Source organism: Amblyomma americanum, chromosome 1 (genome assembly GCF_052857255.1).
Source record: "Amblyomma americanum isolate KBUSLIRL-KWMA chromosome 1, ASM5285725v1, whole genome shotgun sequence".
Lineage (NCBI taxonomy): Eukaryota > Metazoa > Arthropoda > Arachnida > Ixodida > Ixodidae > Amblyomma > Amblyomma americanum.
In genome coordinates this window covers 60195526-60258969 of record NC_135497.1, presented here as the reverse complement: position 1 = coordinate 60258969, position 63444 = coordinate 60195526, and the positions used below count along the sequence as shown (strand labels likewise).

The following is a 63444-nucleotide window of genomic DNA, read 5'->3' as shown; positions in this document are numbered from 1 at the left end:
CTACAGACGAACACCTTTTCTAACCTACACAAGTACCACATCATCTTCCCAGACATATGACAGCATCTGCCCCTTGTGTGGCGGAATTCCAACAACATATGTAACATGGGGCTGCTCCGGTCCCAAGCCCCCCGAACTAGACAAACATCACTCCGAGGAACAGTGGGAGTCTCCCCTACTCATCTCTGACTTGGCGACGCAGCGAAAGCTGATATCCCAAGCAAAAGCAACTGCGGTGGACATTGGGGTCATGAAATAAGGCCTCCACCCAAAATCTGTATTTTCGCCTCTCTATCCTACCTTTTTGGAATAAATGTTTTCTACTACTACTCTCCGAGGACGCGAAAAGATCGGCGCATCTGGTGCAGTGCACGAAAGCACTGTGATATCGGCGCAGCCGATCACGCCTAAAGGATAAGTTGAGGCGCGATCGCACACGCATGTGATCAACACACACGCACATACACACGCAGACATACAGACAGGGAGACTTGCAGAACACTCTCGCGCTGAGCACTGCACATCATATTCTGCGTCAACACTATTGTCAAATTAATATTGCGGTCGTGACAGATGTTCGCGGCATGCGTTGGCATGGACAGTGTTGTAGCAGTAACACGGCACATAGAGCATGCGCGTTAGTGTCGACATTGCTGCATGAACGCGGCATTTTATAAATGGCAAATTGGCACGATGGTGAAAAATCTCATGACGAGCATAACTGGCTCCATAGGTTTGTGGACACCTGTGGGCTGTGGACACCTCGATCGTGCTTTCAGGTATGTGACGATGGGGCCCACCTGCAAAGAACCATGCTTTCCCACAATGTTTCGTACTTAACAATACTAAACCACCAAACTACCAGTAATTTGTTGCCTAAATTTGCAGGATTATGTAAATTCAACTATCACGCACTTTTATTTCAGACAAATCCGGCTTCCACTCCTTCTTTTCCTGGCAGGTGGCACACCGTCGGAACCAAGCTGGCAGTAGGGTGCCTAAAGGCACCCAAACTGACGACTGGGGTATTCAGAAAGATCGCACTGACTGTGCGACAATGCGCCAAACTTCTTGGAAGCCAGTCGCAGTTCGTCTGCGATGACAGCCACGCGAATTGCTATCGCGAAACGGCTCATATACACTGCGCTGCGTTGACAATCGGTCTATGTGAAGCGGGCTTTCGGTATCGAAAATGAAAATTTGTTTTTGAGGAAAGGAAATGAAGCAGTAACTGTCTCGCCTATCACGGCGGGCACCCGGATCGCGCTGTAAGGGAAGGGATAAATGAGGAAAGGACAGAAGAAATGTAGAGGTGCCGTAGTGAAGGCCTCCTGAAAAATTTCGACCACCTGGGGTCCTTTAACGCATAGGAGCCTTGCGTTTCGCCTCCATAGAGAATGGGAGTTTTGAAGTAGAATGCCGACCCGGCATGAAAAGCGCGCAGGGCAGCTAACACAAGCGGCCATGCATCTTTCTTGGTGTTCCAAATTTTGGCACGAACAAATGAAAACTTCAGCGTGGTTAAGTTTTAGGCGGCTTTTGAACACTTCACTTTCCTATCTCATTAAGCACCAGAGCTACAGGTATCATGCAATACAGTAAGACTACACAACACGAAGCGAAGAGCCCAGCCACGCAATGTTTGCATAGACAGCAGCCAGGAAGCTAGAGTAATTGTCAAATGCCAATGCTACATCAATGAATCGCAAGTGTTCAAGCTTGAAACTTAGTATGAATTTTATTGAACACACTGTAAGTTACATCCCAAAGAAACTGTTTGTCCAAATCATCAGAAGTGCACAAAAGTAAATTCAAGCTGGGTAACTGCTACATATGTATGATATCCCAAATAAGAAAATAACATCATGCAAGAAGCAGTTCACTGACATAAGCCCAACTTCTTTTGATACCAGTTAAACAACCTTCAATGCTTTTACACAGGAAAAAGTGAAAGCTACACACATGACCTCACACTGCACCCGATATAACACAAACTCGGTAACTGCCAAGCTTGTTAAAACTTCGGAAAGCACATGAAAAATTACGCCACACATCCTTCAATGAAATAATGCACACCTTCTATAAATCACGTAACTGCAATTTTGGCATATTCCAATTCTAGTCAACACCCTTCTTTCCAAAGCAATTAGCATTTTTAAGTTCTTATAATCTGAGACTCTATTTCGCATACAATGCATGCGACTGAGGTTGGTTGCTTAGCTTCTAATTTTAATACTTATGCTCAGAAAATCCCCTAAGCCAAAACTTTTTAGATCCCTATGTTACATAGCTGAGCTTCCATTGCCATCTGCCTGCTCCTCCAGACATACTTAGCCCTTTTGAGGCAAGAGCGTTGAAACCGATGTCGTAAACTAAGTCGTTAAGCTGAGACATCGGGGAAATGTCATTACATTCGAGATGTAGAAACCTGGAAGGATTCGGGGAGCTTTCTTGAGCATACCATAATGAAATTACGCAACTATCCAAGCCAGACCAGCAGCACTGTTTTTCATAAAGATGTTTGCAGTCGCAATTCAAATCAAAATATCTAAAGACAATGTACATCTATGCAGGATAATTCATTGCCCACATGCTGCATGAAAAAAACTCCAAGCCAAGCAATTTCAGTTCCTTAGACTGCCTAATGTAGCACCATTCTTCTGTTTTGAAGGCCGAGCTTCCGCTGCCGTCTGCCTATTTACTCTCACACATGAAGTTAACCCTCTTGAGTGCATGAGTGTTCCAAATGGTCCCTTCAACTATGAGACTAAGCAAAGCAGCAAGCAGAGAAATGGGATTTGTTGTCACGTTCTCATGCAGGAACTCGCAGGCTTCAGGGGGCTTTATTTACAAAATGGTAATGGCACAATTTCTTCAACCAAATCAGTTTCAGTGAAGTTTTTGTGACATTTACAAAAACAAACTTCCAATACAAATTTAAAGCAAACTAACATTCAAAGACAACAGAACAAAAAATTGCGTTAACAACTTCTGAAAGCGAACCATATGACAACATTGACATACAAAAAGTTTCAGTACAACTTCAAAGCAAACCTATGTCTAAAGACAATGCAAAAACAAAAAAACCTGCTTGCACAACTTTTGAAAGCAAATAAACTGACAGCATTTTTTTAAGCCTGACCATATTTATTGGTCTTTCATTACATATAATGGAGGAGATAAGGCAAAAAGCTGCGTACGCAGCTTGACTAAGCCCTTATACCCTCAAAGGCAAACCAGTAGTGAACACAGACCGAACACCGATCAGAAACTAGTAACAAGGAATAATGAAGACAATAGTTACAAATGTACAATAGATTCAAGTATCTGCGCAAAAGAAAAACAAATTTCGGTTAGGAGCAAACACAAAATGCAGTGATAGGCCAAGTCTACAATGTACACAATCAAGAAATTATGGGTACGGAAGGAGCATGAGTAGCACAGCATATTATGACGTGAAGCAATGAAGGTACATAAAAATGTCTAGCACATCATTTGACATAGGAAAACAAAGGAAAAAACGGTTAGGTTCTTACTCGCTGAGCATTAAAAATAGCGATAAGGACAAAAGTATGGTACAGCTGCACATTGCTTAAGATATAAAACTAATAAGGACATTACAAAAATAGTGTCGTGAATTATCATGAAGTTTTAACACGAATTCAAAGCAAAGCAACATGTAAAGACAACACAACAAACAAAAAAGTTGCTACGGCAAATTTGGAAAGCAAACCAAGTACTGACAAGAAAAGGCACACAATGAAGGGAAAAAGAAAAGCAAGAAATTAGAAAGTAAACCATTGGTGGAAAGAAAAGTGTTCCCCAATTTGTTGTGACATAAAGCATGTTGAACTAAACGAAAAAATAAAGCAGATTTAATTGAAGCACAATGCATTACTCACCATTTCCGGAGAAAAGAAAACAGGCTTTCAGTCACCTTAAGAGCTCACAGAGGTTTTGAAAATGAATCTTGAAAAAAGTAAAATAGGGACTCAAATTGCACAAAACATATCGGATTCATTGCTCTCCTACGGTAAAGCGCAAAAAAATGTGCCATCTAGTACAGATGAACATTGAATCAGTGAGCTTTGCTGCCACGCAGCACCTCCTACAGCGAAAGCCTCAGGAATGAACCTTTCCACAATCATCTGACACGCCCTTCACATCGCCAGTGAGTTTTCACCTGAAAAATCAACCCCTACTAGAGAGCCATATTAAGGCTGAATCCCTCCCTGCTTCTATTAGACGCCGGCGATTCGTTCATGAACTGTCATAGGAACATGCGGTGGTCGATCACACACACCTGCTTAGCTTCTTTCCGTGCTCCTTAGATGCTGTGCGCAGGTGTCCAGATGGAGGCAGAGGGCGTAAACCTCCCTTCCCACCTTCCTCACACCGGTGAACGTCGGCAAACCACGAACGGTGCAGTTTAGAGGTAAAAGAGGGTAGAGGAGAGGCGCGGGTTGTGCTCCGCGTGCAGCGACTGGCCGGCCAGGAAGGCCAGCTTGTGGGCGTACTGGCACGGGGCCGGCACGCGGATGGTGCCCGGCCAGTTGAAGTAGAGGTGCGTCAGCTTGTAGGCCAGGCGCTGCATGTGGTCCGGCTTGAGGCCCGTCGTGTCGTAGACGACGTTGTAGTGGGTCGGGGCCACGGTGCCCTGGCGCACGCTCTGCGACACCAGGAAGAAGTCGTAGCGCTCGAGGCGCGTCACCTCGCTGTCGACCACGGTGCCCGGCGGCGGGTTAGTCACGTGCTCACGGCTCGGCAGGAAGAAGCGCGTCGAGATGCGCTTGGTCACCACCACGAAGGCCAGCTTGTGGTTCACGCCAGGGAAGAGCCCTTGCAGCGAGGCCACGATCGGATTGATCTCCCACTCCATCACCTGCGCCGCGCACACCCGAGACACGCTTCAGTCGCGCCCACTGCCGCCACCAGCACCACCTGCCAGTGCATTTCTGCTGACAGCAGAGGGCATTGGAACTTACCAAAAAGTGATTGGACGACTGGTGGCTCAAAACTAGAGAGGTGACATAAGGTTAAAAGTGCAGGACTGAAAACGGAGGATTGTGAGGCCAATTTATAACACAGTTAAAAAAGATTATAAGATCACTGCAGCACCCGCATTGGGGGAATTCGTGAGCAGACACCTCCTCGCCCCTCTTTGCCACTCTTTGCCTAAATTAAGCTTCATCATTGCCCATTTTGATTTTAAAAACTTTGTGCCACGCTTCGTTTCCAAATCTGGTGTCATGCGTCGCTCCGTCTCAAATTCCGGTTTTTCAAATTTGGCGGTACACATTAGCTCCGCCCATTTGCGGTGTTTTTGAATTTCGCGCCACTTTTGCCCCGGCCCCGCTCACTTTCTGAATATTTTGGCTCTAATAAATTACCCCACATGCACCTCATTATTTGCCCCAAGAGATTTTTTGATGCTGAATATTTTTGGCTCTAATAATTTACCCCACATGCACCTCATTATTTCCACTGCGAGATTTTTTGATGCTGAACGTTGTCGTGATGACAAGATCGTAATGACACGAAACCGCGAAAAATGTCATGCTATTTTTACCCATTACCGAAAAAAACCGAGCCGGAGCCAATTGCGCATGCGCTACCCAGGGCTCCAGCTAGCGGCATATAGTAACCAGGAGCTTCACCAGGAGCTTTCACTCAAGCTGCAGTGGCAGCCATGTATGTGTAGATTGATGAAACGTGGTGGAATCGCGCGCGTAAGTCGAATCTGCTTATCGCGACTTGCTCGGGATTCCAACATCGAATTTACATGTTGCACATCATACAGCCTCTGGCATCTCATGTGGAAACCACCAAAAACATTATGCTAAAACTTTCGAGTACCGCACTGTATTGCCGCGAGCCTGGTCTCCAGCAAGACGCGCATGCCTGTCACATACTTTCTAGCCATGATGACATCCTCATGGAAAATGGGCCGCCCACGCAGGTGCCATCTGCCAAATTTCAAATATCTGCACATTTTCTCATGCTATTCGGAACTTCCGGGAATCAAATCATTGCGTACGTACATGGCAGATGCTCAGAGCTCCAGCCTCTTGATTCCTAATCCTATTCTATTAGTGCGAAATTCAGCAAGCCTTGCGATAAAAAGTTACCGTCTTGAAGAAAATCGAAGTTTACTGTGGAATAATAGCTTTCTGTAATCACTACAACGCCTCGCCAAAAAGTTAAGCGTGGTCCACTACTGCACTTTCCTGCTTCATCACACTTGCAACAGGCAGGCCGCATCATCTCCAGCGGACACGAAATGTAAAAATACCCGCGTAGTTTGCAATGTAAATGCAAGTTAAAGAACAGCTTGTAAATATGAGCCACCGGTGGTCTAAATTATCCTCGTGCCCTCCACTACACCATATCTCGCAGCTTTCATGCAGCTTTGGTACGCTCAGTGCCAAACGTTTTTAGGCGATTGAGTATACATCTCGTTCGGTCGAAAAGGCGTCGTCGTATTCGGCCCCTCATGTCGAAAATAATTGGGGCTGCGTAAAACAAATCTTACCGTGCCAAGCGTTTTCCGCACAATGTTCCGGATTGTATCTTATGATTCAGCGTTTCGCGCAGCATAAATGTACTAAGTTCGAGCTTAGCTCGCGGCAGGAATTATACCCGGCGTTTTATAATCGGGCTGTGTAAAAACTCCTATCAAGCCAATTTGCGGTTCTACCGATCGACGATTCACTGGTGTGGGATAGACGATGAGGAGTTAATGAAATAATTGAGTTTATTTGAAAAATTGGTATATTAAAGAAAAGAATAAAATGTAAGAAGCGGTGTTCAAAGACGTCAAATTTCTCTGAATGATCACTAATGCTTGACAATGCTAATTAAGACAATATAGGATGTGTAATTGATCAATTATTTATCTGAAACAATTGAAAAATAAAAATGCGTTCAAAGGTGTCAAACTGCTGAGAATGGAGAGCCTAACAAACTCCGCTGTCGCGTTACACCGTTAAAGCGAAGCTTACGTGTCCTCTCCAATTTTTTTAATGTGATAGAATTAAATGGGCCATGAACGGGAAAACTCGCCAGCAGTTGTCTACGTGAAGCACCCACCTTAAAGGGGCTTCCCTCTCTCCACCCTCCACCTGTCAACTGTCCCCTTGCAGGGGAGAGGAGCAAGACGTGGGTCGATGAATGAGGATAAGCAGCAGACCCATGCTCAGAATACATAGCCTAACAAAGAACGGTGTGTGCGAAATTGAAGCTTCCTGGATCCACTCCTTCTGGCATAGGTCGGGAAGAACAACGTGGCTCTCCACCGGTGGCTCTGTTCGAAACGGCCACCTTCCTGTGTAGAGGTATTCCTTACAAAAATTTCCTTTAGACAATCAATAGACTGACCGTAGACTTTTGTCTATAAAGTCTATAGACTGGTTATGGACAAATGCTATGGCCTGTTCATAGACTTCTGTCTATAATGTCTATAGACTCTGTGGACAAATGCTAGAGAAAAGTCTGTAGGCAATATTAATCATATAGGCAGTCTATACACATTCTATATGTTTATGACCATACACATTTAGTTGACTTTTTTTCTGTAGACTGCCTATAGAGTATGAATAGACAAAACATATATATCTTTAGGAAACAACAGTCTCTACAACATGTTTATAGACTATCTATAGAAACTTTTTGTAAGGGATATCGCATAACCACTCCCGCACTGCGCCGGTAGTGGTACGAGGACTCGCCGCAATCTCAGATTTTGCATAGAAAACAACTGGAGTAGACTTGGTAGTGGAAGACAATGGACTCAGAATTGGAATAGAAATATAATTATAATAAAATGAAAACAGAAATATACTGGTGAGGCAAAGAAGAATGCTGTCATATTTCCTCACTCCAACTGATCGCTCCAAAATGTTTTTTTTTCTTCCCAGCTACGAAACACGCTATAGCAAAAATTTATCAATAACTTGAAGTTTTACAGAGCCAATATGACGAAGTCTGTCTCGCCAGGTCATTTTAGCAACCCGCGAAATGCTTGCCGAGATGCAATGGATCGTCGCGCCCATGTATTTATTACCAGTGATGACAAACGCCACAAAACAGGTCAATCATGTTATTATCTAGATAGATGGTTAGACAAATTCTTTCTGCGACGTTAAATGGCCTGCTCAGGCGGGAGAGATAAGATGATGGGACGCCAGCACCATACAAGCAAATTAGTTTTTGAGGCCATACGGTGCCATGTACCAGGCCATAGTCACGCCTTCGAAATTCGATTTTCTGAAAGTGCAAACAGAAGGTGGGTGTGCTTCTCGACCAGTAAATGTTGAAAACTCTTAAGAACTGACACCCCCTGCCAAGAACTCCTGCTGACAGTAGTAGACTTTTGATGTATTTCTGCTGAAAGTCGAGAGAAACTCTACTGAAATGTTTTGAGGGGATGACCTTAGCATCGGCCAGCTACGTATCTCTCATTGAGCCTATCCGAATAACCACAAAAGTTATGTAGCAAGCGATTACAATTTAGCTAGGCAGCTTATCTGTACACCTGATTCGCTTGTATTTGGATGTTTATGGTTCATGGATTGCATGGGTTTAAGGTAACAAAGAGAGTTACGCTAAGAGGGACGCCATACTGAAGGGCTCCGGAAATCTCGCATGTTCGCCACCACTGCAGTTACAGCGCAAAATGCCTGCACTACGAACCTTAATTACACTACTCATGCACCTACATTATTTGACTATATTTACATGATACTGCAGATGTCGAATGGTCCAGGAAGGATGGGCAAAAACTAGAAAGATTCGGCATTCGTAAAGCCAAGAAATAACATTACAGTTCAATGGTCACGGTACAAATATTGGAGAGAACATTTAAGCTCCGCCTTAACGATATGTCGCGAAAGCATAAAAGGTTGATTCCCATATATGCAGAAGGTCATTTTATACTTTCATAGAAACATGGCACTCCTCATACCCATCCTGACGCGGTGGTGCAGCGGTTAAGCAGTGAGAAACGTGGCTGCGCCCTTCTGCGCCCCATGTTTCTCTTTTCGAGCAACCAATCATTAACTGCCATCTGCGATGATGGGTAGCTTGCTCTTTATCCGGTAGGCAGGTTGCGACGACGCCTCAAGGCCACGTGAACTAGATGGCCCACCTGCCTCCTGGGTTGCTCTGTGGGCACCACCTGCCAGAGTCATGCTCGTGACTTTACTTACGTTTGTCAAGGACGCGTCCGTATGCAATGAAAGTCACATTCACCAAAACAGTTACCACGTGACCACGGTACATTACAGCGAAAGTGTGTGCGTAGCGCCCGAATAGATACCTATACTTTCGACTCATTATATAAGTGCTAGTATTGCGCCATCATTTGAATACATTCTAGGGGCCACCAGCTTGATGGAGAATGTTAATAGTGGTGCCAAATGACTTGACACGTTCCGGAGGACAAAACTGAAAATTGAGGTGAAGCCCAAAACACGTGCGAGATTCGCAGCGACGACCTTCTCGTCCCAAACCGTACAATCCAAGGATGTTCAGGCGACAATTGCGGCCGAACCGCCTGTCGGAAGGGGTCCCGGTTGGTGTCAAACGATTCATCCTGTTGTACTGCACACGTTTAAATATTCATTATCTCACATAACGAGGAAATATACCTGATATAGCGAAGCTGGCTATAAACTGCAACAGTAGTGCAAAATCCATGAGGTAGACGGCGCTGCTTGCGTCTCAGAAGGGATGTTTCCGGAAACGAAACATTCGCGAACGTTCGTATTTACTCTTAACGTTTGCTGAGCACGCCGATGCAAATACAGAGCTCCCGTTGCTAACACCTAAAGTCGAACACTGGGGCAGCGTTGGCGGAGAATGTTTTCGCTCACAACTATAACGCCGGGTGTCCTGGGTAACGAGGCCCCTGACGCTGTCGCGTTAAAACTGCAGGTAAACAGAGTACTACGATAAACGCTCACCTGGGGGATCTGTCCGTCGGACACCCCGTCGCGATAGAAAATGATGCGGTCGGGAGAGGCACCATCGTTGCACTGCGAGTACTTGCGCAGTGCATCGCGCAGCAGCGAAGGGAGTGATTTGGCCAGCCCCTCGTGGGTGTCGTGGAAGCAGACGCGCTGGTACCAGCGCGTCAGACTCTTGTTAATGCTGGCCACGAAGGCACCCGCAGAGCGATTGGGCGTGCTCGAGTCTGGGTAGGTGTCGTAGCCGATCACCATGGTGCTGACCAGCGGGATCTCCAGGCACCAGGCCTCGCCGCCCAGCTTGCAGTTAAGCTGCACCGCCACCTTGGTGGCCACCGAGTGGATGTTCCTGCGGTTGCCGATGGTGCGGGCGAGGATAACCTGGAAAGTGTACAGAAAACAACGAGGGCCATCGTCACCATTATGCACTGTACTGCATTTGCCATGACTTTGCTTTCCTCAGTCTACTTGCCTTATCTGACCCTACAACTCCTTGCTACGTTAACACTTACATACACGTCGACCAACTTTCACACCTAGACAACCCTCGCATCGTTCCTGGCGTAAGTGTTTACAGCGCAGGGAAAAGAGGCAACAGCTAATCTTGTATCGATGTCCGGACCCCGTAGAGTATCTGTTACGGGTCCAATTGGACTTATTTTTGGAAATGTGGCGGAGAGTTTGAAGGATCCTTCACTCCCAACACCGGTTGGCCCGGTATGGCACTACCTCCGGGATCGCCCTTGTCTTTACCGCGTCTTTACTATCCTGTCTTCCTATCCCATCTTTCAACTCTCCTACTATCTGCATGTGGTAGCGATTGTGGCTCGGCTTGAGCCAGTGAGCAGGCCTGTGCAATTTCCTTTTCTTTCTTCCTGGCAACAACAGAAAGACAGATAATCTTGACAGTAATACAGATTACAGCACGACCAACTGGACAGTAAAGCTCTTGGCCAGAGAATTGCTCGGTGCTCACCACGTGAAACGAAGTGATTGTTCTCTTTGCGCACAGCGTTCTCGCCAGTTATGGCCCATTGGAGCCTCCATTTATACAAACGAAACAAACCGAAGAACAACTGAAATGAGCTAATTCTAAATTATTTGAGTCCTGAAAAAGCACACCACACCATTTCCCTATTTTCCTTACAAAGGGCAAAGGGAACACATATTCCAACTGATTGCAATTGTGTTTCAAGAAAGCTGGGCTCGGTGCTCTGTAATGATCATATTAATACAATCAAATACAATATACAGGATGCCAGAGTTCTGCAGAAAAAGCTGTCATGAAGACCACTTGACGAAGCCACAGGCCTCCTGTACACTGGTCATCTTATAGTATACAAAAACAGACTTGTGATAAGTCTTGAAAGTGAATCCAGAGTTTTTACTGTATCTCGCTCCCCACTTCGGGCGACAAAGAACAATAGCCTCGGCTGACCTGTGTGTGGAGGCCGAGGTCGACGCAGGCCTCCTTCTTGATTATGTCGTAGCGGTCCTTTCGGCTGTTGGGAAGCACAATCAAAGCCAGCTCAATATTGCCCCCACTGGCAAGCTGGCGCAGGGCATACACGAAGCCTGAGGGCCGGTCGTCGTCCAGCAACACCAGGCGCGGTTGCCTGATCTTGACGCCCATGGGCGGGCACACGGACATCAGGGTGCGCACGAACTGTGTCACGTTGGCCTCCTCGCACCGGTGGCAGAGGACAATCCACGACTCGACGGCGACGGCCACGTGCAGCGGCCGGTCGCGTGTCTCGCGCGAGAAGTCAGCCGTGGCCGCGCTGTAGCGGTACGTGTTGCTGCCCTGCATCACCTTCTCGGGCTGCAGCACGCGGGCGTCGATTTTGACGAGTGAGTCGTCGAATCGGATACCCCAGCGGTCCATATTGTTGCGGATAGCCTCGTTGTTCTTGATGCGCTCCATGAACACGAGCAGGTTCCGCCAGCGTTTGGAAGGCTCCACGCGTGTGTGCTGAGCCATGTCCCGCATCACGGTCACGTTGGCCCGCATCTGCGAGGGAATTATGGGCCCATTAGACAGCAATTGCGGTTTGCGGTCTATGGCCGCCCCTAAGCAATTAACTCAGGCTATGAGGGACGCCGTAGTGGAGGGTCTTCGGATAATTTCAGCCACCTTGAGTTCGTTAACGTGCGCTGACAATGCGCGGTACGCGAGCCTCCACAAATTCGCCTCCATCGAAATGCGACCGCTGCGGCAGGGATCGAGCCCGTGTCTTTCAGGTCAGCAGGCGAGGACCATAACCAGTCAGCCACGCGGCTTGCGGACAGCGGCACTTCTCTGGGTAGCTCCAATGGTTCAGAGTTCGCCAATGATTTTCGGTCGGGTCCCGGAAGGCCCGTATACCCATTATATTCTAAACCAGTTTTAAAAATAGTGCAAACTAGATTTTGTAGGAGCACATATGTACTCTTAGCGACCACGACACAGCGCTGGGGTCCGTATTCTGCAAGTTGCCACCAAGTGCATACAACCATGTGGGCATGGCTTAAACTGGGCGCACTTTATGGTTCTACAAGGGACGTAAAAGATGCTGACACCTTCCCGTCCCCAAGACCGTTGCTCCAAAAACGTTTGTAGCGCCTTCAAATCAATTGGGACCAAAACCTTATGAAGAAGATGCACAAACCCCCAATTCAACTTTCCATCCTTTCAATAATAATTTCAGGTTTTCAGTAGATACCAAGTCCTATGCATTTTGCAGTACCATTTCGTAATGCAGTAAAACCTTGTCAAGTCAGCTCAGGGTGTACTCGCATGAGCAATACGTGTGCTTAGGAAGTTGCAGCACGATATTTCCCGCCTCCGCTTCCATTGAGCCTCATATCTTGATGCCCGATCACGGCGCAGCGGCTTATCGTGAACGTTTCGGTTAACGCGTACCAATCACGGAAAACGCTGAAGGAATATCTCGTAGCACACCCACGAGTACGCCACGCATTGTAAGGAAGCAAGCTTCACGGGTAATACGTCGATACGGATACAGCGTAGCACGCTTGAAGCTCCTGACACACTCGGAGAGCGAGCACTTATGTGACCTAACAAAGCACCTCTCCTTCGCCCGCGGGGTGGGAGGAAAGAGAGCGAAGCTCCGGATGCTTACCACCGCGGAACATAACGCCTGCGAAGTGCTCGTAAAAGTTTATATTGGAGGGGTACTCTAGAAACTGTCGCCTTTTGCTTGCTTAGAGACAGACAGTACATTTGAGGCGTCAATACAGCGTTGTCCGATAGGGACACTGCTGCCTCTGTCGAAACGCCATCGAGGAAACTTAAGACGGGCTTCGCCTGTTCAACCAAAACGGCGGCCGAGGCCGAGCAGAGAAATCAGCCGGCGTCTAGTGGGGAAATTTAGAGCCGATTGAAACGCCCTGGAAGATGCGCTAGAATAGCCTCGATGCATATAACAGAATTACGAATTTATGTGGTCATGCGCGAATAAAAATGACAGAGAATTTTCGCCTAAATTCTATAAATGTGGAAAAGCAGAACTGCGTAAACCCTAGCCACTCAGATGCAACTGCATGAAAAGACACGGCACGGCATGAGCGGTTGCTCATGTGACTCCGACCCTGATGGCTGTCGCGCGCTGTGAGCAGGGACGGCGGAGCGCGCTGGTGACGCTTTATGCCTGAGAGCATTGGCCAAGCGGTGGCGCTAGGTCTGTAAATGATAGCGGCACCGTCGGCAGTGATGGCACAAAGCCACAAACAGCGCAAGATCTTGCTCCAGGATAACCCATCATAATAGTGTTTCCAGACTAAAACGGAAGAGTACGGTATTTGGGGTTTAACATCCCATAGCAACACAAACCATGAGGGATGCCGTAATAGCGGGATTAAAATAATTTAAATCACCTGGGTGTCTAACAGCGTCCGCGTGTTCCATCCTTGATGCCATTACCCTAATATTGACGCAGTACAAGGGCAATATGATAGTAATATGACGTAACCTGAAAAACACGTCAGGTGTCGCCACGCAGCTGTCACGGCCGCGTTTCGGGCTGGAATCAATCGGCGCGTACCGAAGTGAACCTGCCCGTTCCGTGGACACTTTCGGAATACACCCTCAAGTGTCCACGCCACGAAGCAAAATATCAATCGCAAATTGAGGGAGTTTAAGCTCCGCATTTAATGTCGACCACCCGGGATTCTTTAACGCCCTCTCACATCGCGCAGTACATGGACACGTTCCACGTTTCGCCGACATTGAAGCGCGCAGCCTTGAGGCCAGGTCTTAGGGCTCAGTAGCCGAGCGCTCTAACCACAGGCCAACCGCGGAGGGTGGGGTAGCATAACATTCACAGCAGACGCACTCTACCCTAAACAGGACGACTGGTACTTCAGCAGAGCAGACCGGCGCATTCGATAGACGACATCGCGAATGACGGTGGCAGATGGTAAAAATGAACTGCGACAGCTATGTTCCCGTTCTCCCGAGCGCTCTCCTGGCTCTTATCCTGTAAGCAACTGGTGGCACTTATTCTATAAAAGCTCACTAAGCAGAGCTACCCTGAAAAGCTTAACCACTTAATCAGCGAAAGCTGTCATTCCTTTCGTTTAGCTCTGCATTTGACCCTGGAATCTACTTTGTCAATCATAAGCGGTAGAAAAATGCGGTTTTCCTCCGTTCCAGGGCCCCCTTGCGACCACTGGCGTTGGCCGGTGGTTCTCACAACCTTCTTTGCGTGACAATTCAAGGAGTCGCAGATAAAAAAGGGATATTCTCCTCACTGCACTGTGGAGCCGCTCACTCCATTGTCATGAGAATCGGCCGACGCTGTTGGCTGGAAGGAAAACCTTTGACGGGCAGAAGCCGCTTCGTTCTTGAGGTGTATCCGACTGCAGCCGTGGTCATATGAATAAGTGAAATCTGATCTAGCGACCTATCACCTCCCACATTCTCTGCCGTTCCTCTCCTACTTGCCCTCCTCCTCTCCGCTTATGCGAAAAGCTGGATTTCCCTCCTTGCAATCCGCAACCTGTCAACTGTGTTCAGCAGGTAACAATTGAATTGAATTGCATTAAGCTCCTAAGGCTGACGCTGTTGTAGATCACGCGGTAGAATGCAGGGCTTTATGGCCAAACTACATCTATATATCACCTGCCACTTTAACAGCTGACGCTGGCAAAAAAGAGACAAACAGCCGTATACGTTTCGAACAGCCATATAGGCATTGTTGGTCTATAGTTCCTAGCTCTATGGCTGGAAGATTAGAATTGCCATGAGGTTTGTCATTTGACAAATTGACAAACGTTTAGGTATGCCGCGCATTAAAAGAGAACGAAGGTTGACTGTTACGCTGTTCAACATAGCACACTTTCCGCTTTCCGCACCACGCCGTCACTGTAGAGCCCCTTTTCGTCGTGCCGCTGCACCTCATCCTCTACACCACACTGCGTAGTATTTGCAAGTATTCAAGCTCGCCGTGTGGCGCATCAATGCCCTGATCCCTCCCCGCCTCCTCCTTAACCCCCCCCCCCCTCTAGGCTGTGCGGACATCTACGGCCAAGTCACGAAAACAGGTGTTAGACCCATTATAAACAGCGGCCGCTGTAGAAAAGGTCAAACAGCACTACATTCGAACCAACTGCCCACCTCGTCAGTGAGTCCCGTCAGGACACACAGCTCCGGCACCAGGTAGATGTTTTGCGTGCGGCCGGCGCGCAAATCCTTTTCCTTGGGACGGCACACCAGCAGGGGCTGGCGCATGTCGCGAATGCGCTTCTCGTAATGGTCCTGCACAAGGCATCGCCCAAAGACAGACGGTGTCGGTCGTACCTGCAGCTATACTGCTAAGCGCACGAACTCTCACATACACTGGGCTTTGCAACACATGGATAAATGTTTGTGAGGCAACGAAATGATCTCAATAACAGATAGCTAGTTGTTTGGCACAGAAAAACGACATCAAAGGAAGGAAAACGTGATACAGTCAGAGGCGGCTGAGCCAGGTAAAGAGACAAAGTTGGAAAAATTCGGGGACCACTTCGGAGTGGACCCTCCTGGCATAATACATTGGAAGAACTATCTGATGTGATGATGACCACGCCATCAGTTAATTCACCACTTTGCACAGAACCTATAACATGGCACTAGTAGCAACACGTACCCGGTAGTAGTCGGCATACGTCTTGGGCCCCTCCTTGGTTTCAAAGGTGCAGGCCGGGTTCTTGTCCCAGTCAATGTCGTCCACCCTGTAGGTCTTGTTGTTGTAGGGTGTCATCACAATGCAGCCGGCCACCCGTTTCACGCACTCGTCCTTGTAGTTCGGGACGTGCTGGATCTGAGACATGAGGTCGAAGACGCTGTCGCGACGCAGCACCTTGTACAGCGTGTCCGTCACCAACATGACGCCCGACTCGTACTGACCGATGGCCGCGACGAGCCCCTGCCACAGCTCGAGCCCGTACTGAGGTATGCTCGCCACAGCGCGCCTGTCGAAGAAGTGCCGGTTGATCTGCACGAAGTCCAGGCGCTCCAGGTTGCGGCGCATCTGCGTGTTGAACAGGCGCAGCAGCTCCGGGTCTAACGGGGCCAGTTCCTGGACCCACTTGAAGCGGACGCAGGTGATCACGCCGTCGGTGCGCCGCTGCGATATTACCTCGGTGATGTCCTGGTCCAGCCGCTTGGGCGACTTCAAGTCAGACATGCCGTCGAACACGAGGCACTTATCGAACATGTGCATGAAGTCCACGAGCAGGGCGCGCCGCATGCGACTAGACTCCACCGTCGGCGTGAACTCCACGTGGTACTTGTGTATGCAGCATTGGGGCATGGAAAGCAGCCGGAAGTAGTTGGCCAGAACCTTAATCGGGCTGCCCGAAGTGCCCCTCTTGTTATCTATCTGCACAGGCCGCGTTTCGATGACGGCGAACTCGTCGCGGCGACGCCGGGTCTCTGGGCGGCCGCAGTCGCCATTCTCGGCCGGTGTGACGGCCGCTGCAAACTGGAACTGCTGCAAGCAGACATAAAGAGAAAAGGAGGGAGACAGCTTTGCACACAAAGCTGGCGCACACAATACGAATATACTTAAATTTACAAGAATGCACTAAATCTGCTTAAGAGCGCAATTACGAAACCCTTCCCCTGTCCTCTGTTTCTTCCCTCCATTTTTCATCCGCAGCGGTGGCTGAGCGATTAGAGCGCTCGATTATCTTGCCGGAGTACCCTGGTTCGATTAGTCATGGACAGTCGCGTTTCGGTGAAGGCGAAATGCAAAAGGCGCCTCTGTGCTGTGCGAAGTCGGTGCAAGTTAAAGATCCCAGGCTGGTAAATATTATTCCGGAGATCTCCTAATGGAACCTCTTACTTCCTTTCTTCTTCTACTCCCTCTATCACTTCCCTTACAGCGTGTTAGTGTGTGCGCCGATGTATGTGAGACAGTTGCTTCGTCATTTCATTATGTCAAAAATCAACTATCCCTCTATTTTTCAATATTTTTATTATTCGTCGTCATTTCTGTTAACTTTTACTATTTCATTTTTGTAATTTGTAATTTTTGTTTTTATTTCTCTGTATATATTTTAACCATTTCTATCTTATTTCATTGCGTATACTTTAACTGCTTGTGAACTGTTGCGTAGCTTTTTACATTTATTTACCACACAACTTAAGATTGACAGTTCGTGCTAAAAATTTCCGTCCACGACATCCGTCCACGGCACTCATGAGCGAAGATAGGCTTACGCCTTAACTCATACTACTGTTGAGGTGATCAACGAGGTGATGTTTAATACTGCAACAACCCGTACAACCCTCACATCAGACACGCACAGATGTTAAAACACTCCTAATCTTTTTGACTGCCGGAAACAGGTCCGAGCAGTATGACTGCCAACCACATCAAACTGAGGCTCTAAAACGCGAAAAGTGCCTACAGTGTGGGCATCGCATATTAAAAGGCTAAGAACAACTTTCTGTCGCAGCTGCACTTGTGCAGCCACCCTTACTGAACAAGCGCCGCATCCCTGCACCCCGTGGTGCTACCACATCGGAGGGGACCACCCCCTTTCAATACAAGGTGCTCTGTCCGACAGCGAAGGACCGAGTTTGTATACAGGTGGCCTATAGTCACTGATGTCATCTTCGCTGAACGCTGGACCGTATCCTTGCAACCGACACCCATTTTGACGCGCAAAAGCCACAACCTCATCCTACCTCACTCCATAGCACTCCGGCCCCATCCTCCCCTGGACACAGATCGGAAGGGGCACCGACACTCGACCTGCCTCATACGGCAACTTGGGTCTTCCGTCATACAGAAACTTGGGCCAGACTAGAACGATTTCCACTGCAAATAACCTCACCGCAATCCCCTTCCCGATCACATCCAACACCCGCGCCGCGGAACAAGCGGACAGCAGCTGAGGTCTTACCATCCAATCCCACGTTCATTGATTGGAAAGCTCACCTTGTTCTAGTGCGGGAGGCCCAAGTCAACAACTGCTCAGCCAGGTGTCATCCTCAGCCAGGAACCATCCTGGCCCTCTCTCTGTCCTTGTACCACCCAAGCTAACTTCATCCAACCACCCTTCATCAAGTACTTGCCTCGAACAGCAATGAGCCGCATTTAAGGTGTGTTTGGCATCATGCAAACAACAAATTTCGTGCATAACGCAAGGCATAACCAGCCTGAAATCAATGGTCGCGAACATTCTCAAAGTCATCAATCCTCTCGTCTCCCGCATTTTCAGGAGGCGATCTATAATTTTTGAGGACACAGGAAAGACTGGGATAGGAGGGCAATTTGTTTATGTAGTCACGCCGGCCTCCTTTATGTATAACTATGACTTTAGCTATCTTCATGGTATGAGTGAATTAAATCTTCCTTACACAGCAACAACTCACATGGCTCGCTTCTACCTAAACAATTTACACGAAGCTTCTCTCCACCTCCCCAGTCAAAATCAGACTACATGACAACGGTCTCTTCCTACCTCTTACCTGCCTTCCTGGCGTTCTCCGGAAGCGACAAATTGCATAATTATCCGGCGCCTTCCAAGGGACGCTTGGCTACTTCATCAATTCAGCCTTTCCCCATTCGATCTCTCTCATCACGTTACCAACCCCCGTCTCATCTAACCTGGAGTTTGTCCCCTCCCCCATCGCATGACATCAAGGCTAGACGAAGACAGGCGGCTTGTACGCGCGACACATCACACAACTCCGTGCCGCAACCAGACGGTGGCGTACAATGAGGCGGTGGTCTCACGGCTCACGTCTCACATATACACCTCCAGCCCATACGGTCAATCTCCTAATGCTTAAAACCTGGAAACAATCCCAGCTGTGCACACCATACAGTCATTCACTCAGTTACCCCAGCATCAGTATACACAATATACACGGGCAATGTGGATATGCTATTCTTTGTCTTCCAAAGCGAACAATCCCGGCGGACCTATACGACGACCTCAGTGAGGCCGTGCATACCCCCGGCACGGTGACAGTTAGGCCGATTTCTGGCCATGCTGGGACCGCAGGAAAGGAGGTCTCTTCATTTTGCCCGCGAAAACATGGCAAAGGTGACATCTGCGCACCACGGCACCATCTTAGCGTAGAAAGCTCCATTTCCAGTTGAAGCATCTTCTCGTCATTAGATTAATGCGCTAAGACGTTTAATGTATACGGGCGAACTTTGGCAAGTTGTCTTCTTTGTCACCACTGTGAAATGGCGGATTGAGGGCCAACTGAGGGTTTATCTTTATTTCATTATCTAGAGTTAAAGAATTTGAGAGCGACCTGCATATGCGATTAGTTCAGAGCAACGCTTTTAAGTTCTTGAGTAGCACTACGACGCGAATCCCAGTTAACGGGCCTTTAACAGGTGTTGTTATAAATTGACTCCGATTGCATATTCTTCCGCTCTCTCAATACTTTGCACATTCCGCGTTCACCCTCCCCTGTCTACGGTAACAGCTCTTCGGACGGTTTTCCGGGACAGCCATATTTCAGTTGCGAATTACTACTACTACGACGCAAAACCCAGGAGTGCTGCCGCGGTGCCCAGTGGTTATGGAGCTCGGCTGCTGACCCGAAAGACGCGGGTTGGATCCCGTCCGCCATGGTCGAATTTCCATGAACGCGAAATTCTAGAGGCCCGTGTACTGTGCGATGTTAGTGCACATTAAAGAACACGAGGTCGCCAAACTTTCCGGAGCCCTTCACTGCGCTCATAGCCTCAGGCGCTTTGAGACGTTAAACCACATTGACCTTGGCCTAAAACATAGGCAACGGCCCTTTAAGATCTGTCGCTGTAAACAAGAGATAACTTACCTGCGGTACCACAGCTGAAGGGGCCATCGCCGCCATCTGCTGGAGGTGCGCCCCGTGTCCGATGGCCATGCTGTCGATGGAGAACGACAGGCCCTCCACGCTGTCGAGGGCGGGCATCGACGGCGCCACCGAAGGCACCGGCAAGGGCACCGTCGCAGGCCCCAAAACACCAGGCGTCCTTGGCAAAGCCGCTGGCGGCGCCATGGCAGCAGGAAATTGAGGCACCGTAGGTGCCGCCTGTGCTCCGGGCAGTACGACCACAGCCCGTGCCCTGCCGCGCGAACGGCCGCGAGCGCGACCGGCGGGCGGAGGTGCTTGATCGCCGGTCTTTCTGTCCATCTGGTGTAAAGAAATACGGAAACGAAGACATTGAGGGTGAAAAAGCGTGTGGACGGGGCCAGTGCAAAAAGAAAAGTCGTCGTAAGAAGACGCGTGTATTGCCTCTTGAATATAGCCAATGTTTTTGTTATCGTTAAACAGTTTGTCCCTGTGTGATTTTTCCGCTGTTATTCGAACCCCAAAAGTTTTAAAGTTCAGAGTTGTAGCATTATCGCTAGATTTAAAAGAAGCTACTAGATATACATTACATCTGGCTCCACAATAATCCGCTGAGCTACAGCGATGCATACTCAGTGCAGTGGTGTTTTAGACAAGTCAAGGGCGAGGCCGCTTAGGTATATATCCTCGCCTCATCGACTCGAAGCCTTCCGGCAAAGAACAAAGACACTATCGTCACTTTTAAAATGCAAGCAGGACAAAAGGACCATATATCGGGAGGCAACTGCATGGCACCAGTACACGAGCGCTGACGTTCAGAACACGCGTTTTTTTTCCTTCAAGGGATAACACAACTTGCACCTCCTCCGCCGAGGTGGCTATGTGGTTATGGAGCTCGGCTAATGACGCAAATGACGCGGTTTCGATCCCGACCACGGTGGTAGAATTTTCATGGAGGCGAAATTCTAGAGGATCGTGCTCTGTGCGATGTCATTGCACTTAAAGAACCCCATATGGTCGTAATTTACGGAGCCCTTCACTACGGCGTCCCTAATAGCCTGAGTCGTTTTGGGACATTAAACGCCATAAATCAAACCAAACCAAACCAACTTGCACCACAAAAAGGAATGATATTCCGTTCGATGAAGTGAGACAGGGCACAGCAGCAGAGAGACAACAGCAACGAAGCTTACTCACGTGGCATCGCTATAAGGCCCGACCGAAATATGGCTTTTCGTTTGTGCCTTAGCTGATTTTGAATTGAGAAGAATATTATTTATGCACTACATGCGACGTTGCGTTCCGGATAATTTGGATGGAGGCACAACGCGACAAAGGCGTTAGCTGGGCGTTTAATTCCTTCCCTAACATGTATACCTCAACTGCTAAGTCACACACTAAGGTGCACAACAGCTTGGTGCTCCTGGAACGCTGCGCATCAAGGATCTGACAGTCGGGCATCGCTCTATACTAAAGATTTTTGTTCCACCAGCCGAAACATATAGGCATCCAGGCAATCACTGAAATGCACATCGAGGCTAATCGTTTCGGCGGATATCCTTCCTGTCAATTAATTACAACTGAATGGAGCAGACTGCGCATTTATACGTGTCTAGTTCGACGGCTCCTTCTCATTTCCACCAAGCGATGAGGCTCTGAGCTGCGCTTCGATAGCTCAAGTACGACAGGGCGTTGCTGCGCAAATACTCTTTTTCGCCTCACATGAAACACGCCCGGGATCCATGAGTGCTGCACGTAGCTCACAGCTACGTATAGCGTCCAAGAGGCGTTTGAAGCACGTGGCAGCGTCTGACGACAAAGCTGCACGAACAGCAAGGCTCGGGGTGCTTGCAGTAGGTGACCAGGAGAGCAGTCTTCGATTGAAAGAACGCCAGCGACAGAGGACCGACCACCTCTGTTCTAACGACGTAGCCGAATTAAGTTAAGGTAGCTTACAAAATAAAATCATTGGCCAACCAGCCAAGGCCCAAAGAATGTTTTAAGCAATATTGCGCATCGCGCACACACAACAAAAAACACTAAACGGGAAACCTCGGTAACTAGCGCATGTCCAGGAGCATCTACGCTAGCAAAGTAGAACGCGCAAACACACCACACATTCCGGGCTTACATAGGTATAATATACAACTGCATTATATATTACAGGCTCGCTGAATAGTGAGAAACAAATTTAACAATGCGGAACAAATAAATTGGAGGACGCTAAAGCTTCGCCTTTAAGAGCGGAACCCAACTGTGTGTTGCAGAGCTGCCAGGGAGTCCACGGAACGCCTTCGCCCGTTCGGTGCAACGCCATGCCCATGAAAGAAATGGCCCGGAGTCTCTAGCAGGCATCTGAAGAAAGCCCATCTGCCACCGAAAGATGCGAATGGGCTGCGGAAACGCGATTCCTAAATTGGCCATTGTGCGTCTTCGTTGTGATTTTAGAGGAAAAGAAAGGCGTAGTAACTGCCTCACATACCAGTGGACACCTCAACCACGCCGTCAGGGAAGGGAGGAAGTTTGTAGTGACAGACAAAGGATATAATGGAGGTCTGCGTCCTTGTTGGCGTCGCATTCAACACAAGAGCACACGGACGCGATTTACATCAAAGGCGCTCGGGCGGTGCGAGCACCACGACATCGCAATGGTTGGCACCCGCACAAAACAGGACGCACGCAGGTCCGGCCACCCCTGCCTGCCCGTGTGCAAATCCCGAAGAGGTCGCGATGTGTTGCACCCACGCTGCCGCGCGCAGGGGCGGAACCGTCGTGTTATCACCGGGCGCAGCGTACGGACCAGTTGACGTCTTCAACGATTTCGTTTGCTGGTTCCCTAAATTGAAATCCACAACCCCTTTACGATGTCCGTCTACGTTATTAACTCCAGATTGGGGCAATTACCGAAGCCATCTACTACGGCGTCTCTCATAGCCTGAAACGCTTTTGAACGCCGAAATCCATCAACCCAAACTCAAACCGAACACGGTCATTATACCACATATCATGCCTCACTGCAAGCTATTCGCATTTACTTCATCGCTATAACATAGATGGTGTCGCGTTAAAACAGCTCACGTGAGTAAATTAATATGCATTATAAAGAACAACGCGGTTTTTTTGGGGTCCCGCTTCAACATTTGCACACTCATAATTATTCACGAGCGCATCAGTACAAGAAGACACTTCACGAAGTCAGAGACCACAACACATTCACTAAGTCCACTTTCTATTCAGTTCGAACCAACGAGCCTTCGTAGCGCGTTTACGCGTACTTACCTCGCAATCTGAGAAACCTTGGTTCCATTCCCAGTGTCTACGCGATTTTTTAAGGCGAAAGCCTTTATAAGCTCGTGAATCGCCAGCGGGGATGTTCGCGGAAACATGTCACACTATAGCTGTCAATCAAACTAATCACGTCAGCATACTAAAACTGAATAAAAAGCGAAAACCTTAAAAATTAATGAAAATAAAAACAATAAGAAAAAGGAAATTGACAAACATAGGTAATAGAAATAAACAAAAAATAAAAAATTGAAATGCCAAATAGAAAATAAAAATTACAGAAAAAATTTAAAATACAACTACTACTGCTGTGGTGGAAAAAACCCGCGTTTTAGAAAGTTCCATGCGTTAGCATTGTCTGCGCGTAAGCAGACTTAAGTGCCCTCAGGAATTTTTTATATGGAGAATCTCGCGTTTCATGTAACAAAGCCAACGGCCCACAACGCCCACTTTTCTTCGAAACGAGCTTTTTAAAGCCATCGCGTTCTTAACTCCGAACGCAACGGCACAACCAGCTAGGGGCATGCAGCGTTCGAGGCAGATATAGCGCGCGCAGTACTCGAACGCAACAACGCCAAAAGACAGCTCGATCCAGGGGTTTAGTCAACGCACAACAAAGCTTTCGGACATAAAACAACCAAGGTCACATAGCAAAAAAGTGGCGGAAAGCTTTCAAATTTCAGGAAACACTAAACTGACTCGCAGTTCTCTTCGCTCGTGGCAGTCGGAGGAGCTCGGCGTCCGAAATTGGAAATGGGCACGAAATTAGGCAAATTATTCTAAAAAGACATTCGAAATTTTTGTCACACGCCAGGTACCAGCGCGTTCTATTCACAGCTGTCCACGGTTTTTTTTTGTCAAGGCCAGCAAACATCAGCGCATCGCCCGAACGTTAGTCTGAAGACCGTGCAACTCTAAGCACAACCCTCACCTTATTCAGCTTAAGCTTGCACAGCTTCGGTTCCCGCACAACTGCTATTTTTTATGAACTGCCAGCACTTACCTTTTTTTATGTCAAGCGTTCGTTCTAGTAACTTCTCCAAGCTGATACGCCCAGAAAGCTATTATACGTCAGAGGCAAGATGAACGTCTCGGTTACTGCATCGTTATAATAAGCAGACAGCGAGGTTTAAAAGTAACTCGATAACGCAGAGTTGAAATGCGAAGTTTAAGCAAGCATACCGAAAGCAACATTTAGGCTCCGTGCACTCTTCGAACGCTCAGTCTTAACAGGTCTGAGAGTATTCTCCATCAAGATCAACAAAAGTTCCGACACCTGGGAAAGATTATGTAACTGAAAAATGCATTTTCACAATAATTAGAGGCTATCCCCCTCTTCTAAAACGTGCACAATTGACCCATTTGCTCGTTAAATTGCTTTTGCGAAGTCGCGCCTAAACGCATTCTACAACGCGGCCGGAAATTGCCAAACCCGTTGCGCCCGTATATATCATTCGAAAAAAAAACTTCCGATGTGCGGAATCGATCTGGATTTACAAATACCGAGGCAATACATCGCTACTGAGCTAAAATAGAGATCCAAATTGCGAAAGAGCGTGATTATTACTTGATACACCCCGCTTGAAACGCGTTGTCAGGCCTAACGACAGATCTCGAACTCAATTCATTAGAGAAAAAAAAATGGTTGCCAAATTCCTCAACACACCACTAACATAAAAATATCGTTGAGACAGATGTGAAATAAAAGCACGGGAAGATATTGCGAAGCAGCAAATAACAATACTCACGGATCTTTGTGTGTCCAGTATCTGAGCTGACGAAGAGTCGGCTGTCGCTCCAGGGAACTCTGTGCAGTGGCGTCTTCTCGCTCTCTGCTCTCTGCACGGAATGGCTACACACGTGGGCGAATGTCACGTGATCATGCTCGCGTGCAATTGGCGCGCCTAAACAAAAAAAAAAGACGCGTCTGACATTCGTCCTATCGTCGCACAGATGCGCGCCGGGACGCCGTTGTTTGGATTCCAGAAAAATTGAGATTTTAGAGGGAAATTACTGAATATTTCACGGCCGGTGGGTCCCTTGAGTGGCGGCATCATTTTTTTAAGCGAAAGCTTTCCCACGCCCCTCCGTAGCCCCTTCCCCGTGTGCGATTCGACCTTGAATCGATGAGAAACCACCTGACAGCTATGATGACAATCAGCCGCCGCCGAAACCGAGCGCTGGTCTGTTTCAAAAGCCCGTCGGGGTTCATTGTGCTCATTGACGTCGGCGTGGACAGCGTTCTAGGTTCCGATGAATTTGGGAGAAGTAATGGTGCATAACTGGCTTCCTTGCTCAGTGGACGCCACAATCGTGCTTTGAGGTACATGGCAGTGGTGAGGGTGATGTGGGCTGCATGCATTAGCGCCGAACACGCTATGGCAGACCTGCGTACTGCAGCAATAGGCCGCAGCGTTCATTGGGGGACGAACCTGTCGGAATCAGCCATTAATGCAACTGCCACCTGCCAGTCTGGCAGGGTGGGCGCGCTGCTTATTCATTGCGCGGAACGCACTCATCGTTACAGACACTCGAGACACGTCAACTTACCCGATGCACCAGAGGAAATTGGAAATTAAACATTGTTTTTTGAGGAATGAAAATGGTGCAGTAATGATCTCACATAAGTAGGTGCACACCCGAACCGCGCCATAAGGAACGAATCAAGGAGGGAGAGAAAGAAGAAAGCGAGAAAGTGGTGCCGTATTGAAGGTCTCCGGGAGAATGAAAATGAAAATTGGTTTTTGGGAAAGGAAATGGTACAGTATGTTTCACATATCGGCGGATACCTGAACCGCTTCGTAAAAGAAGAGATAAAGAAAATGAACGGAGAAAGGAGGAAAGTCGTCGCCACGGCCGTGCGCCTGCTCCACCGTCGTAGCCACGCGTGACGTCACGCAGAATAGCGGTTGTTCACGAAAGAACAAGGCGCCGACCAAAAGAAAAGATGGGATGACGTTTCGGCTCCCCACGGGAGCCTTGTTCACAATGAGCAATAACGTAGCTTCGTCCTTTATTTATACACGGCGCATGAGCGACCCCCGACACCTGACGTAGATTGGGTCAATTTCCCGTCATTTCGATTGAGCGTGTGCGCTGTCGTCTGAATAATCAGTGATTCCAGATAGAGCCGTGACTTGCTGTCCCTTTCTTCGCTGTTCTTTGGGCCCCTTGGGCCCCCGCACGGCTCCACTGCACTCAAATGTTCATGTCCCGGAGGCTCATAACGCTGGCAGCCGGCCTGTGGCGATGGCTTGCTTGGCCGGGTCCTCGGAGCGCAGTAGGGTCTCCCAAGCCTCCCAAGTGGTAAGGTGCTCCAGACCTCGCGGGGGAGGATCCGCCGGGCAGAGGAAAAGGACATAATCGAGAGTGGCTTTGGAGTGGTGGCAGAGGGTACAGGAGGGGTTTGTGTGGACTTGGTGATAGCGCGTGCGTATATAAGGGGAGGGTAAGGTGCGTGTGTGGAGCAGCCTCTAAAATGTCTGTTGATAATTGTCGAGGGAGGGGTGGGGTGAAGTGTACAGCCGACGCTCGGCTTTGCAGGCCTGTGTCAGTTCACTGAAGGAACGCATGCGCTCCCGTGAGAACCTCAGATCGGAGGCCGCCGATGCCCGGTTGAGAGAACCTCGGGCTAAAGCGTTGGCAGCCTCGTTTCCGCGATTCCCGGATTGGGCAGGCACCCATATGAGCTCCATGTGGCCGGGCGGGTGTGCGGCGAGGGAGTTCAATATGCGAAATGCAGGGACGTGAACTCTCCCGCGGGCGAAATTTATTATGGTAGTTTTAGAGTCCGATATTATATACCGGGCCTCCGTGCGCCTGATGGCTAGGACAATAGCGGCCTCTTCAGCCTCCTCCGAAGTGGCAGTGGGAGATATGTGAAGGGTAGCAATCGGTTGTAGGGAGGGGTTTGTGATGGCTACAACCGCGCCCTCGCCCGTGCATGCGGCATCCACCCAAACGGCATCCGGTTCCATGCCATAGTGTTTGTGGAGCGCCCGTGCGCGAGCTCTGCGGCGGGGTTCGTGGTAGGTGGGGTGCATGTTTTTAGGGAGTGGTTTATTAAGTAGTTCGCGGTAAATGTGGTGGGGGACCGGGAGCTGTGTGGGATCCGTGGCTGGTATCCTGATGCCGAGGCTGTGCAGGATGTGTCTGCCGGTGGTGGTTCTCGCGAGACGTATGTATTGTGTCTGTCGGTGGGCCTCGATAAGCTCACTTATCGTGTTGTGTAGAGCTAGCTGGAGGAGTTTTTCGGTTGAGGTATTTAGGGATAGGTGTAGTGCTGTTTTAATTGCTGTTCGGATCATGGCATCGAGGGTGGAGATTTCTGTGGCCTGGAGTTTCAGGTAGGCAAGTGTGAAGAGAAAGCGGCTGAATACGAAGGCATGAATTAGACGACATAGGTCCTGCTCCTTCATGCCCCGGTGGTGTCCAGAAACTCTTCGGATTAGGTGGGATATCGACACCGCCGTCTGCTTGAGTTTCTGGATGGTGAGAATATTTTTCCCGTTGTTCTGGAAGTGGAGGCCCAGTACCCGGAGAGTGTGTACCTCCGGGATGTACCTGTTTTCCAGTTTCACGGTTATGGGGGCTGTGGGGCAGTTTCGGGTTGTGGGGCAGAGAATGAGGAGCTCCGACTTCTCCGGAGAGCATGAGAGTCCGATACTCCGCGCATGTGTATGGGTGAGTGTAGCTGCCGACTGCAGGGTATTCTCTATGTCTCCATCACTGCCATGAGTGGTCCATAGAGTGATATCATTAGCATAGAGTGTATGCCGAAGGTGAGGGATAGTTTGTAGTTTGCGGGCAAGGGGGATGAGTGTGAAATTGAAGATGAAAGGGGAGAGGACAGATCCCTGGGGGGGTGTCAACCCCTTTAAGGGTGTATGGATGGGATGTGTGGAGACCGAAGTGAATTTCGGCCGTGCCGTTAGTAAGGAATGCTTGACTATAGGTGTACATACGTTCACCTATGTTCAAGGGGGAGAGCGCCACCATGATCTATTTATGATCTAGGCGATCAAAGGCCTTAGAGAGATCCAAGGCGAGGACAGCTTTTGTTTGGCCCGGTATGAGGAGTCAAAAATATACTGTGTGAGCTGGAGCATGGCGTCCTGGGCCGAGAGGTGGGGACGGAAGCCCACCATGCTCTGCAGATAGAGGTCTTGCTCCGTCATGTGTTGGGTGAGTCGGGCGAGGGCGACATGCTCCAAAAGCTTGCCCAGACATGATGTTAGTGAGATGGGACGAAGATTTGCAGGTGTAAGGGGCTTGTGGGGCTTGGGTATGAATAAGATTTAGGCGTGACGCCAGGATTGCGGAAGGGTGCCCTCCTGCCAGCATCTGTTGAAGTACCCCGTGAGCTGGGCAATCGACCGATCGTGCAAATTGCGGAGCATGCTTTATGAGATACGGTCACCTCCTGGAGTGGAGTTAGAGCGGAGAGTCAGGAGGGCCGCTCTGACTTCTGCTTCCGTAATCTCCGCGTCGAGATTGGCATTCGGGTTGCCGGCATAGGGGGCAGTTGGTTTGAGGTACCGGGAGTTGTATGTGTGTTCCTAAGTATGTCGATGAGTGCGTCGGGAGAAAGGTCGGTCCTGTGTATAAGGCGTGTGACGTGGTGTTATGTGGCTGTTTTGGATTGCGTGGGGACATTTAAGTGACGGAGGAGTTGCCAACTGCGGTTGGAGGACAGATTGCCAGCCATACTGCCGCAAATTTGCCCCCAGTTGTATCGGCAGAGCTCCTCAGAGTTCTCAGCAATTTGTGTTTTCAGTGCGGCTAGCTGCTTTTTAAGGGTCTGATTGAGCTTTTTCCCTTTCCAGCGCTCTAGGATGCTATGGTGGGCCTCCCATAGGTGGGTCAGGCGAGTGTCGAGGGTGGGCGTATCTCGTGTGGTGTCAACCGTTCGAGTATGTGCGGCGACATCGTTCATGAGTGATGCCACCCACTGGTGGATGTCTGTAATGGGGGCGTCAGGAAGGGCCGCCCGTGCGGCGCGGACCGAATCCCAGTTGGTGAGTTTGTGTGTTAGGTGAAGGGTCGTTCTTTGTACGGTACTGCAACGGAGAGGATGTAAAGATCGCTCCCTAATGTGTGATGTGTTGTGTTCCACGTAATACCCGCAAGGTTGTGGCTCAGTGTCAAGTCCGGGCTGGTGTGCGCGCTGACACTGTTGCCAATTCTCGTGGGAGTGTTAAACTTGTGTATTGTGAGGCGGAGTTGTACAAACGACCAGAGTCGCCTTCCGCGTCCCGTGATGGTGCGGTAGCCCAGTCAGTATTCTGACTGTTGAAGTCCTTTCCGATAATCAAAGGATCCTTGCCTGCAAGACGATGGGGATCGCGCAGTAGCGTTTCCAATGAAGCCATCGGATGAGACGGTGTGTGATATATATTTGCAATTAAAATAGATGGCGTGGAGTGTGCATCTGGTATGCCTTCTGTGATCACGCATTTACTGTGATCATGCACTGACATCGCACAGCACACAGGCGCCTATGTGTTTTGCCTCTATCGAAACGCTGCCGCCGCGGTCGGATTCGAACCCGTAGACCTTTTCACTTTTACCTTTTTGAGCGCTGTTATATTTCTTTTAGGCTGTGCCAGCAGCGTTCTGATTAAAGGATTTCATCTAGGCATTAACCACGCATACCCATCACATGCAGTCCAAGGTGCAGGCGCTCTATCAACCGGTAAAAAGTGGAAACGTCTGTACGCTCGCCCCGCCGCGGTGGTTCAGTGGTTAAGGCGCTCGTCTACACCGGAGGCTTAGAGTTGGAGCCCCACCGCGGCGGCCGCGTTTCGATGGAGGCGAAACGCTAAGACGCCCGTGTGCTGTACGATGTCAGTGCATTAAAAATCCCCAGGTGGTCGAAATTATTCCAGAGACCTCCACTACGGCACCTCTTTCTTCTTTCACTTCCTGCTTAATCGCTTCCCAAACGGCGCAGATCAGGTGTCTGTCGATATGTGACACATATTGCGCCATTTCCTTCCCTCAAAAACCGCCAATATACGCAGAACGCTCGCGATTAACGGTTGCGGTCGTCGATTCGAGTGGCGGGAGGTATATTTTCAAACCAGAACTCAGTGGTTCCCGGCACACATGGGAGAAGTATCGAAGATATATCGCAACCGAAACGAGACGACACAAGCCAAGGCGAGCAAGCTCGCGAACCGCGCCGGCGACCGTCGTCCATGCGACAGCACCAACTACAACGAAATTACCAACGCTCTCTGCCAGGCCCGCCGAACCTTCCCTCCGTCCAGCGACAATCTGGACTGGGCGCGCGCGGTAGCGCTCAGACAACTGCAGACGATCACATACCCCAACTCGGAACGATACCACAGGCTCTACTCCTGCACATACCCAACAACTATATGTAAGGTCTGCCACACGGATATCACAACTTTAACCAACATGCTCTGGGACCGTAGCAATAACCCGCATGGTGCAAACTCCGGAACCTTGCCGCCACGGTGGGCCGCTGCCTTGCGCTCCCCCGGCCTCGGCGACCAACTCTGGGCCGTCCAGCAGGCCTGTGAGGCGACTCCGAGGCAACTTTTCGACGTCCCCACGCGGGAAACCTCAGGCGCCGTTTTGGAAAGCTCTGCAGGACCTCAAATAAAGTTGTTACCAACCAACAAATCTACACTACTCACCTTCTTCATCCTTTCTTCTTTCACTCCCTCCTTTACCCTTCCTTTACGGCGCGGTTCAGGTGTCCAACGATATAAGAGACAGATACTGCGCCATTTTCTTTCCCCCAACAAACCAATTATTATTAAAGCTCTAGACTTGCAGTGCTGTTAGCTCTTCGTGCGTTCCTCTCTTGTTTGATGGCTTGTGCTAAAATTTATGCGACGATTTCGCCGTCTTAATCGACGCCGGGTGACTCTTTTGGCCTGTGCTGTCTGCAACGAGTAGCAGTCCCGGAGCTTGAAGCCGGCGAGGAGAAAAAGATTGTCTCAACTAAGAGCTCGCAAGGATATCTATACATTCTGCGCCTTGGAAGACATGGAGTACGATAGTAGATGCACCAAGGTCATGAACTGACACCCAAAAATAATGCTCAGCAGGATTTAGAGCGCGTACGGGCCTGAAGTCGCCGAGCTTGCCAGCATGCGTAAACAAGTTGCAGTGAGCTACACAACTCATACCGTTAAAGAGGTTTCGCGGTAGCGTCAGACTTGTATTCCTTCGACAAACAAACTTGCAGCCTCTCCTGAAGAGATGGTTCCTGGGCAAGTTAAGGAGGCCCGTATCAGCGCCATGGAGAACGTCCTTTCTGTTGATGTATTTAACCGGACAACCTTGGACACCCTAGAAGTTCCTATCGAGCTTCGGCAGTATATGCGGGGTTCATTTTGCGCCGACGGAAGTGCAACGGCAGCAGTGATTTCCAGCGTCGACGAGGACATTAAATGTTCACTTACGAAGTTGCTGTAATCTAGTGTGCGCATAACTAGCATTAACCACTCTGCACGGTGGAGGTGTCTGGTACGGGTTTGAAGGGTAAAAATAGCCGCGTCATATATGGGTAGAACACGGGAGGCGCCGCGTCCTCCCGTGTATGCCAGCACCCTATGTAATGCCACAAATGTCAGAGGCTTGCGCGTCAACGCCGCCTTCAGATGCGGGAATAGATGTCCAGCATGGGCCTCCGTGCAGGGTGGAAGCGCACAAGTGCTCGAATTGCGATGGAACACAGGAGGCAACCTTGACGGTCTGTGAAAAACATAGAGCAGAAATGAGAGTCCTAAATAAAACGGTAAGGGGTAGCTCATGGCGCAAGGGGTCCTTAAATCTGTCGTCGCCGCAGAGCACGCACACGACAGCTGCACAATCGGCCACTGCAGACGTGTAAGCTACGCATGCGAAAATACATGCGCTTTTGAAAGCACGCAGACAAAGCAACCCGTCCAGTGCAGGGAATAAGTTGAAGGTACCAAATTTTGTCGAGTCTCAGCGCCGAGGAAGATCGCGGTTTCTAAACTCTAAAACTGATATGGGTATTACTATAGTGACCGACTACAAATCTCTAATTGCTGCTAGGCGCCTAACTCTAGTGTTTCAAAGTTAGTCAAAGAGCTTACTACTTAAGATGACTCATTGGTTTTCTGGTGTCCGCCAACACTGCACTTTACAGCAAAAGCCGTATTTTTATCTGAAGGCCTGATTTTCAAAATGTTTTAATGTGTTCGCTGAAACATCGGGCGCCTTATCGTTGTTTTTTTCTGTATAAACACGCAGCCACCGCGGTCGGGTTCGAACTCGGGTGTTCCGGATCAGTAGCCGAGCGCCGTAACCACTGAGACACCGCGGCGGGTACAATAAATCCGAGCTTTCAATTTTTAAAATACAACTTTCAGTTTTGTTTTTTCTTTCTTCTTTCCTTCCCTCCTTTATCCATTTCTTTACGTCGTGGTTCGGGTGTCCACCGAGATATATGTGAGGCAGTTACTGTGACATTTCCTTTTCTCAAAAACTAAACCAAACAAGTGAGCAGACGGCGTTCATAGAGTTCATTGGCCTTGACAACTTTGCTAAGGCCGCTCATTTTCACGAAAGGAAAGGCGCTCAACCGGCTCCATAGGTCTGTGGAGACCTCGATCTCGCTTTTATGCACGTGGCGTTGGTGTCCGACTATAAAATCCTGCTTTGATTGCGTTCCGCACACTGGATAGGGAGCGCGCCTGCCACCCTGGGAGGTGGCATGCAGTTAATGGTTGATCACGAGAGATTGATCGCCAAATGAACGCGGCGGCCCTGCTATTGCTGCAGTGCCGCATGCCAGCAACAACGCTGTCAGCGCTAATGCATTCAGGACACATCTCTCTCTCCCCACCGCCCCATGTATCAAAGCAGGAATGAGGCGACCGTATATCCAGGGTGCCAGATATGCGCCCTTTCTTTGCTCAAAGCCATCGCCGTCTAGAACATTGTCAACGCCAATGAACAGAGTGAACGCTGAAGTCTTTCGCTTTGTATGTCCTGGATTAGCTGAGCTTATCCGCATTAATTTTTTTCTGGGTGCAGAGGAACAGACACTCCACAAATGTTGCCGCTTCCGGTTTTCACTACGGGGTGTAGGCCACCGTCTCCGCTTCAGACCACCGTATATCAGAAAGGACGCGGAAAAGGCGACCGGTAATAGTTATATGCTAACTGATGCGGCCGCTGTCTGCGCAGCGCTCGTAGCGCGTTTGGAGTAAATCCTAGCGAAGATATTCGTCGGTAAACGCAGTTGTAGTGCTCGTGACCAGCCTCTCAGCAATGGCAGCACATAGGGCGATGAGCCGCAGTGTGCGACACGTCGCTTTTGCGTGGACCGGCACGACGATTGGCTGCTGCGTATGCCATTCAATATTGAAAATTGCTTTTGAAGGATAGAAATGGCGCAGCAACGCTGTCATATTTTGGTCGACACCCAAACCGCGCTATAAGGAAAATTATAAGGGAGGAACTAAGAGAAGAAAGGAAGAAAGAGGTGTCGTAGTGGAGGGCTCCGGAATAATTTCGACTAAAGGGGGATCTTTAACGAGCACTGACATCGCAAAGCACACCGGCGCCTTTTGCGTTTCGCCTCCATCGAAACTCGGCCGCCGTGGTGGTTCCAACCCATAGCTTTTTGGCATCCATAAAACAGTGCATTACAAATTCAAACATAAACACGAGAAACACAGACAAAAGACTTTCTATAAACATCAATTCTTGACCCATAACCTTCCTGTTGCGCTCAACAAATACTATTCTATTCAAGAACACAGTGTGAAGCAGCTGCATTCCTATTTTGCTAATAAAAGACTTCTATTGCTATTTTTGTTCTGTTAGCGATATTCAATATTTAGTTGCACATTTATGTTACAACTCGTTTGTTTTGCTTTGTGTGAGATCTTTTTTTCGTGATATGCATCATGTATGCTAAATGCTGTGTGTATGCTATGGAAATAGTATAGATCAGTTTCATTTGTGAACATCTTGGGTGAATGTTTATCCCTTTTTTGTAAACGCACTCTAGTGGCATGTATTGAGTCTCCTGGGCCTAGTCAAGCTGACAGCTTTTAAGCTCAGGAGACCTTTCCTATTTCTGGAAAACATGAAATTTGTATGTATGTATATATACTTCGGCTCTGTAGACGAGTGCCCTAAGCAGGCAGCTGCCGCGGCGGGTATACCATGGCCTGTGGCGGTTTCGGTTAATAACAATCATAATAATTGGTTTCTGGGGAAAGGAAATGGCGCAGTATCTGTCTCATATATCGTTGGACACCTGAACCACGCCGTAAGGGAAGGGATAAAGGAGGGAGTCAAAGAAGAAAGGAAGGAGAGGTGCCGTAGTGGATGGCTCCGGAATAATTTCGACCGCCTTGGGATCTTTAACGTGCATTGACATCGCACAGCACACGGGCGCCTTAGCGTTTTTCCTCCATAAAAACGCAGCCGCCGCGGTCGGGATCGAACCCGGGAACTCCGGATCAGTAGTCGAGCGCCCTAACCACTGAGCCACCGCGGCAGGTGTGTTTCGGTTGGAGAAGTTCGGGTTGCGTTAGCGCCTGCTGCACATCTTTACGAATAAAGTACGACAAGGATCAAAACTTCGGCGGCTGTGCCATCGAAGAGAGCTCCTCGCGTGCTACGGCCCGTTAGACAACGAAGATTTAGCTCTTGATGCCCCTCGTCAGATCATGGAGTTTTAGTGCGAAATCACTACTTCACGACGTCAAACTGGCTGACCGAATTTTTATTTCGCTTTACCTTAGGAAGACCATAAATAAATGAAATAAACATTGCCCCACTGCGATTAGAACTCTCCGAGGACGACATCACCGATCATGGCAGAAGCACAAGAGTATGCACAACACCTCTCTCAACAGAATTGGCAGGAATTTTGCGACTCACAACGCGGCACGCTGGGGACCTCCCGCACCTGGGCGATCCTCCGCAGCCTCGTCGATCCGCAAACATCGCGGTCTGCCTCAAACCGTACGCTCAAGAAAATCGCCCATCTGTACCCCGGAGACGACGCGGCCCTCCTCACCGCCCTCAAAGCCAAATACATCGGTGCCTCTCTTCCTCCCAGCTCAATCTCGTACACGGGAGGACCAAATGAGAGGCTGGACGCCTCCATCACCACTGCCGAGGTTTACGCCGCGGCTCGATCTCCCACACGCGTGTTGCGTGTGGGACAAGATCAGCAGCTGGCGCGGACAAGATCACAAATGGGATGATTTGAAACCTGGGCAAGTCCCAGAACGAGGTCCTCACTACCTACATAAATGACACCCTATGGGAGGCGGGAGAACTCCCTGCAGAGTGGAAACACTCCGAAATCATGACTATCCCAAAACCAGGCAAACCACCAAGCCTGGAAGCATTATGACCCATCTCCCTCACCTCTTGCCTGGGCAAACTATACGAGCGCGTTATCCAGACCCGCCTCCAAAACTACATAGAGCACAACAACCTCTTTCCACCCACTATGATTGGTTTCAGGAAAGGTCTTTCTACGCAAAACGCTTTCCTCCTTCTCAAGGAAGAAGTACTCAGTAACATCCCTAGAGGCGGCGAGCTCCTAATTATGGCACTTAATCTGAAAGGCGCTTTTGGCAACGTTTCTCACGACGCCATCTTGAAAGAGCTCAACATCCTCGATTGCGGACCCAAGACCTTCAACTACGTCAAAAACTTTCTCAGCAACCGCACGGCCACGATTATCATGGGAGATGTCCGCTCCGGCACAGAGCAGACACCCAACAAAGGCACTCCCCAAGGCTCTATTATTTCTCCTCTCCTCTTCAATATAGCTATGATCGGCATGGCAAAAGCACTCGAGGCTATTCAAGGCATCGGCTATACTATCTACGCTTATGATATTACCATCTGGTCCACCTGGGGTTCCCTTGCCGACAAAGCAAACAGCCTACAAGAGGCAGTCAATTGCGTAGGAAGACAAGCAGCAAATTTCGGCCTCCGCTGCGCACCCGAAAAATCCGAGATTATCCGCATTCAGGGCTATGCCTACAAATCTCCCGGCGACGTCGAGGTTTACCTCGAAGGCACGAGAATAAAGGAAGTCCCTCTTATCCGCATCCTGGGCCTTTGGCTTCAGAGCGACAGGAAAGCCAACCACACGTTACAGCGTCTCCGGACAACTGCCCTCCAGATCTCCTGCATGATTCGGCGCATCACTCGCAACCGAAAAGGCATGAGAGAGGAGGATACAATTCGACTGATACAGGCTCTAGTTATGAGCCGCCTGTCATACGGTCTCCCATTCCTACCACTTCTGGGGAATGAGCGAGACAAAGCAGATGCCATCATCCGTACCGCCTACAAACATGCGTTAGGCCTCCCGATGTACACGGCCAACTGCCACCTCGAGGACTTGGGACTGACCAACACAATAGAAGAAATTCGAGAAGCCGTCCTAGCATCGCAAAAGGAACGCCTCCTCACCACCAAAGCTGGACGCGCAATCTTGGAAAGAGTGGGTTCCCCGGCTGATATACGCGCCGTCCAGGACAACCGAGACCTACCCTCAACTATGCGAACTCGTGTGTATGTAGCTCCACTCCCGAAGAACATGCACTCGGACTCACAAAAGGGACGACGAAAGGCGCGAGTGGACTATCTGCGCCGCACACATCGACAGGCACAAAATGCTGTATACGTCGACGCAGTCATGTACCTTGATTCAACAAACGCGGTGGCGGTCGTCTTGGACACCAATTTCAAGGAAATCGCCAGCGCCTCCCTACGAAACTGCCCTCCCACAGTAGCAGAAACTGCTGCAATTGCCCTCGCAATCCAGCACGGTGATGCTACGGGAAATCAGTTAAAATTATTACCGACTCCCAGTCCGCGTTTCGCCTCATCCTCTCTGGCAGACTTCCACATTCCGTCGCTCCCATTCTGACTACCCCGCAAGTTCAAAATTCCACATGCAAGCACCAAATCACTTGGACTCCTGGGCACGAGGGGCTCGAGGGAAACGAGGCCGCGGACAGACTAGCTCGAGGATATACTAACCGAGCGACTAACCTCCCCGACCTCTCCCCTCTCCTCTCTACATACGGCGAGCGCCTCCTCCTTCTCCGAACACAAAGGCAAGTCTATCCCCCACCACACCGTAAGCTAACGGCGGCAGAGGCGAGGGAATCACGACAACTACAGACGAACACCTTTTCTAACCTACACAAGTACCACATCATCTTCCCAGACATATGACAGCATCTGCCCCTTGTGTGGCGGAATTCCAACAACATATGTAACATGGGGCTGCTCCGGTCCCAAGCCCCCCAAACTAGACAAACATCACTCCGAGGAACAGTGGGAGTCTCCCCTACTCATCTCTGACTTGGCGACGCAGCGAAAGCTGATATCGCAAGCAAAAGCAACTGCGGTGGACATTGGGGTCATGAAATAAGGCCTCCACCCAAAATCTGTATTTTCGCCTCTCTATCCTACCTTTTTGGAATAAATGTTTTCTACTACTACTCTCCGAGGACGCGAAAAGATCGGCGCATCTGGTGCAGTGCACGAAAGCACTGTGATATCGGCGCAGCCGATCACGCCTAAAGGATAAGTTGAGGCGCGATCGCACACGCATGTGATCAACACACACGCACACACACACGCAGACATACAGACAGGGAGACTTGCAGAACACTCTCGCGCTGAGCATTGCACATCATATTCTTCGTCAATACTATTGTCAACCTAATATTGCGGTCGTGACAGAAGTTCGCGGCATGCGTTGGCATGGACAGTGTTGTAGCAGTAACACGGCACATAGAGCATGCGCGTTAGTGTCGACATTGCTGCATGAACGCGGCATTTTATAAATGGCAAATTGGCACGATGGTGAAAAATCTCATGACGAGCATAACTGGCTCCATAGGTTTGTGGACACCTGTGGGCTGTGGACACCTCGATCGTGCTTTCAGGTATGTGACGATGGGGCCCACCTGCAAAGAACCATGCTTTCCCACAATGTTTCGTACTTAACAATACTAAACCACCAAACTACCAGTTATTTGTTGCCTAAATTTGCAGGATTATGTAAATTCAACTATCACGCACTTTTATTTCAGACAAATCCGGCTTCCACTCCTTCTTTTCCTGGCAGGTGGCACACCGTCGGAACCAAGCTGGCCGTAGGGTGCCTAAAGGCACCCAAACTGACGACTGGGGTATTCAGAAAGATCGCACTGACTGTGCAACAATGCGCCAAACTTCTTGGAAGCCAGTCGCAGTTCGTCTGCGATGACAGCCACGCGAATTGCTATCGCGAAACGGCTCATATACACTGCGCTGCGTTGACAATCGGTCTATGTGAAGCGGGCTTTCGGTATCGAAAATGAAAATTTGTTTTTGAGGAAAGGAAATGAAGCAGTAACTGTCTCGCCTATCACGGCGGGCACCCGGATCGCGCTGTAAGGGAAGGGATAAATGAGGAAAGGACAGAAGAAAGGTAGAGGTGCCGTAGTGAAGGCCTCCTGAAAAATTTCGACCACCTGGGGTCCTTTAACGCATAGGAGCCTTGCGTTTCGCCTCCATAGAGAATGGGAGTTTTGAAGCAGAATGCCGACCCGGCATGAAAAGCGCGCAGGGCAGCTAACACAAGCGGCCATGCATCTTTCTTGGTGTTCCAAATTTTGGCACGAACAAATGAAAACTTCAGCGTGGTTAAGTTTTAGGCGGCTTTTGAACACTTCACTTTCCTATCTCATTAAGCACCAGAGCTACTGGTATCATGCAATACAGTAACACTACACAACACGAAGCGAAGAGCCCAGCCACGCAATGTTTGCATAGACAGCAGCCAGGAAGCTAGAGTAATTGTCAAATGCCAATGCTACATCAATGAAGCGCAAGTGTTCAAGCTTGAAACTTAGTATGAATTTTATTGAACACACTGTAAGTTACATCCAAAAGAAACTGTTTGTCCAAATCATCAGAAGTGCACAAAAGTAAATTCAAGCTGGGTAACTGCTACATATGTATGATATCCCAAATAAGAAAATAACATCATGCAAGAAGCAGTTCACTGACATAAGCCCAACTTCTTTTGATACCAGTTAAACAACCTTCAATGCTTTTACACAGGAAAAAGTGAAAGCTACACACATGACCTCACACTGCACCCGATATAACACAAACTCGGTAACTGCCAAGCTTGTTAAAACTTCGGAAAGCACATGAAAAATTACGCCATACACCCTTCAATGAAATAATGCACACCTTCTATAAATCACGTAACTGCAATTTTGGCATATTCCAATTCTAGTCAACACCCTTCTTTCCAAAGCAATTAGCATTTTTAAGTTCTTATAATCTGAGACTCTATTTCGCATACAATGCATGCGACTGAGGTTGGTTGCTTAGCTTCTAATTTTAATACTTAATGCTCAGAAAATCCCCTAAGCCAAAACTTTTTAGATCCCTATGTTACATAGCTGAGCTTCCATTGCCATCTGCCTGCTCCTCCAGACATACTTAGCCCTTTTGAGGCAAGAGCGTTGAAACCGATGTCGTAAACTAAGTCGTTAAGCTGAGACATCGGGGAAATGTCATTACATTCGAGATGTAAAAACCTGGAAGGATTCGGGGAGCTTTCTTGAGCATACCATAATGAAATTACGCAACTATCCAAGCCAGACCAGCAGCACTGTTTTTCATAAAGATGTTTGCAGTCGCAATTCAAATCAAAATATCTAAAGACAATGTACATCTATGCAGGATAATTCATTGCCCACATGCTGCATGAAAAAAACTCCAAGCCAAGCAATTTCAGTTCCTTAGACTGCTTAATGTAGCACCATTCTTCTGTTTTGAAGGCCGAGCTTCCGCTGCCGTCCGCCTATTTACTCTCACACATGAAGTTAACCCTCTTGAGTGCATGAGTGTTCCAAATGGTCCCTTCAACTATGAGACTAAGCAAAGCAGCAAGCAGAGAAATGGGATTTGTTGTCACATTCTCATGCAGGAACTCGCAGGCTTCAGGGGGCTTTATTTACAAAATGGTAATGGCACAATTTCTTCAACCAAATCAGTTTCAGTGAAGTTTTTGTGACATTTACAAAAACAAACTTCCAATACAAATTTAAAGCAAACTAACATTCAAAGACAACAGAACAAAAAATTGCGTTAACAACTTCTGAAAGCGAACCATATGACAACATTGACATACAAAAAGTTTCAGTACAACTTCAAAGCAAACCTATGTCTAAAGACAATGCAAAAACAAAAAACCTGCTTGCACAACTTTTGAAAGCAAATAAACTGACAGCATTTTTTTAAGCCTGACCATATTTATTGGTCTTTCATTACATATAATGGAGGAGATAAGGCAAAAAGCTGCGTACGCAGCTTGACTAAGCCCTTATACCCTCAAAGGCAAAACAGTAGTGAACACAGACCGAACACCGATCAGAAACTAGTAACAAGGAATAATGAAGACAATAGTTACAAATGTACAATAGATTCAAGTATCTGCGCAAAAGAAAAACAAATTTCGGTTAGGAGCAAACACAAAATGCAGTGATAGGCCAAGTCTACAATGTACACAATCAAGAAATTATGGGTACGGAAGGAGCATGAGTAGCACAGCATATTATGACGTGAAGCAATGAAGGTACATAAAAATGTCTAGCACATCATTTGACATAGGAAAACAAAGGAAAAAACGGTTAGGTTCTTACTCGCTGAGCATTAAAAATAGCGATAAGGACAAAAGTATGGTACAGCTGCACATTGCTTAAGATATAAAACTAATAAGGACATTACAAAAATAGTGTCGTGAATTATCATGAAGTTTTAACACGAATTCAAAGCAAAGCAACATGTAAAGACAACACAACAAACAAAAAAGTTGCTACGGCAAATTTGGAAAGAAAACCAAGTACTGACAAGAAAAGGCACACAATGAAGGGAAAAAGAAAAGCAAGAAATTAGAAAGTAAACCATTGGTGGAAAGAAAAGTGTTCCCCAATTTGTTGTGACATAAAGCATGTTGAACTAAACGAAAAAATAAAGCAGATTTAATTGAAGCACAATGCATTACTCACCATTTCCGGAGAAAAGAAAACAGGCTTTCAGTCACCTTAAGAGCTCACAGAGGTTTTGAAAATGAATCTTGAAAAAAGTAAAATAGGGACTCAAATTGCACAAAACATATCGAATTCATTGCTCTCCTACGGTAAAGCGCAAAACAATGTGCCATCTAGTACAGATGAACATTGAATCAGTGAGCTTTGCTGCCACGCAGCACCTCCTACAGCGAAAGCCTCAGGAATGAACCTTTCCACAATCATCTGACACGCCCTTCACATCGCCAGTGAGTTTTCACCTGAAAAATCAACCCCTACTAGAGAGCCATATTAAGGCTGAATCCCTCCCTGCTTCTATTAGACGCCGGCGATTCGTTCATGAACTGTCATAGGAACATGCGGTGGTCGATCACACACACCTGCTTAGCTTCTTTCCGTGCTCCTTAGATGCTGTGCGCAGGTGTCCAGATGGAGGCAGAGGGCGTAAACCTCCCTTCCCACCTTCCTCACACCGGTGAACGTCGGCAAACCACGAACGGTGCAGTTTAGAGGTAAAAGAGGGTAGAGGAGAGGCGCGGGTTGTGCTCCGCGTGCAGCGACTGGCCGGCCAGGAAGGCCAGCTTGTGGGCGTACTGGCACGGGGCCGGCACGCGGATGGTGCCCGGCCAGTTGAAGTAGAGGTGCGTCAGCTTGTAGGCCAGGCGCTGCATGTGGTCCGGCTTGAGGCCCGTCGTGTCGTAGACGACGTTGTAGTGGGTCGGGGCCACGGTGCCCTGGCGCACGCTCTGCGACACCAGGAAGAAGTCGTAGCGCTCGAGGCGCGTCACCTCGCTGTCGACCACGGTGCCCGGCGGCGGGTTAGTCACGTGCTCACGGCTCGGCAGGAAGAAGCGCGTCGAGATGCGCTTGGTCACCACCACGAAGGCCAGCTTGTGGTTCACGCCAGGGAAGAGCCCTTGCAGCGAGGCCACGATCGGATTGATCTCCCACTCCATCACCTGCGCCGCGCACACCCGAGACACGCTTCAGTCGCGCCCACTGCCGCCACCAGCACCACCTGCCAGTGCATTTCTGCTGACAGCAGAGGGCATTGGAACTTACCAAAAAGTGATTGGACGACTGGTGGCTCAAAACTAGAGAGGTGACATAAGGTTAAAAGTGCAGGACTGAAAACGGAGGATTGTGCGGCCAATTTATAACACAGTTAAAAAAGATTATAAGATCACTGCAGCACCCGCATTGGGGGAATTCGTGAGCAGACACCTCCTCGCCCCTCTTTGCCACTCATTGCCTAAATTAAGCTTCATCATTGCCCATTTTGATTTTAAAAACTTTGTGCCACGCTTCGTTTCCAAATCTGGTGTCATGCGTCGCTCCGTCTCAAATTCCGGTTTTTCAAATTTGGCGGTACACATTAGCTCCGCCCATTTGCGGTGTTTTTGAATTTCGCGCCACTTTTGCCCCGGCCCCGCTCACTTTCTGAATATTTTGGCTCTAATAAATTACCCCACATGCACCTCATTATTTTCCCAAGAGATTTTTTGATGCTGAATATTTTTGGCTCTAATAATTTACCCCACATGCACCTCATTATTTCCACTGCGAGATTTTTTGATGCTGAACGTTGTCGTGATGACAAGATCGTAATGACACGAAACCGCGAAAAATGTCATGCTATTTTTACCCATTACCGAAAAAAACCGAGCCGGAGCCAATTGCGCATGCGCTACCCAGGGCTCCAGCTAGCGGCATATAGTAACCAGGAGCTTCACCAGGAGCTTTCACTCAAGCTGCAGTGGCAGCCATGTATGTGTAGATTGATGAAACGTGGTGGAATCGCGCGCGTAAGTCGAATCTGCTTATCGCGACTTGCTCGGGATTCCAACATCGAATTTACATGTTGCACATCATACAGCCTCTGGCATCTCATGTGGAAACCACCAAAAACATTATGCTAAAACTTTCGAGTACCGCACTGTATTGCCGCGAACCTGGTCTCCAGCAAGACGCGCATGCCTGTCACATACTTTCTAGCCATGATGACATCCTCATGGAAAATGGGCCGCCCACGCAGGTGCCATCTGCCAAATTTCAAATATCTGCACATTTTCTCATGCTATTCGGAACTTCCGGGAATCAAATCATTGCGTACGTACATGGCAGATGCTCAGAGCTCCAGCCTCTTGATTCCTAATCCTATTCTATTAGTGCGAAATTCAGCAAGCCTTGCGATAAAAAGTTACCGTCTTGAAGAAAGTCGAAGTTTACTGTGGAATAATAGCTTTCTGTAATCACTACAACGCCTCGCCAAAAAGTTAAGCGTGGTCCACTACTGCACTTTCCTGCTTCATCACACTTGCAACACGCAGGCCGCATCATCTCCAGCGGACACGAAATGTAAAAATACCCGCGTAGTTTGCAATGTAAATGCAAGTTAAAGAACAGCTTGTAAATATGAGCCACCGGTGGTCTAAATTATCCTCGTGCCCTCCACTACACCATATCTCGCAGCTTTCATGCAGCTTTGGTACGCTCAGTGCCAAACGTTTTTAGACGATTGAGTATACATCTCGTTCGGTCGAAAAGGCGTCGTCGTATTCGGCCCCTCGTGTCGAAAATATTTGGGGCTGCGTAAAACATATCTTACCGTGCCAAGCGTTTTCCGCACAATGTTCCGGATTGTCTCTTATGATTCAGCGTTTCGCGAAGCATAAATGTACTAAGTTCGAGCTTAGCTCGCGGCAGGAATTATACCCGGCGTTTTATAATCGGGCTGTGTAAAAACTCCTATCAAGCCAATTTGCGGTTCTACCGATCGACGATTCACTGGTGTGGGATAGGCGATGAGGAGTTAATGAAATAATTGAGTTTATTTGAAAAATTGGTATATTAAAGAAAAGAATAAAATGTAAGAAGCGGTGTTCAAAGACGTCAAATTTCTCTGAATGATCAGCTAATGCTTGACAATGCTAATTAAGACAATATAGGATGTGTAATTGATCAATTATTTATCTGAAACAATTGAAAAATAAAAAGGCGTTCAAAGGTGTCAAACTGCTGAGAATGGAGAGCCTAACAAACTCCGCTGTCGCGTTACACCGTTAAAGCGAAGCTTACGTGTCCTCTCCAATTTTTTTAATGTGATAGAATTAAATGGGCCATGAACGGGAAAACTCGCCAGCAGTTGTCTACGTGAAGCACCCACCTTAAAGGGGCTTCCCTCTCTCCACCCTCCACCTGTCAACTGTCCCCTTGCAGGGGAGAGGAGCAAGACGTGGGTCGATGAATGAGGATAAGCAGCAGACCCATGCTCAGAATACATAGCCTAACAAAGAACGGTGTGTGCGAAATTGAAGCTTCCTGGATCCACTCCTTCTGGCATAGGTCGGGAAGAACAACGTGGCTCTCCACCGGTGGCTCTGTTCGAAACGGCCACCTTCCTGTGTAGAGGTATTCCTTACAAAAATTTCCTTTAGACAATCAATAGACTGACCATAGACTTTTGTCTATAAAGTCTATAGACTGGTTATGGACAAATGCTATGGCCTGTTCATAGACTTCTGTCTATAATGTCTATAGACTCTGTGGACAAATGCTAGAGAAAAGTCTGTAGGCAATATTAATCATATAGGCAGTCTATACACATTCTATATGTTTATGACCATACACATTTAGTTGACTTTTTTTCTGTAGACTGCCTATAGAGTATGAATAGACAAAACATATATATCTTTAGGAAACAACAGTCTCTATAACATGTTTATAGACTATCTATAGAAAATTTTTGTAAGGGATATCGCATAACCACTCTCGCACTGCGCCGGTAGTGGTACGAGGACTCGCCGCAATCTCAGATTTTGCGTAGAAAACAACTGGAGTAGACTTGGTAGTGGAAGTCAATGGACTCAGAATTGGAATAGAAATATAATTATAATAAAATGAAAACAGAAATATACTGGTGAGGCAAAGAAGAATGCTGTCATATTTCCTCACTCCAACTGATCGCTCCAAAATGTTTTTTTTTCTTCCCAGCTACGAAACACGCTATAGCAAACATTTATCAATAACTTGAAGTTTTACAGAGCCAATATGACGAAGTCTGTCTCGCCAGGTCATTTTAGCAACCCGCGAAATGCTTGCCGAGATGCAATGGATCGTCGCGCCCATGTATTTATTACCAGTGATGACAAACGCCACAAAACAGGTCAATCATGTTATTATCTAGATAGATGGTTAGACAAATTCTTTCTGCGACGTTAAATGGCCTGCTCAGGCGGGAGAGATAAGATGATGGGACGCCAGCACCATACAAGCAAATTAGTTTTTGAGGCCATACGGTGCCATGTACCAGGCCATAGTCACGCCTTCGAAATTCGATTTTCTGAAAGTGCAAACAGAAGGTGGGTGTGCTTCTCGACCAGTAAATGTTGAAAACTCTTAAGAACTGACACCCCCTGCCAAGAACTCCTGCTGACAGTAGTAGACTTTCGATGTATTTCTGCTGAAAGTCGAGAGAAACTCTACTGAAATGTTTTGAGGGGATGACCTTAGCATCGGCCAGCTACGTATCTCTCATTGAGCCTATCCGAATAACCACAAAAGTTATGTAGCAAGCGATTACAATTTAGCTAGGCAGCTTATCTGTACACCTGATTCGCTTGTATTTGGATGTTTATGGTTCATGGATTACATGGGTTTAAGGTAACAAAGAGAGTTACGCTAAGAGGGACGCCATACTGAAGGGCTCCGGAAATCTCGCATGTTCGCCACCACTGCAGTTACAGCGCAAAATGCCTGCACTACGAACCTTAATTACACTACTCATGCACCTACATTATTTGACTATATTTACATAATACTGCAGATGTCGAATGGTCCAGGAAGGATGGGCAAAAACTAGAAAGATTCGGCATTCGTAAAGCCAAGAAATAACATTACAGTTCAATGGTCACGGTACAAATATTGGAGAGAACATTTAAGCTCCGCCTTAACGATATGACGCGAAAGCATAAAAGGTTGATTCCCATATATGCAGAAGGTCATTTTATACTTTCATAGAAACATGGCACTCCTCATACCCATCCTGGCGCAGTGGTGCAGCGGTTAAGCAGTGAGAAACGTGGCTGCGCCCTTCTGCGCCCCATGTTTCTCTTTTCGAGCAACCAATCATTAACTGCCATCTGCGATGATGGGTAGCTTGCTCTTTATCCGGTAGGCAGGTTGCGACGACGCCTCAAGGCCACGTGAACTAGATGGCCCACCTGCCTCCTGGGTTGCTCTGTGGGCACCACCTGCCAGAGTCAGGCTCGTGACTTTACTTACGTTTGTCAAGGACGCGTCCGTATGCAATGAAAGTCAAATTCACCAAAACAGTTACCACGTGACCACGGTACATTACAGCGAAAGTGTGTGCGTAGCGCCCGAATAGATACCTATACTTTCGACTCATTATATAAGTGCTAGTATTGCGCCATCATTTGAATACATTCTAGGGGCCACCAGCTTGATGGAGAATGTTAATAGTGGTGCCAAATGACGACACATTCCGGAGGACAAAACTGAAAATTGAGGTGAAGCCCAAAACACGTGCGAGATTCGCAGCGACGACCTTCTCGTCCCAAACCGTACAGTCCAAGGATGTTCAGGCGACAATTGCGGCCGAACCGCCTGTCGGAAGGGGTCCCGGTTGGTGTCAAACGATTCATCCTGTTGTACTGCACACGTTTAAATATTCATTATCTCACATAACGAGGAAATATACCTGATATAGCGAAACTGGCTATAAACTGCAACAGTAGTGCAAAATCCATGAGGTAGACGGCGCTGCTTGCGTCTCAGAAGGGATGTTTCCGGAAACGAAACATTCGCGAACGTTCGTATTTACTCTTAACGTTTGCTGAGCACGCCGATGCAAATACAGAGCTCCCGTTGCTAACACCTAAAGTCGAACACTGGGGCAGCGTTGGCGGAGAATGTTTTCGCTCACAACTATAACGCCGGGTGTCCTGGGTAACGAGGCCCCTGACGCTGTCGCGTTAAAACTGCAGGTAAACAGAGTACCACGATAAACGCTCACCTGGGGGATCTGTCCGTCGGACACCCCGTCGCGATAGAAAATGATGCGGTCGGGAGAGGCACCATCGTTGCACTGCGAGTACTTGCGCAGTGCATCGCGCAGCAGCGAAGGGAGTGATTTGGCCAGCCCCTCGTGGGTGTCGTGGAAGCAGACGCGCTGGTACCAGCGCGTCAGACTCTTGTTAATGCTGGCCACGAAGGCACCCGCAGAGCGATTGGGCGTGCTCGAGTCTGGGTAGGTGTCGTAGCCGATCACCATGGTGCTGACCAGCGGGATCTCCAGGCACCAGGCCTCGCAGCCCAGCTTGCAGTTAAGCTGCACCGCCACCTTGGTGGCCACCGAGTGGATGTTCCTGCGGTTGCCGATGGTGCGAGCGAGGATAACCTGGAAAGTGTACAGAAAACAATGAGGGCCATCGTCACCATTATGCACTGTACTGCATTTGCCATGACTTTGCTTTCCTCAGTCTACTTGCCTTATCTGACCCTACAACTCCTTGCTACGTTAACACTTACATACACGTCGACCAACTTTCACACCTAGACAACCCTCGCATCGTTCCTGGCGTAAGTGTTTACAGCGCAGGGAAAAGAGGCAACAGCTAATCTTGTATCGATGTCCGGACCCCGTAGAGTATCTGTTACGGGTCCAATTGGACTTATTTTTGGAAATGTGGCGGAGAGTTTGAAGGATCCTTCACTCCCAACACCGGTTGGCCCGGTATGGCACTACCTCCGGGATCGCCCTTGTCTTTACCGCGTCTTTACTATCCTGTCTTCCTATCCCATCTTTCAACTCTCCTACTATCTGCACGTGGTAGCGATTGTGGCTCGGCTTGAGCCAGTGAGCAGGCCTGTGCAATTTCCTTTTCTTTCTTCCTGGCAACAACAGAAAGACAGATCATCTTGACAGTAATACAGATTACAGCACGACCAACTGGACAGTGAAGCTCTTGGCCAGAGAATTGCTCGGTGCTCACCACGTGAAACGAAGTGATTGTTCTCTTTGCGCACAGCGTTCTCGCCAGTTATGGCCCATTGGAGCCTCCATTTATACAAACGAAACAAACCGAAGAACAACTGAAATGAGCTAATTCTAAATTATTTGAGTCCTGAAAAAGCACACCACACCATTTCCCTATTTTCCTTACAAAGGGCAAAGGGAACACATATTCCAACTGATTGCAATTGTGTTTCAAGAAAGCTGGGCTCGGTGCTCTGTAATGATCATAATAATACAATCAAATACAATATACAGGATGCCAGAGTTCTGCAGAAAAAGCTGTCATGAAGACCACTTGACGAAGCCACAGGCCTCCTGTACACTGGTCATCTTACAGTATACAAAAACAGACTCGTGATAAGTCTTGAAAGTGAATCCAGAGTTTTTACTGTATCTCGCTCCCCACTTCGGGCGACAAAGAACAATAGCCTCGGCTGACCTGTGTGTGGAGGCCGAGGTCGACGCAGGCCTCCTTCTTGATTATGTCGTAGCGGTCCTTTCGGCTGTTGGGAAGCACAATCAAAGCCAGCTCAATATTGCCCCCACTGGCAAGCTGGCGCAGGGCATACACGAAGCCTGAGGGCCGGTCGTCGTCCAGCAGCACCAGGCGCGGTTGCCTGATCTTGACGCCCATGGGCGGGCACACGGACATCAGGGTGCGCACGAACTGTGTCACGTTGGCCTCCTCGCACCGGTGGCAGAGGACAATCCACGACTCGACGGCGACGGCCACGTGCAGCGGCCGGTCGCGCGTCTCGCGCGAGAAGTCGGCCGTGGCCGCGCTGTAGCGGTACGTGTTGCTGCCCTGCATCACCTTCTCGGGCTGCAGCACGCGGGCGTCGATTTTGACGAGTGAGTCGTCGAATCGGATACCCCAGCGGTCCATATCGTTGCGGATAGCCTCGTTGTTGTTGATGCGCTCCATGAACACGAGCAGGTTCCGCCAGCGTTTGGAAGGCTCCACGCGTGTGTGCTGAGCCATGTCCCGCATCACGGTCACGTTGGCCCGCATCTGCGAGGGAATTATGGGCCCATTAGACAGCAATTGCGGTTTGCGGTCTATGGCCGCCCCTAAGCAATTAACTCAGGCTATGAGGGACGCCGTAGTGGAGGGTCTTCGGATAATTTCAGCCACCTTGAGTTCGTTAACGTGCGCTGACAATGCGCGGTACGCGAGCCTCCACAAATTCGCCTCCATCGAAATGCGACCGCTGCGGCAGGGATCGAGCCCGTGTCTTTCAGGTCAGCAGGCGAGCACCATAACCAGTCAGCCACGCGGCTTGCGGACAGCGGCACTTCTCTGGGTAGCTCCAATGGTTCAGAGTTCGCCAATGATTTTCGGTCGGGTCCCGGAAGGCCCGTATACCCATTATATTCTAAACCAGTTTTAAAAATAGCGCAAACTAGATTTTGTAGGAGCACATATGTACTCTTAGCGACCACGACACAGCGCTGGGTCCGTATTCTGCAAGTTGCCACCAAGTGCATACAACCATGTGGGCATGGCTTAAACTGGGCGCACTTTATGGTTCTACAAGGGACGTAAAAGATGCTGACACCTTCCCGTCCCCAAGACCGTTGCTCCAAAAACGTTTGTAGCGCCTTCAAATCAATTGGGACCAAAACCTTATGAAGAAGATGCACAAACCCCCAATTCAGCTTTCCATCCTTTCAATAATAATTTCAGGTTTTCAGTAGATAAAAAGTCCTATGCATTTTGCAGTACCATTTCGTAATGCAGTAAAACCTTGTCAAGTCAGCTCAGGGTGTACTCGCATGAGCAATACGTGTGCTTAGGAAGTTGCAGCACGATATTTCCCGCCTCCGCTTCCATTGAGCCTCATATATTGATGCCCGATCACGGCGCAGCGGCTTATCGTGAACGTTTCGGTTAACGCGTACCAATCACGGAAAACGCTGAAGGAATATCTCGTAGCACACCCACGAGTACGCCACGCATTGTAAGGAAGCAAGCTTCACGGGTAATACGTCGATACGGATACAGCGTAGCACGCTTGAAGCTACTGACAGACTCGGAGAGCGAGCACTTATGTGACCTAACAAAGCACCTCTCCTTCGCCCGAGGGGTGGGAGGAAAGAGAGCGAAGCTCCGGATGCTTACCACCGCGGAACATAACGCCTGCGAAGTGCTCGTAAAAGTTTATATTGGAGGGGTACTCTAGAAACTGTCGCCTTTTGCTTGCTTAGAGAGAGACAGTACATTTGAGGCGTCAATACAGCGTTGTCCGATAGGGACACTGCTGCCTCTGTCGAAACGCCATCGAGGAAACTTAAGACGGGCTTCGCCTGTTCAACCAAAACGGCGGCCGATGCCGAGCAGAGAAATCAGCCGGCGTCTAGTGGGGAAATTTAGAGCCGATTGAAACGCCCTGGAAGATGCGCTAGAATAGTCTCGATGCATATAACAGAATAACGAATTTATGTGGTCATGCGCGAATAAAAATGACGGAGAATTTTCGCCTAAATTCTATAAATGTGGAAAAGCAGAACTGCGTAAACCCTAGCCACTCAGATGCAACTGCATGAAAAGACACGGCACGGCATGAGCGGTTGCTCATGTGACTCCGACCCTGATGGCTGTCGCGCGCTGTGAGCAGGGACGGCGGAGCGCGCTGGTGACGCTTTATGCCTGAGAGAATTGGCCAAGCGGTGGCGCTAGGTCTGTAAATGATAGCGGCACCGTCGGCAGTGATGGCACAAAGCCACAAACAGCGCAAGATCTTGCTCCAGGATAACCCATCATAATAGTGTTTCCAGACTAAAACGGAAGAGTACGGTATTTGGGGTTTAACATCCCATAGCAACACAAGCCATGAGGGATGCCGTAATAGTGGGATTAAAATAATTTAAATCACCTGGGTGTCTAACAGCGTCCGCGTGTTCCATCCTTGATGCCATAACCCTAATATTGACGCAGTACAAGGGCAATATGATAGTAATATCACGTAACCTGAAAAACACGTCAGGTGTCGCCACGCAGCTGTCACGGCCGCGTTTCGGGCTGGAATCAATCGGCGCGTACCGAAGTGAACCTGCCCGTTCCGTGGACACTTTCGGAATACACCCTCAAGTGTCCACGCCACGAAGCAAAATATCAATCGCAAATTGAGGGAGTTTAAGCTCCGCATTTAATGTCGACCACCCGGGATTCTTTAACGCCCTCTCACATCGCGCAGTACATGGACACGTTCCACGTTTCGCCGACATTGAAGCGCGCAGCCTTGAGGCCAGGTCTTAGGGCTCAGTAGCCGAGCGCTCTAACCACAGGCCAACCGCGGAGGGTGGGGTAGCATAACATTCACAGCAGACGCACTCTACCCTAAACAGGACGACTGGTACTTCAGCAGAGCAGACCGGCGCATTCGATAGACGACATCGCGAATGACGGTGGCAGATGGTAAAAATGAACTGCGACAGCTATGTTCCCGTTGTCCCGAGCGCTCTCCTGGCTCTTATCCTGTAAGCAACTGGTGGCACTTATTCTATAAAAGCTCACTAAGCAGAGCTACCCTGAAAAGCTTAACCACTTAATCAGCGAAAGCTGTCATTCCTTTCGTTTAGCTCTGCATTTGACCCTGGAATCTACTTTGTCAATCATAAGCGGTAGAAAAATGCGGTTTTCCTCCGTTCCAGGGCCCCCTTGCGACCACTGGCGTTGGCCGGTGGTTCTCACAACCTTCTTTGCGTGACAATTCAAGGAGTCGCAGATAAAAAAGGGATATTCTCCTCACTGCACTGTGGAGCCGCTCACTCCATTGTCATGAGAATCGGCCGACGCTGTTGGCTGGAAGGAAAACCTTTGACGGGCAGAAGCCGCTTCGTTCTTGAGGTGTATCCGACTGCAGCCGTGGTCATATGAATAAGTGAAATCTGATCTAGCGACCTATCACCTCCCACATTCTCTGCCGTTCCTCTCCTACTTGCCCTCCTCCTCTCCGCTTATGCGAAAAGCTGGATTTCCCTCCTTGCAATCCGCAACCTGTCAACTGTGTTAAGCAGGTAACAATTGAATTGAATTGCATTAAGCTCCTAAGGCTGACGCTGTTGTAGATCACGCGGTAGAATGCAGGGCTTTATGGCCAAACTACATCTATATATCACCTGCCACTTTAACAGCTGACGCTGGCAAAAAAGAGACAAACAGCCGTATACGTTTCGAACAGCCATATAGGCATTGTTGGTCTATAGTTCCTAGCTCTATGGCTGGAAGATTAGAATTGCCATGAGGTTTGTCATTTGACAAATTGACAAACGTTTAGGTATGCCGCGCATTAAAAGAGAACGAAGGTTGACTGTTACGCTGTTCAACATAGCACACTTTCCGCTTTCCGCACCGCGCCGTCACTGTAGAGCCCCTTTTCGTCGTGCCGCTGCACCTCATCCTCTACACCACACTGCGTAGTATTTGCAAGTATTCAAGCTCGCCGTGTGGCGCATCAATGCCCTGATCCCTCCCTCCTCCTCCTTAACCCCCCCCCCCCCTCTAGGCTGTGCGGACATCTACGGCCAAGTCACAAAAACAGGTGTTAGACCCATTATAAACAGCGGCCGCTGTAGAAAAGGTCAAACAGCACTACATTCGAACCAACTGCCTACCTCGTCAGTGAGTCCCGTCAGGACACACAGCTCCGGCACCAGGTAGATGTTTTGCGTGCGGCCGGCGCGCAAATCCTTTTCCTTGGGACGGCACACCAGCAGGGGCTGGCGCATGTCGCGAATGCGCTTCTCGTAATGGTCCTGCACAAGGCATCGCCCAAAGACAGACGGTGTCGGTCGTACCTGCAGCTATACTGCTCAGCGCACGAACTCTCACATACACTGGGCTTTGCAACACATGGATAAATGTTTGTGAGGCAACGAAATGATCTCAATAACAGATAGCTAGTTGTTTGGCACAGAAAAACGACATCAAAGGAAGGAAAACGTGATACAGTCAGAGGCGGCTGAGCCAGGTAAAGAGACAAAGTTGGAAAAATTCGGGGACCACTTCCGAGTGGACCCTCCTGGCATAATACATTGGAAGAACTATCTGATGTGATGATGACCACGCCATCAGTTAATTCACCACTTTGCACAGAACCTATAACATGGCACTAGTAGCAACACGTACCCGGTAGTAGTCGGCATATGTCTTGGGCCCCTCCTTGGTTTCAAAGGTGCAGGCCGGGTTCTTGTCCCAGTCAATGTCGTCCACCCTGTAGGTCTTGTTGTTGTAGGGTGTCATCACAATGCAGCCGGCCACCCGTTTCACGCACTCGTCCTTGTAGTTCGGGACGTGCTGGATCTGAGACATGAGGTCGAAGACGCTGTCGCGACGCAGCACCTTGTACAGCGTGTCCGTCACCAACATGACGCCCGACTCGTACTGACCGATGGCCGCGACGAGCCCCTGCCACAGCTCGAGCCCGTACTGAGGTATGCTCGCCACAGCGCGCCTGTCGAAGAAGTGCCGGTTGATCTGCACGAAGTCCAGGCGCTCCAGGTTGCGGCGCATCTGCGTGTTGAACAGGCGCAGCAGCTCCGGGTCTAACGGGGCCAGTTCCTGGACCCACTTGAAGCGGACGCAGGTGATCACGCCGTCGGTGCGCCGCTGCGATATTACCTCGGTGATGTCCTGGTCCAGCCGCTTGGGCGACTTCAAGTCAGACATGCCGTCGAACACGAGGCACTTATCGAACATGTGCATGAAGTCCACGAGCAGGGCGCGCCGCATGCGACTAGACTCCACCGTCGGCGTGAACTCCACGTGGTACTTGTGTATGCAGCATTGGGGCATGGAAAGCAGCCGGAAGTAGTTGGCCAGAACCTTAATCGGGCTGCCCGAAGTGCCCCTCTTGTTATCGATCTGCACAGGCCGCGTTTCGATGACGGCGAACTCGTCGCGGCGACGCCGGGTCTCTGGGCGGCCGCAGTCGCCATTCTCGGCCGGTGTGACGGCCGCTGCAAACTGGAACTGCTGCAAGCAGACATAAAGAGAAAAGGGGGGAGACAGCTTTGCACACAAAGCTGGCGCACACAATACGAATATACTTAAATTTACAAGAATGCACTAAATCTGCTTAAGAGCGCAATTACGAAACCCTTCCCCTGTCCTCTGTTTCTTCCCTCCATTTTTCATCCGCAGCGGTGGCTGAGCGAATAGAGCGCTCGATTATCTTGCCGGAGTACCCTGGTTCGATTAGTCATGGACAGTCGCGTTTCGGTGAAGGCGAAATGCAAAAGGCGCCTCTGTGCTGTGCGAAGTCGGTGCAAGTTAAAGATCCCAGGCTGGTAAATATTATTCCGGAGATCTCCTAATGGAACCTCTTACTTCCTTTCTTCTTCTACTCCCTCTATCACTTCCCTTACAGCGTGTTAGTGTGTGCGCCGATGTATGTGAGACAGTTGCTTCGTCATTTCATTATGTCAAAAATCAACTATCCCTCTATTTTTCAATATTTTTATTATTCGTCATTTCTGTTAACTTTTACTATTTCATTTTTGTAATTTTTAATTTTTGTTTTTATTTCTCTGTATATATTTTAACCATTTCTATCTTATTTCATTGCGTATACTTTAACTGCTTGTGAACTGTTGCGTAGCTTTTTACATTTATTTACCACACAACTTAAGATTGACAGTTCGTGCTAAAAATTTCCGTCCACGACATCCGTCCACGGCACTCATGAGCGAAGATAGGCTTACGCCTTAACTCATACTACTGTTGAGGTGATCAACGAGGTGATGTTTAATACTGCAACAACCCGTACAACCCTCACATCAGACACGCACAGATGTTAAAACACTCCTAATCTTTTTGACTGCCGGAAACAGGTCCGAGCAGTATGACTGCCAACCACATCAAACTGAGGCTCTAATACGCGAAAAGTGCCTACAGTGTGGGCATCTAATATTAAAAGGCTAAGAACAACTTTCTGTCGCAGCTGCACTTGTGCAGCCACCCTTCCTGAACAAGCGCCGCATCCCTGCACCCCGTGGTGCTACCACATCGGAGGGGACCACCCCCTTTCAATACAAGGTGCTCTGTCCGACAGCGAAGGACCGAGTTTGTATACAGGTGGCCTATAGTCACTGATGTCATCTTCGCTGAACGCTGGACCGTATCCTTGCAACCGACACCCATTTTGACGCGCAAAAGCCACAACCTCATCCTACCTCACTCCATAGCACTCCGGCCCCATCCTCCCCTGGACACAGATCGGAAGGGGCACCGACACTCGACCTGCCTCATACGGCAACTTGGGTCTTCCGTCATACAGAAACTTGGGCCAGACTAGAACGATTTCCACTGCAAATAACCTCACCGCAATCCCCTTCCCGATCACATCCAACACCCGCGCCGCGGAACAAGCGGACAGCAGCTGAGGTCTTACCATCCAATCCCACGTTCATTGATTGGAAAGCTCACCTTGTTCTAGTGCGGGAGGCCCAAGTCAACAACTGCTCAGCCAGGTGTCATCCTCAGCCAGGAACCATCCTGGCCCTCTCTCTGTCCTTGTACCACCCAAGCTAACTTCATCCAACCACCCTTCATCAAGTACTTGCCTCGAACAGCAATGAGCCGCATTTAAGGTGTGTTTGGCATCATGCAAACAACAAATTTCGTGCATAACGCAAGGCATAACCAGCCTGAAATCAATGGTCGCGAACATTCTCAAAGTCATCAATCCTCTCGTCTCCCGCATTTTCAGGAGGCGATCTATAATTTTTGAGGACACAGGAAATACTGCGATAGGAGGGCAATTTGTTTATGTAGTCACGCCGGCCTCCTTTATGTATAACTATGACTTTAGCTATCTTCATGCTATGAGTGAATTAAATCTTCCTTACACAGCAACAACTCACATGGCTCGCTTCTACCTAAACAACTTACACGAAGCTTCTCTCCACCTCCCCAGTCAAAATCAGACTACATGACAAAGGTCTCTTCCTACCTCTTACCTGCCTTCCTGGCGTTCTCCGGAAACGACAAATTGCATAATTATCCGGCGCCTTCCAAGGGACGCTTGGCTACTTCATCAATTCAGCCTTTCCCCATTCGATCTCTCTCATCACGTTACCAACCCCCGTCTCATCTAACCTGGAGTTTGTCCCCTCCCCCATCGCATGACATCAAGGCTAGACGAAGACAGGCGGCTTGTACGCGCGACACATCACACAACTCCATGCCGCAACCAGACGGTGGCGTACAATGAGGCGGTGGTCTTATATTCACACAGACTGGGCGCTACAACAAGCATTATGTGTACAGCGCCACACGCTCACGTCTCACATATACACCTCCAGCCCATACGGTCAATCTCCTAATGCTTAAAACCTGGAAACAACCCCAGCTGTGCACACCATACAGTCATTCACTCAGTTACCCCAGCATCAGTATACACAATATACACGGGCAATGTGGATATGCTATTCTTTGTCTTCCAAAGCGAACAATCCCGGCGGACCTATACGACGACCTCAGTGAGGCCGTGCATACCCCCGGCACGGTGACAGTTAGGCCGATTTCTGGCCATGCTGGGACCGCAGGAAAGGAGGTCTCTTCATTTTGCCCGCGAAAACATGGCAAAGGTGACATCTGCGCACCACGGCACCATCTTAGCGTAGAAAAGCTCCATTTCCAGTTGAAGCATCTTCTCGTCATTAGATTAATGCGCTAAGACGTTTATTGTATACGGGCGAACTTTGGCAAGTTGTCTTCTTTGTCACCACTGTGAAATGGCGGATTGAGGGCCAACTGAGGGTTTATCTTTATTTCATTGTCTAGAGTTAAAGAATTTGAGAGCGACATGCATATGCGATTAGTTCAGAGCAACGCTTTTAAGTTCTTGAGTAGCACTACGACGCGAATCCCAGTTAACGGGCCTTTAACAGGTGTTGTTATAAATTGACTCCGATTGCATATTCTTCCGCTCTCTCAATACTTTGCACATTCCGCGTTCACCCTCCCCTGTCTACGGTAACAGCTCTTCGGACGGTTTTCCGGGACAGCCATATTTCAGTTGCGAATTACTACTACTACGACGCAAAACCCAGGAGTGCTGCCGCGGTGCCCAGTGGTTATGGAGCTCGGCTGCTGACCCGAAAGACGCGGGTTGGATCCCGTCCGCCATGGTCGAATTTCCATGAACGCGAAATTCTAGAGGCCCGTGTACTGTGCGATGTTAGTGCACATTAAAGAACCCGAGGTCGCCAAACTTTCCGGAGCCCTTCACTGCGCTCATAGCCTCAGGCGCTTTGAGACGTTAAACCACAAAGACCTTGGCCTAAAACATAGGCAACGGCCCTTTAAGATCTGTCGCTGTAAACAAGAGATAACTTACCTGCGGTACCACAGCTGAAGGGGCCATCGCCGCCATCTGCTGGAGGTGCGCCCCGTGTCCGATGGCCATGCTGTCGATGGAGAACGACAGGCCCTCCACGCTGTCGAGGGCGGGCATCGACGGCGCCACCGAAGGCACCGGCAAGGGCACCGTCGCAGGCCCCAAAACACCAGGCGTCCTTGGCAAAGCCGCTGGCGGCGCCATGGCAGCAGGAAATTGAGGCACCGTAGGTGCCGCCTGTGCTCCGGGCAGTACGACCACAGCCCGTGCCCTGCCGCGCGAACGGCCGCGAGCGCGACCGGCGGGCGGAGGTGCTTGATCGCCGGTCTTTCTGTCCATCTGGTGTAAAGAAATACGGAAACGAAGACATTGAGGGTGAAAAAGCGTGTGGACGGGGCCAGTGCAAAAAGAAAAGTCGTCGGAAGAAGACGTGTGTATTGCCTCTTGAATATAGCCAATGTTTTTGTTATCGTTAAACAGTTTGTCCCTGTGTGATTTTTCCGCTGTTATTCGAACCCCAAAAGTTTTAAAGTTCAGAGTTGTAGCATTATCGCTAGATTTAAAAGAAGCTACTAGATATACATTACATCTGGCTCCACAATACTCCGCTGAGCTACAGCGATGCCCGCTCAGTGCAGTGGTGTTTTAGACAAGTCAAGGGCGAGGCCGCTTAGGTATATATCCTCGCCTCATCGACTCGAAGCCTTCCGGCAAAGAACAAAGACACTATCGTCACTTTTAAAATGCAAGCAGGACAAAAGGACCATATATCGGGAGGCAACTGCATGGCACCAGTACACGAGCGCTGACGTTCAGAACACGCGTTTTTTTTCCTTCAAGGGATAACACAACTTGCACCTCATCCGCCGAGGTGGCTATGTGGTTATGGAGCTCGGCTAATGACGCAAATGACGCGGTTTCGATCCCGCCCACGGTGGTAGAATTTTCATGGAGGCGAAATTCTAGAGGATCGTGCTCTGTGCGATGTCATTGCACTTAAAGAACCCCATATGGTCGTAATTTACGGAGCCCTTCACTACGGCGTCCCTAATAGCCTGAGTCGTTTTGGGACATTAAACGCCATAAATCAAACCAAACCAAACCAACTTGCACCACAAAAAGGAATGATATTCCGTTCGATGAAGTGAGACAGGGCACAGCAGCAGAGAGGCAACAGCAACGAAGCTTACTCACGTGGCATCGCTATAAGGCCCGACCGAAATATGGCTTTTCGTTTGTGCCTTAGCTGATTTTGAATTGAGAAGAATATTATTTATGCACTACATGCGACGTTGCGTTCCGGATAATTTGGATGGAGGCACAACGCGACAAAGGCGTTAGCTGGGCGTTTAATTCCTTCCCTAACATGTATACCTCAACTGCTAAGTCACACACTAAGGTGCACAACAGCTTGGTGCTCCTGGAACGCTGCGCATCAGGGATCTGACAGTCGGCCATCGCTCTATACTAAAGATTTTTGTTCCACCAGCCGAAACATATAGGCATCCAGGCAATCACTGAAATGCACATCGAGGCTAATCGTTTCGGCGGATATCCTTCCTGTCAATTAATTACAACTGAATGGAGCAGACTGCGCATTTATACGTGTCTAGTTCGACGGCTCCTTCTCATTTCCACCAAGCGATGAGGCTCTGAGCTGCGCTTCGATAGCTCAAGTACGACAGGGCGTTGCTGCGCAAATACTCTTTTTCGCCTCAAATGAACACGCCCGGGATCCATGAGTGCTGCACGTGGCTCGCAGCTACGTATAGCGTCCAAGAGGCGTTTGAAGCACGTGGCAGCGTCTGACGACAAAGCTGCACGAACAGCAAGGCTCGGGGTGCTTGCAGTAGGTGACCAGGAGAGCAGTCTTCGATTGAAAGAACGCCAGCGACAGAGGACCGACCACCTCTGTTCTAACGACGTAGCCGAATTAAGTTAATGTAGCTTACAAAATAAAATCATTGGCCAACCAGCCAAGGCCCAAAGAATGTTTTAAGCAATATTGCGCATCGCGCACACACAACAAAAAACACTAAACGGGAAACCTCGGTAACTAGCGCATGTCCAGGAGCATCTACGCTAGCAAAGTAGAACGCGCAAACACACCACACATTCCGGGCTTACATAGGTATAATATACAACTGCATTATATATTACAGGCTCGCTGAATAGTGAGAAACAAATTTAACAATGCGGAACAAATAAATTGGAGGACGCTAAAGCTTCGCCTTTAAGAGCGGAACCCAACTGTGTGTTGCAGAGCTGCCAGGGAGTCCACGGAACGCCTTCGCCCGTTCGGTGCAACGCCATGCCCATGAAAGAAATGGCCCGGAGTCTCTAGCAGGCATCTGAAGAAAGCCCATCTGCCACCGAAAGATGCGAATGGGCTGCGGAAACGCTGATTCCTAAATTGGCCATTGTGCGTCTTCGTTGTGATTTTAGAGGAAAAGAAAGGCGTAGTAACTGCCTCACATACCAGTGGACACCTCAACCACGCCGTCAGGGAAGGGAGGAAGTTTGTAGTGACAGACAAAGGATATAATGGAGGTCTGCGTCCTTGTTGGCGTCGCATTTAACACAAGAGCACACGGACGCGATTTACATCAAAGGCGCTCGGGCGGTGCGAGCACCACGACATCGCAATGGTTGGCACCCGCACAAAACAGGACGCACGCAGGTCCGGCCACCCCTGCCTGCCCGTGTGCAAATCCCGAAGAGGTCGCGATGTGTTGCACCCACGCTGCCGCGCGCAGGGGCGGAACCGTCGTGTTATCACCGGGCGCAGCGTACGGACCAGTTGACGTCTTCAACGATTTCGTTTGCTGGTTCCCTAAATTGAAATCCACAACCCCTTTACGATGTCCGTCTACGTTATTAACTCCAGATTGGGGCAATTACCGAAGCCATCTACTACGGCGTCTCTCATAGCCTGAAACGCTTTTGAACGCCGAAATCCACCAACCCAAACTCAAACCGAACACGGTCATTATACCACCTATCATGCCTCACTGCAAGTTATTCGCATTTACTTCATCGCTATAACATAGATGGTGTCGCGTTAAAACAGCTCACGTGAGTAAATTAATATGCATTATAAAGAACAACGCGGTTTTTTTGGGGTCCCGCTTCAACATTTGCACACTCATAATTATTCACGAGGGCATCAGTACAAGAAGACACTTCACGAAGTCAGAGACCACACCACATTCACTAAGTCCACTTTCTATTCAGTTCGAACCAACGAGCCTTCGTAGCGCGTTTACGCGTACTTACCTCGCAATCTGAGAAACCTTGGTTCCATTCCCAGTGTCTACGCGATTTTTTAAGGCGAAAGCCTTTATAAGCTCGTGAATCGCCAGCGGGGATGTTCGCGGAAACATGTCACACTATAGCTGTCAATCAAACTAATCACGTCAGCATACTAAAACTGAATAAAAAGCGAAAACCTTAAAAATTAATGAAAATAAAAACAATAAGAAAAAGGAAATTGACAAACATAGGTAATAGAAATAAACAAAAAATAAAAAATTGAAATGCCAAATAGAAAATAAAAATTACAGAAAAAATTTAAAAATACAACTACTACTGCTGTGGTGGAAAAAACCCGCGTTTTAGAAAGTTCCATGCGTTAGCATTGTCTGCGCGTAAGCAGACTTAAGTGCCCTCAGGAATTTTTTATATGGAGAATCTCGCGTTTCATGTAACAAAGCCAACGGCCCACAACGCCCACTTTTCTTCGAAACGAGCTTTTTAAAGCCATCGCGTTCTTAACTCCGAACGCAACGGCACAACCAGCTAGGGGCATGCAGCGTTCGAGGCAGATATAGCGCGCGCAGTACTCGAACGCAACAACGCCAAAAGACAGCTCGATCCAGGGGTTTAGTCAACGCACAACAAAGCTTTCGGACATAAAACAACCAAGGTCACATAGCAAAAAAGTGGCGGAAAGCTTTCAAATTTCAGGAAACACTAAACTGACTCGCAGTTCTCTTCGCTCGTGGCAGTCGGAGGAGCTCGGCGTCCGAAATTGAAAATGGGCACGAAATTAGTCAAAGTATTCTAAAAAGACATTCGAAATTTTTGTCACACGCCAGGTACCAGCGCGTTCTATTCACAGCTGTCCACGGTTTTTTTTTGTCAAGGCCAGCAAACATCAGCGCATCGCCCGAACGTTAGTCTGAAGACCGTGCAACTCTAAGCACAACCCTCACCTTATTCAGCTTAAACTTGCACAGCTTCGGTTCCCGCACAACTGCTATTTTTTATGAACTGCCAGCACTTACCTTTTTTTATGTCAAGCGTTCGTTCTAGTAACTTCTCCAAGCTGATACGCCCAGAAAGCTATTATACGTCAGAGGCAAGATGAACGTCTCGGTTACTGCATCGTTATAATAAGCAGACAGCGAGGTTTAAAAGTAACTCGATAACGCAGAGTTGAAATGCGAAGTTTAAGCAAGCATACCGAAAGCAACATTTAGGCTCCGTGCACTCTTCGAACGCTCAGTCTTAGCAGGTCTGAGAGTATTCTCCATCAAGATCAACAAAACTTCCGACACCTGGGAAAGATTATGTAACTGAAAAATGCATTTTCACAATAATTAGAGGCTATCCCCCTCTTCTAAAACGTGCACAATTGACCCATTTGCTCGTTAAATTGCTTTTGCGAAGTCGCGCCTAAACGCATTCTACAACGCGGCCGGAAATTGCCAAACCCGTTGCGCCCGTATATATCATTCGAAAAAAAAACTTCCGATGTGCGGAATCGATCTGGATTTACAAATACCGAGGCAATACATCGCTACTGAGCTAAAAAAGAGATCCAAATTGCGAAAGAGCGTGATTATTACTTGATACACCCCGCTTGAAACGCGTTGTCAGGTCTAACGACAGATCTCGAACTCAATTCATTAGAGAAAAAAAAATGGTTGCCAAATTCCTCAACACACCACTAACATAAAAATATCGTTGAGACAGATGTGAAATAAAAGCACGGGAAGATATTGCGAAGCAGCAAATAACAATACTCACGGACCTTTGTGTGTCCAGTATCTGAGCTGACGAAGAGTCGGCTGTCGCTCCAGGGAACTCTGTGCAGTGGCGTCTTCTCGCTCCCTGCTCTCGGCGCGGAATGGCTACACACGTGGGCGAATGTCACGTGATCATGCTCGCGTGCAATTGGCGCGCCTAAACAAAAAAAAAGACGCGTCTGACATTCGTCCTATCGTCGCACAGATGCGCGCCGGGACGCCGTTGTTTGGATTCCAGAAAAATTGAGATTTTAGAGGGAAATTACTGAATATTTCACGGCCGGTGGGTCCCTTGAGTGGCAGCATCATTTTTTTAAGCGAAAGCGTTCCCACGCCCCTCCGTAGCCCCTTCCCCGTGTGCGATTCGACCTTGAATCGATGAGAAACCACCT

The 63444-nt window shown here is 48.8% G+C and overlaps 2 protein-coding genes across 2 annotated transcripts; both read right to left on the bottom strand.

Annotated features, from left to right (window-relative positions):
• Window positions 1-4063: 4063 nt before the first annotated feature.
• Window positions 4064-20466, bottom strand: LOC144099200 (piwi-like protein 1). Its single transcript, XM_077632377.1, has 6 exons — window positions 20263-20466; window positions 16097-16942; window positions 15583-15723; window positions 11404-11976; window positions 9963-10346; window positions 4064-4882 (listed from the first exon to the last, which is right to left on the bottom strand). The coding sequence occupies exons 1-6, from the start codon at window positions 20464-20466 to the stop codon at window positions 4430-4432; spliced, it is 2601 nt and encodes an 866-aa protein (XP_077488503.1). The 3' UTR covers window positions 4064-4429.
• A 21281-nt stretch (window positions 20467-41747) lies between these two features.
• Window positions 41748-58226, bottom strand: LOC144099135 (piwi-like protein 1). The gene is made up of 6 exons (XM_077632271.1): window positions 58023-58226; window positions 53810-54655; window positions 53296-53436; window positions 49118-49690; window positions 47677-48060; window positions 41748-42598 (listed from the first exon to the last, which is right to left on the bottom strand). The coding sequence occupies exons 1-6, from the start codon at window positions 58224-58226 to the stop codon at window positions 42146-42148; spliced, it is 2601 nt and encodes an 866-aa protein (XP_077488397.1). The 3' UTR covers window positions 41748-42145.
• Window positions 58227-63444: the final 5218 nt, after the last annotated feature.

Bases quoted from the DNA above. Each gene is read 5' to 3' on its own strand.
- LOC144099200 (XM_077632377.1), bottom strand. From the start codon at position 20,466: ATGGCGCCGCCAGCGGCTTTGCCAAGGACGCCTGGTGTTTTGGGGCCT. The intron at 16,943-20,262 runs GTAAGTTATCTC...GTCTGCTTGCAG, and splicing joins CTTCAGCTGTGGTACCGCAG to CAGTTCCAGTTTGCAGCGGC. The intron at 11,977-15,582 runs GTGGGCAGTTGG...ATTCCCTCGCAG, and splicing joins TGACGGGACTCACTGACGAG to ATGCGGGCCAACGTGACCGT.
- LOC144099135 (XM_077632271.1), bottom strand. From the start codon at position 58,226: ATGGCGCCGCCAGCGGCTTTGCCAAGGACGCCTGGTGTTTTGGGGCCT. The intron at 54,656-58,022 runs GTAAGTTATCTC...GTCTGCTTGCAG, and splicing joins CTTCAGCTGTGGTACCGCAG to CAGTTCCAGTTTGCAGCGGC. The intron at 49,691-53,295 runs GTAGGCAGTTGG...ATTCCCTCGCAG, and splicing joins TGACGGGACTCACTGACGAG to ATGCGGGCCAACGTGACCGT.